General features: G+C 39.9%; 1 protein-coding gene across 3 annotated transcripts; it reads right to left on the bottom strand.

The window, feature by feature from the left end:
- Nucleotides 1-31,525: 31,525 nt before the first annotated feature.
- Nucleotides 31,526-66,847, bottom strand: LOC140617502 (NKG2-F type II integral membrane protein-like). 3 transcript variants are annotated; one of them, XM_072799051.1, is made up of 7 exons: nucleotides 66,131-66,847; nucleotides 64,433-64,522; nucleotides 63,955-64,032; nucleotides 63,416-63,478; nucleotides 62,909-63,060; nucleotides 33,923-34,023; nucleotides 31,526-33,694 (listed from the first exon to the last, which is right to left on the bottom strand). In XM_072799051.1, exons 1-7 carry the CDS (start codon nucleotides 66,150-66,152, stop codon nucleotides 33,565-33,567), a joined length of 636 nt encoding a protein of 211 aa, XP_072655152.1. In that variant the 5' UTR covers nucleotides 66,153-66,847; the 3' UTR covers nucleotides 31,526-33,564. The 3 variants fall into 3 exon arrangements, with proteins under 3 accessions (XP_072655152.1, XP_072655153.1, XP_072655151.1); XM_072799052.1 differs by lacking the exon at nucleotides 64,433-64,522 and having other exon boundaries at nucleotides 66,131-66,843; XM_072799050.1 differs by lacking the exon at nucleotides 66,131-66,847 and having other exon boundaries at nucleotides 64,433-64,894.
- Nucleotides 66,848-72,089: the final 5,242 nt, after the last annotated feature.

The following is a 72,089-nucleotide window of genomic DNA, read 5'->3' as shown; positions in this document are numbered from 1 at the left end:
ATTACTTGTTTTGTCATTGTTTCTGGAAATTTTCTCTCATCCCTTCTTATCTTGGTCACTTTTGGTCTCTGCTTTACACTTGTGTCCTTTAATATTTCCTGTAAGCTGTTTTAGGTGTCACAAACACCTTTAATTTTTGGAGTGAAAAATTATTTATGTCATCTTCCATTTTGAGTGGTAGCCTCTGTGGATAGAGTATTTTTCATTGCAGATTTTTCAAATTCACCAATTTGAATATATCATACCACTCCCTTATGACTTGCCAAGTTTGTGTTGAGAAATCTCCAGCTAGCCTTATAGGTCTTCTTGTTTAAGTTAAGGAATTCTTCTATTTTTTTATTTTAAGATCTTTTTATCATCATATTTTGCAAAACTATTTATAATATGTCTTTGTGTTGGCTGGTTTTATTGATTTTGATAGGAATTCTCTGTGCCTCGTGGATCTGGACTATAAAAAGACACAAAGCAGGGCATTATATAATTATAAAGACAATCCAACAAGAATATCTAACAATTGTAAATTTATAGCACCCAACATGGGAGCATTTAAATATTAAAATCAATTTGTAACAAATATGAAGAACCTCATTTAGTAACACAATTATAGTAGGGAACTTTAGCACTCAACTGACATCAATAGACAGATCATCTAAATGGAAAATAAACAAGGAAACAATGGCTTCAAATGACAATCTGGATCAGATGGACTGAACAGATATATCAGAAAATTTTGTCCTAAAACAGCAGAATATACATTCTTTCCAAGTGCACATGAACATTCTCCAGAATAGATCATGTACCAAGTCACAAAACAGGCAACCAGAAATGCAAAAAGATTGAACTCATACCATGCACCTTTTTTTACAACAGTGCTATCAAATTTGCAGTCAGCCAGGAGCAAAAAATGGAAAAAGCAAATATGTGGAGGCCAAATAAAATGCTATTACATACTGAATGGGTCAACGAAGAAATCAAAGAAGAGATGAAAAATATGTGGAAACAAATGAAAATGAGAACACCACTGTAGAAAACCTTTGAAATGCAGCAAAAGTGATTCTAAGAGGGAAGAATATACCAATACAGGCTTACTTGAAGAAGCTAGAAAAATCTCAAGTAAACAACCTAATATTATCTCTAAAGATCAATGAAGGAAGCCCAAAGCCAACAGAAAGTAGAAAATAATAAGCAATAGAGCAGAAATAAATGATATAGAAACTAAAATTGATAGAGCAGATCAATGAAATGAGAGCTGGTTCTTTGAAACAACTGATAAAATTGGTAATCTTTTAGCCAGACTTATCAAAAAGAAAAGTAAAAGGACACAAATAAAATCACAAATGAGAGAAGAGAAACAACAAACATCCTTACAGAAATAAAAGGACACAAATAAAATCACAAATGAGAGAAGAGAAACAACAAACATCCTTACAGAAATAAAATTATAAGAGAATATTATGAACAACTAACTATATGCCAACAAATCGGACAACTTGGGAGATATGGACAAATTCTGAGACACACATAAACTACCAAAACTGAAGCAGCAAGAAACAGAAAATTTGACCAAACTAATAACCGGTAAATAAATTGAATCAGTAATAAAGAAAAAAACAGCCAAAATACAAATTCCAGTGACAAATGGCTTCATAGGTGAATTCTACCAAACATTTGAACAAGAGATAATACCTATTCTTATCAAATCATTCCAAAAAGGTCAAAAAGAAAACCTCCAAATTCATTCTATGAGAACAGCATTACCCTGATACCAAAACCAGATAAAGACTCCATGGAAGAGAGAACTACAGGCCATATCTCTGATGGAATATGGACACAAAAATTCTCAATAAAAGTTGAGCAAATAAATCTAACAATACATTAAAAAAAATCATTCATCATGATCTAGTGGGATTTATTCATGGACTGCAAGAATGGTTCAATATTTGCAAATCAATCAACATGATACACCACATTAATAAAATAAAGGATAAAAACCATATGATCCTTTCAATAGATGCTGACAAAGCATTCTATCCACTCATGATAAAAACTCTCAACAGAGTAGGTTTATAGAGAACATACCTCAATTTTATAAGGCCGTATATGAAAAACTCAAATATCAATCTCCGTGGGAAAAAACTGAGAACTTTTCCTCTATGGTTAAGAAAAGACAGGAATGTCCACTCCTACCCCTATTGTTTAACACAATACCAGAAGTCCTACTCTCAGCAATCAGACAACACATAGAAATCAACAGTATCCAAATCAGTAAGGAAGAGGTCACTTTGACTATTTGTAGATGACTTGACATGCTCCGTAGAAAACCCAGAAGACTCCATCAAAAAACCGCTATAGAACTTCTTGGGCAGGGCAAGATGGCAGAGGAGTAGGGTCCCCAAGCCACCTGTCCCCACCAACTTACCTAGATAACTTTCAAATCATCCTGAAAACCTATGAATTCGGCCTGAGATTTAAAGAGAGAACAGCTGGAATGCTAGAGTGAGAAAAGTTCGTGCTTCTATCTAGGTAGGAAGATGGAAAAAGAATGCATATAAAAGAATCCAGTGGGGGAAGGGCCCGTGAGAAGCCGGGCTAAGGCCAGGTGGAGAGAGCCTCCAGGACAGGAAAGCCCAGTCCTGGAGAAGCAGGAACTTTTCCAATCTTCCCAGATGGAAAGGCGCTGGTAGGAAAGTTGGGCAGGACCCCAGGAGGGGCAGTGGAGCCCCCAGGTTCCCCTGGGTCACTAACAGAGGAGGTGGCCCTGGGAGAGTGCACACCACACACTGCAGGCTGAGCTCCCTAAAGGGCTGGAGCCCAGGCCGGCAGGGCATCGGGAGAAGCTCAGGTGGGGGCTCCACATGGAGGGGGCCATGCGGTCCTGGGAGCGTGATTCTAGTGGCGCCAGGGGATACAGCCCAGGATCCTGCACTCCCCTTGGGACAAGCAGAGTCTGGGAGGGCACAGGACAGCGAGGACGCTCCTGCCGCTGGGCACCCCTGAGCTGTGCAGATCAGCGCCCCTGCCCCTGGAGCATCCAGGCCCATGCAGACTATGGTAGTTACTGCTGGAGCAGCCTCCAGGGCTAGAAAGCTGGCCGCCGCCAGTCTTTTTGTTCCTCCCTGTTTCACCTTGTGCCTGGGATGGAGCGGGGCCACCAGGTAACAGGGGTCTCACAGGATAAAGAGCTCTCACTGAGCCATGCACCAAGCAGGGGGTGGGGCAGCCCCCCAAGGTACATACCCTGAGAATCAGCATAGCAGGCCCCTCCCCCAGAAGACCAGCTCGAAGTACAGGGGAAGAGCAAGTTCTTGACTGCGCAGGGCTCAACAGGAGTACAGGGGAAGTCCAGGGACTTACAATATATAGGATCAGAGGATACTGCTCCCTGTTTTTTATTTTGGTTTTTTGTTTTGTTTTTGTTTTTGTTTTGTTTATTTGTTTGTTTTCCCCTTTTTTCTTCTTCTTCTTCTTTTTTTTTCCATCCCTTTTCCGGTACAAGTTATTTTAAACCACTCTACACTGAGCAAAATGACTAGAAAGAAGAAATGACCACACACACAAAAAAAATAAAAATAAAAAAAAATCAGAAATAGTACTCTCTCACAGAGCTACAGAATTTGGATTACAATTCGATGTCAGAATGCCAATTCAGAAGCACAATTAAAAAACTATTGGTGGCTCTGGAAAAAGCATAAAGGATTTAAGAGACTTCATGACTGCAGAATTTAGATCAATCAGGCCGAAATTAAAAATCAATTAAATGAGATGCAATCCAAACTGGAGGTCCTAATGATGAGGGTTAATGAGGTAGAAGAAAAAGTGAGTGACATAGAAGACAAGTTGATGGAAAGAAAGGAACTGAGAAAAAAAAGGGAAAAACAATTAAAGGATCATTAGGAAAGGTTAAGGTAAATAAATGACAGTCTCAGAAGAAACAATCTACATTTAATTGGGGTTCCAGCGGACACCAAAAGGGACAGAGGTCCAGAAACTGTATTTGAACAAATCCTATGAGAACTTCCCTAACTTGGGGAGGGAAACAGGCATTCAGACCCAAGAGATAGTGAGATCCCCCCTTAAAATCAATAAAAACTGTTCAAAACCCCAAAGTTTAATAGTGAAACTTGCAAATTCCAAAGATAAAGAGAAGATCCTTAAAGCTGCAAGAGACAAGAAATCACTAACCTGTATGAGGAGAAGTATTTGGTTAACAGCAGATCTCTCCACAGAGACCTGGAAGGCCAGAAAGGGCTGACATGATATACTCAGGGCCCTAAATGAGAAGAACATGCAGCCAAGAAAAACTCTATCCAACAAGGTTATCATTCACAATAAAAGGAGAGATAAAGAGCTTCCAAGATAGGCAGAAACTGAAAGAATATATGACTATGAAGCTAGCTGCCAGAAATATTAAGGGGGACCCTGTAAAAGAAAGAGGGAGTCCAAGGAAACAATCCACAAAAACAGGGACTGAATAGGTATCATGATGACACTAAACTCATATCTTTCAATAGTAACCGAACGTGAATGGGCTTAGTGACCCCATCAAAAGGCGCAGGGTTTCAGACTGGATAAAAAAGCAAGACCCAGCTATTTTCTGTCTACACGAGATTCATTGTAGACCTAAGGACACCTACATCCTGAAAATAAAAGGTTGGAGAACCATTTACCATTCAAATGGTCCTCAAAAGAAAACAGGTGTAGCCATCCTTATATCAGATAAACTAAGGTTTATCCCAAACACTGTAGTAAGAGGTGAAGAGGGACACTATCTCATACTTAAAGGATCTATCCAACAAGAGGACTTAACAATCCTCAATATATATGCCCCGAATGTGGGAGCTGCCAAATATATAAATCAATTATTAACCAAAGTGCAGAAATATTTAGATAATAATACACTTATACTTAGTGACTTCAATCTAGCTCTTTCTATACTCGATAGGTCTTCTTAGCACAACATCTCCAAAGAAACGAGAGCTTTAAACGATACACTGGACCAGATGGATTTCACAGATATTTACAGAACTTTACATCCAAACGCAACTGAATACAAATTCTTCTCAAGTGCACATGGACTTTCTCCAGAATAGACCACATACTGGGTCACAAATCAGGTCTTAACCAATACCAAAAGATTGGGATCATCCCCTGCATATTTTCAGACCATAATGCTTTGAAATTAGAACTAAATCACAAGAAGAAGCTTGGAAGGATTTCAAACATGTGGAGGTTAAGGATGACCCCGCTGAAAGATGAAAGGGTCAACCAGGAAATTAGAGAAGAATTAAAAAGATTCATGGAAACTAATGAGAATGAAGATACAACCGTTCAAAGTCTTTAGGACACAGCAAAAGCAGTCCTGAGGGGGAAATACATCGCAATACAAGCATCCATCCAAAAACTGGAAAGAACTCAAATACAAAAGCTAACCTTACACCTAAAGGAGCTGGAGAAAAAACAGCAAATGGATCCTACACCTAGCAGAAGAAGAGAGTTAATAGAGATTCCAGCAGAACTCAATGAAATAGAGACCAGAAGAACTGTGAAACAGATTAACAAAACCAGGAGTTGGTTCTTGAAAGAATTAATAAGATAGACAAACCATTAGCCAGCCTTATTAAAAAAGAAGAGAGAAAAGACACAAATTAATAAAATGAATGAGAAAGGAGAGATCACCACCAAGGAAATGCAGATGATTTTAAAAATACAGTATGAGCAGCTATACACCAATAAATTAGGCAATCTAGAAGAAATGGATGCATCTCTGGAAAACCACAAACTACCAAAACTGGAACAGGAAGAAATAGAAAACCTGAACAGGCCGATAACCAGGGAGGTTATTGAAGCAATCATCAAAAACCTCCAAAGACACAAAAGTCCAGGGCCAGTAGACTTCCCGGGGTAATTCTATCAAACAATTAATGAAGAAACCATACTTATTCTACTAAAGCTGTTTGGAAAGATAGAAAGAGATGGAGTATTTCCAAACTCATTCTATTTGGCCATCTTAATTCCAAAACCAGACAAAGACCACAGCCAAAAGGATAATTATAGATGAATATCCCTGAACAACATGGATAAAAAATTCTCAACAAGATACTAGCCAAGAGGATTCTACAATACATTTAGAAGTTTATTCACCATGACCACGTGGGATTTATCCCTGGGATACAAGGCTGGTTCAACACTCGTAAAGCAATCAATGTGATTGATCATATCAGCAAAAGGAAAAACAAGAACCATATGATCCTCTCAATAGATGCAGAGAAAGCATTTGACAAATACAGCATCCATTCCTGATCAAAACTCTTCAGAGTGTAGGGATACAGGGAACATTGCTCAGTATCTTAAAGCCATCTACAAAAAGCCCACAGCAAATATCGTTCTCAATGGGGAAACACTGGGAGTCCTTCCCCTAAGATCTGGAATACGACAGGGATGTCCACTCTCACCACTGCTATTCAACATAGTACTAGAAGTCCTAGCCTCAGCAATCAGGCAACAAAAATAATTAAAAAGCATTCAAATCAGTGAAGAAGAAGTCAATCTCTCCCTCTTCACAGATGACATGATTTGGTACCTAGAAAACCCAAAAGACTCCACCCCAAGATTTCTAGAATTCATACAGCAATTCAGCAGTGTGGCAGGATACAAAATCAATGCCCAGAAATCAGTGGTGTTTCTATACACTAAAAATGAGACTGAAGAAAGACACATGAAGGAGTCAATCCCATTTACAATTGCACCCAAAAGCATAAGATACCTAGGAATAAACCTAACCAAAGAGGTAAAATATCTATACCCTGAAAACTATAGAACACTTCTGAAAGAAATTGAGGAAGACACAAAGAGATGGAAAAATATTCCATGCTCATGGATTGGCAGAATTAATATTGTGAAAATGTCAATGTTACCCAGGGCAATTTACATGTTCAATGCAATCCCTATCAAAATACCATGGACTTTCTTCAGAGAGTTGGAACAGATCATCTTAAGATTCGTGTGGAATCAGAAAAGACCCCAAATAGCCAAGGGAATTTTAAAAAAGAAACACATAGCTGGGGGCATCACAATGCCAGATTTCAGGTTGTACTACAAAGCTGTGGTCATCAAAACAGTTTGGTATTGGCACAAAAACAGACATACAGATCAATGGAACAGAATAGAAAATCCAGAAGTGGACCCTCAACTTTATGGTCAACTAATATTCGACAAAGCAGGAAAGACTATCCACTGGAAAAAAAGACAGCCTCTTCAATAAATGGTGCTGGGAAAATTGGACATCCACATGCAGAAGAATGAAACTGGACCATTCTCTTATACCATACACAAAGGGAAACTGAAAATGGATGAAAGATCTAAATGTGAGACAAGATTCTATCAAAATCCTAGAGGAGAACACAGGCAACAAACTTTTTGAACTTGGACACAGCAACTTCTTGCAAGATACATGTACGAGGCAAGGGAAACAAAAGTACAAATGAACTACTGGGACTTCATCAAGATGAAAAGCTTCTGCACAGCAAAGGAAACAATCAACAAAACTAAAAGGCAACCTACAGAATGGGAGAAGATGTTTGCAAATGACCTATCAGATAAAGGGCTCTTATTCAAAATCTACAAGAATTTCTCAATCTCAACACCCAAACCCAAATAATCCATTTAAGAAATGGGCCAATGACAGAATAGACATTCTCCCCAAGAAGATTTACAAATAGCCAACAGGCACATGGGAAGATGCTCAACATCACTCATCATCAGGGAAATACAACCAAAATCATGATGAAATCCCTTCTCACACCTGTCAGAATGTCTAAAATTAACAACACAGAAAACAGATGTTGGCAAGGTTACAGAGAAAGTGGATCCCTCTTATACTCTTGGGTGAATGCAAATCGGTGCAGCCACTCTTGAAAACAGCATAGAGGTTTCTCAAGAAGTTAAAAATAAAACTACCCTATGTGTGATCTAGCAATGGTACTATTAATTATTTACCCAGAGGATACAAGAATATTCTCCGAAGGGGCATATGCACCCTAATATTTACAGCAGCATTATTAACATTAGACAAACTATGAAAAGAGCCCAAATGTCCATGGACTGATGAACAGGCAAAGAAGATGTCATACATAGACAGAGAGATAGAGAGATAGACAATGGAATATTACTCAGTCATCAAAAGATGATATTCTCTTTTGCAATGATATGGAAGGAACTAGAGTGTATTATGTATGTTAAGCAGAGTCAGCCAGTCAGAGAAACTACCAGATGATTTCACTCATATGTGGAATTAAAAAAAAACAAAAAAACAAACAGACGAATATAGGGGAAGGAAGGAAAAGAGAGGGAGGTAACCATAAGAGATCCTTTACTATAGAGAACAAACAGTCTTGCTGGAGGTTAAGGTGGGCAGGGGATTGGCATGGTGACTGGCATTGAGGAGGGCACTTGTGATGAGCACTGGGTGTTATAGGTAAGTGATGAATCACTAAATTCTAGTCTTGAACCAATATTACAGTATTTGTTAACTAACTAGAATGTAAGTAAAAACTTGAAAAAAATAAAGAAAGAAGACTCATGGAATGGTAAAGCTTGCAGGGACCATGGTAGTCCAGTAGCAAGCACCTTGTGCATTGAAAGATGAGGAAGGGGTGCCTGGATGGCACAGTCAATTATGTGACCAACTGTTGGTTTCAGCTTGGATCCTGATCTCAGGGTCATGAGGTCGAGTCCCACATTGGGCTCCGTGTTCAATCTGGAGTGTGTTCTCCCTCTCTCTCTAACCCTTCCACTTGTGTTCTTTCTCTATCTCACTCTCAATAATAATAATAATAATAATAATAATAATAATAATAATAAATCTTAAAAAAAAGATGAGAAAAATAAATCACATTTTCAGACACAGTGTAGACCCTGGAGCTACAAAGCCTCACCCATACCACATACACTACCCTGCTTGCCTCATCTTTCCTCAATCTCCCTTTTCTGCTCTCTCTTCCTCCTTCTTCTTTCCTGGACACCATATGCTTAGTGAGGCCAGCAGGACCAAGAGCTAAAAATGTCCTGGGCGTGGTCTTTCATAAAGGCTTTCATCAAAGGCATTTATCTTGAAGTTGAAGCCATGATGAGCCAGGAACAGAGACTTGTCTATATGTACAGTGTCAAAGAATCTGTAAGACAGCAGAGGTCGATTTTTAAAAATTATATGCTAATTAGCAAGGCAATAGGACCTTCTCCACCATTTAAGTGAAAAAACATGTTTAGCTTAAAATTCACCAGTGGTAAGCAGAAGATGGATTGAGTACACATGGCAGAGGGGGTCTAGTCAACTGGCCAATCAGAGGGAAAAACAACAAGCCCTCCACCTCCTACCGAAATGTATTATAGGGGAAAGGTTTTCACCGTCAACACTACTGGCATGTGGGCCGGATGAGCCTTTGTTGGGGGACTGTCCTGTGAATTACGGGATTTTAACAGCTTTCTAGAACTCTACCTACTAGATGCCAGTAAAACACGGATCCCCTACCTGTGAAATCAAGCATGTTTCCAGACATTGCCATACATCCCATGGGGGACAAAATTGCACATGGTTGACAACTATTATTCTATATCAAGGCGACCAATAGATCCTACTGTAGAAAGGAAATACTGTCTACTAGTGCTGCCCTATCTGTTATGTGGTTATTACATATCTGATATATATGGCTAGTGTGATTGAGAAAGTGAATTTTTAATTTTATATAATTTTAATTAATTTTAATGTAAATTGTCACATGTGCCTGGCCAGTGACCACCGTATTAGTGAAGACCCATATGTATAAAGAACTAATTATGAAACAACATTCTCTTAACAATCAACAGGTCAAAGAAGAAAAAATTCTTTCATAGAATAACTTAAGGGGGAAATTAAAAAGTATCTTGAGGCCATCAGGGTGGCTCAGTTGGTTAAGCATTCAACTCCTGATTTTGCTCAGATCATGATCTCAGGATCTTGAGATCAAGCCCTGTGCCGGGATCTGCAGTGAGTGTGGAGCCTGCTTAAGATTCTCCCTCTCCTTTCCCCCTGCCTCAACCCACTCCTGGGTTCACTTTCTAACATAAGTACATAGTATCTTGAAACAAATGAAACAAGGAAACACAATATACCAAAACATTTAGGCTGCAGAAAAAGATTTCTAGGAGAGCTTAATGTTATAAACACATACAGAAAAAATATACATAAATATCTCAAGGAACTCTAGAAAGAATAGATAAATGGATAAAGAAGAAGTGGTACATATGCAATGGAGTATTATTCAGCCATACAAAAGAATGAAATCTTGTCATTTGGAATGATGTACATGGAGCTAAAGAGTAATGCTAAGTGAAATAAGTGAGTCAGAGAAACACAAATACCATATGATTTCATTCCTAAGTGTAATTTAAGAACAAAAAAATGTGCAAAGGGGGGCACCTAGGTGGTTCCGTTGGTGAAGCAACTGCCTTTGTGTGTTGTTTATTTTTTTCACTTCACAAGGCTTAATACTGTTTCATGAAAAGAACTCTTACTAAACTAGGAGTAAAAGTAAACCAACTAAACATAATAAAGACCAAATATGAAAAAAAAATCCCAACTAATGTACAAAATAGAAAAAGACTCAAACTTTTCCTCTAAAAACAGGATCAAGATAAAGTTCTTTACTCTGGTCTTTCTGTCAAATATAGTAATCTATATTTTGAGAAATCTTAGCTAGAGCAATTAGGCAAGTAAAAGAAACAAAAGACATCCAAACTGGAAAGGAAGAAGAATAACTATATTTGCAGGTAACATAATCTTATATGTAGAAATCGTAAGGATTAAAAAAAATTAGAAGCAGTAAACAAATTCAACAAGGTTGCAGAAAACCAACACACAAAAAATCAGTTGCATTTCTGTATGTTAACAATGAACAATTTAAAGTGGAAATTAAGAACACAACTCCATTTACCACAACACTGAAAAAAGTAAGATATTCAGGAATAAGACTAACGAAAGAAGTGAAAGAATCATACACTGAAAATGAGAAAACATATGTCAGAGTAATGTTTAAAAAAACATAAAAAATAGATATCTTACTTTCATAAATTGATAGGCTTAATATATTTTTTAAAGATTTATTTATTTATTGATGAGAGACACACACATAGAGAGGCAGAGACAAAGGCCGAGAGAGAAGCAGGCCCTGTGCAGGAAGCCTGATGTGGGATTCGATCAGAGGACTCCAGGATCATGCCCTGAACCAAAGGCAGACGCTTAACCACTGAGCCACCTGGGCGTCCTGATGATAGATTTAATATTGCTAAAATGTCAATGCTGCCCAAAGTACTTCACAGGTTCAAGGCAATCTCTATCAAAATACTGATACCATTTTTTTTCCCAGAAATCAAAAAATCCGTCCTAAAATTATTTGGAATCAAGGGAAGCCAAATAGTCCAGATAACTTTGGAAAAAAAGAACAAAGTTGGAGAATTCACATGTCCTCGTTTCAATACATTGCCCAGCTAAACAAGTCAAAATAGCATGGCCCTGGTATAAAGATAGATATACACAGACCAGTGAAGTGTAACAGAACCAGAAATAAACCCTCATGTATATGGTCAGATAATCTTCAAAAAGGACGTAAAAACTACCCAATAGGGAAAGGATAGTCTCTTTAACAAATGCTGTTGGAAAAACAGAGTATCTACATGCAAAACAATAAAGTAGGCTCTTGCCTGACATCATCTACAAAGACTTAACTCAAAATGTATCAAAGAACCAAACGTAAAAGTTAAAATTATCAAACTCTTGAAAGAAAACACAGGGAAAAGATTCACAATAATAGATCTGCCAATGATTTCTTTCTTTTTTAAAATAGGCTCCATACCCGGTGTGGAGCCTAATATGGGGCCTGAACTCACAACCCTGAGATCAAGACCTGAGCTGACACTGAGTCATATACTTACTGACTGAGCCACCCAGACATCCATGGACCTGGCAATGATTTCCTGACTATGATACCAAAGCACCAGCAAACAAGTAAACATAGACAAATGGTGTATATAAAACTTCAAAGTGCATCAAAGGATACAATCCAGAGAGTGAAGAGACAACGAATAGAATGGGAAAAATATTTGCAAATCATATATTTGACAAAAAGTTAATATACAAATAACTCCTATGAACTTCCTAGCAAGGCAACAAGTAACCCAATGAAAAAAAGGACGAAGAACTTGTATAGACATTCCTTGAAAGAAGATGTATAAATGGCCAACAAGCCTATGAAATGATGCTCAACATCACTAACCATTAAAAAATGCAAATCACAACCATGATGAGGCTCACATCACACCCATTAGGATGACCACTATAAAAAAAAATGTTGGTAAGGATATGGAGAAATTAGAATATTTGTGCATTGCTGATAGGAATATAAAATGGTGCAACAACTATGTAAACAGTATGAGAGTTCCTCAAAAAAAATTAAAAATAGAACTACCATATAATCCAGCAATCCCACTTCTGGGAGTGTAGTCAGAAGAATTGAAAAAAAAAAAAAAAGAAGAAGAATTGAAAGCAGAGTCTCCAAGAGACATCCATCTTCATAGAAGCATTCTGTATCATAGCCAAGGGGTGGGAGCAACTCGAATGTCCATCAAAGATAAATGGATAAAGAAAATATGGTATATACTGATTTTATTCATTTATGAGAGACACAGAGAGAGAGGCAGAGACACAGGCAGAGGGAGAAGCAGGCTTCATGCAGGGAGCCCGCCATGGGACTCCATCCCAGGTCCCCAGGATCAGGTCCTGGGCTGAAGGCGGCGCTAAACTGCTGAGCCACCTGGGCTGCCCTCTCTTTCTTAGTAAAAAGAAATTTTACCACATTACAAACGGAGTATGACACAATCACTTGTACATTTTAATTAGCTTAGTCTAGGATCCCCAGGTGTCTCGGGGGTTGAGCGTCCGCCTTCCACCCAGGGTCTGATCCTAGGATCCAGGATCAAGTCCCCCATCATGCTTCCTGCATGGAGGCTGCTTCTTTCTCTGCCTATGTCTCTGCCTCTCTCATTCTCTGTCACTCTCATAAATAAATAAATAAAAATCTTTAAATAAAACAAACAAAACAAAATAATTAGCTTAGGTGTTTGCTGGAAAGTGCTGCTTGTTGCTCGACTTATGTTCCATGGAATCCATGAGGCACAATCATACTTACATTCGAGGCTTGCTGCTTTCTTTGTGTCATCAATGTGCTCCTGCTTCTTTATCCCTCTCCCTCTTTATGCTTTTTGGTTTGATGAATTAATTTTCATTATTCTATTTTAATTACTCCATTTTCTTCATTCAAGATTCAGCTTTCTTTCCTTTTTTTTATTTAATGATCTTCAATGATGTTACTTCTCCTCTGCTAACTTTCTAGTTCTGCATATGTGTCTACATTTATTTTTTTTTAATTTTTTTAAATTTATTTATGATAGTCACAGAGAGAGAGAGAGAGAGGGGCAGAGACACAGGCAGAGGGAGAAGCAGGCTCCATGCACCGGGATCCTGACGTGGGATTCGATCCCGGGTCTCCAGGATCGCGCCCTGGGCCAAAGGCAGGCGCTAAACCACTGCGCCACCCAGGGATCCCTGTGTCTACATTTATATCTGTTTCTCTGTTTCTCTGTCAGTGTGCGTAGATACACAACAGTATTTCAGTTCAGTTGGTGGTCAAGCTGGAGATTCAGTGCCTACTGTCTACTAAGTTCTGTGGCTGACAGCAGGTTTCCTACTTGTTAACAGTCTGAAGACTCACCAGATTGATACATCATGCTGCCTTTTTATGATCACCCTCATATGTTTCAATTCTTCATGCCTGCAAACACACTAATTCTTACTTTTAACAGTCAATGTTCATTCCCCTTTTTTACATCAATGTATATTCATAAATGGTCATGTTCATTTTTATATCCATATTCAAGTAGGCAGCATTATTTCCATATATATGTATACACACACACACAAACACACACACCAATCTTGCTCTCATTTTGCTCAGACGGTCTGTACTTCAAGTAGAAAATTTTCCTTCAGTTTGAGGAGATGCCTTTTGTTTGTTTCGTGGAGCAAATCTGGCCATGTGTTTTCTCTGTTTTGTGGGATATGATTCGGAATTCCTGGGATTCTGCTTCCCTGCTCAGTGGGATGCCTGCTTCTCCCTCTCCCTCTGCCTGTCTCCACTGATTATGCTCTCTCTCTCACTCTCTCTCATAAATAAATAAATAAATAAATAAATAAATAAATAAATAAATAAATAAACAAAATCCTAAAAATTAATACTACTTCTAAAAAATAACACACAGAGTGAGCATAAAGGTGGACATGCAGGCCTGCTAGACCTGGCTGGAGACCCCCTCCATCATGCCTATGTTTGTTGTCTTCCCCTTGTGTTGCTGGCTGCAGAGATGCATGACCTCCCGGGGATGGAGGAGGCCCATGGAGGAGCCACCCTGGCTCCTGAACGACCCCGTCACGAGTTCAGGCTCCTATCTGAACAGCCACTCAGCGCTGTCAGGTGGGGAAATCTGTGCTGACGCGGTACTGACATTGGAGGAGTCACTTGGTAATTCAGCATAATGGGATAGAACTACAAAATGGGCATCACCAAATTAACTGAAATAGTTATCAGTCTACTAGTTTTAAAATCACCAATGGACACCTGGCTCAGTCTGAAGAGCGTGTGGTTATTGATCTTGGGGTCATGAGTTTGAGTCCCACATCGGGCACAGAGTTTCCTTTAAAAAAAAGAAAAGCACAAGTATTTAAAAATGCCCCAAATCAATAAAGCTCCCACCGCTGAGCTGGCCCATGGCGGGATGGGTCTTCCCACCTGCTCCTTCAGGCACTGAGCCCTGAGCAAGATAGTGCCAGAGCTGACAAGCAGACCAGATCCTCCCTCTCAGAGCTCATGCTCCAGGGGGGAAGAAGAACAAAATACGGAACATCATCAGGAATGAAAAGAGCAATTGCTCCCTAGGAAAAGAGCCTGGTGCTACCTCTGGGTCCTGAGCTCCGCAGGTGATGCTGTGACAAAGTGTGGGGCTTTGACAAATGCAGCAGCTGGGGCTCCAGGGAGCCACTGAGAGGAGGAGGTGAAGCCCCAGCAGGGCCACTGCCTCGCCAGGATCAGAGCCTGGGAAGGAGGCAGAAGGAGGCATGAAGCCAGTTCTGTGTTCTCCATTGGGGGCCAAGGCTGCCCCTCCCCTTCCTGAGGGGGCTGGGAAAAGGTTGTGTGAATGGAACTGGCTACAGACATGGAGATGTGACAGGGGTGGAGGTGGGCATTGACAGCCCAGACGGGAGGCATTCCAGCACGTTCCAATCTGAGGAAGAGCCCAGGTCTGGGCGACCCACTGGGTGCACCGCTGTCCGCAGCTCACCCAGTGGAAATGAGGGAATGGCCCATGACACACGACAGGCAGGGCTTCTTATAAGGATGCCCTCACGCCTTCTAGGCCAAGACTCCGCCAACACCTTCTGTAGGGTTTGCCTTGGATTCAGGAGCTTAGGATCATGGGAAGCTATTGCCCATCCTCCCCCGGTGGGACTGTCATCCTCTGGGCCTCCTGAACGAGAGTACTGGTGCCCACGTGTGTGCAAAAGGACCTTGTGGGCTTGGACGCATGTACACACCAAGGAGGAACATGTGGTTGGGGGTATTTCCTGCATATGACACCCGCCTCCAATGTCATAGATATGATGCCACAGTGGCCTAGGGACGTCTGGAGGAAGCACCCGCTAGGATAATCCCTAGCCCACAGGCAAGACGCAGACCATCCCCGACGGGCACAACGGCTTCTCCGGGGTCAAAAGCGGGGAAGAATGGAAAGTTGTGTCTGAACCCAGGTGTGTTTCCAGGCTGGGGCCCTGGCTGCACACAGCCCTTCCCTGGGGCCTGTGGAGAGGCGTGCGGTTGTGTCACTGTGTGCACACAGGCCATTGCCTGCACGGAGTGGGGAGCCACCCCGAGCGCTGCTCCTGAAGCTTCCCCCAGGAGTGGACTCAGGTAGAGGGTCCCAGGCAGTGAGGTCACTTCCTTGACACAGAGCCCAATAGAACTTGGAACCCCTGTAACCAGGCACCCACATTCTAGTGCAGCCCCACCTCAGGCTCACTTGGCTGGAGACATCTGCTACTGAAAGATGTTCTCTTGCTGCTTTCCCACTTCTGGGGACTCTGGCTTCCAGGAACCCCAGGGATGCCGCTTGTTCAAATGCTGTAGACTTTGGCTCCACCATAAAAACCAACACCTCAGGGTGTTTATCAGGAGGCTCCGTAAGGTAATACAGAGCAGCGCAGGGAAGGCCAGGCCACCTGTGCCAGCCATCCTGGGCAGCCCCATCCCCTCCTCTTCAGTTTCAGGGAAACAGGGATGTGTGGGCAGGTTGCATCCAGGCTGGAGGATGTTGCAGGGCAGCAGGTTCCCCGGTGGGTGATCCCTTCAGGGTCACCTGATGTCATGGTGGGCAGGGTGGAAACAGGATTCCTGAGGTGCCTCTTACCTAACCCAGAGTTAACCCAAGGCCCTGCAGCCACCATCCCTTTGCTCTCCTTGGGGGAGGTGTGCACCGACTGTGCTGTGGTGCTGGAATGGAGTCAGCTGGGTGTGCGGCCCAGCCAAGGCAGCCAGACCGGCCACTGAGGCCTCCTGCCTGGCTGCCGGGCACTGTCTTCACAGAGCTCCAAACAGGACCGGGGGCTGGAGTGGGAGGAGCGGGTCATCTGTCCCACCACCTCGAGGAACTGGGAATTGCCCTTGCACAGCTAATAGAGGCCAGCATGGGCTCAACGTGAGTGCAGGGGCTGAGGCCACCTGACACCCAGGGCCCTGATGTGGCAGGAAGGGCCCAGGGGCAGAAGCCACCCTGCTACTGTACCCTTGGGCTCCCCCCTAGACTCCTGCTCCCACAGGAGTCTGGATTCCCCTCCTCCCCAAACTTGCCTCCATGGCCTTGCCCCTGCCTGGGCCAGATGCAGAGTCCCTGTGCACAGATTTGTAGGAATATCAGAATAGAGCCTTCAGGGGATCCCTGGTCACCCAGTGGTTTAGCGATTGCCTTCCACCCAGGCCCTGACCCTGGAATCTTGGGATCAAGTCCTGCCTAGGGCTCTCTGCATGGGGACTCCTTCTACCTCTGTCTATGTGTCTGCCTCTCTCTGTCTCTGTCTCTCTGTGTCTCTCATGAATAAATAATAAAAACTTTTAAAAAAGAGACACACCATGTCTCATCGCACGCAGTCTCCAGTAGTTTGCACTGTGCTATGCTTTCTCCTAACTGGTGCTCCCAGGAGATCCTGTTGGCCTGAGGTCCTTCCCCACTTTCTCCAAGGCTTGAGCATGGTCTTGGTGAGTTGGGAGACTTTTTCCCAAAGGGACACGGGGCTCACTGTACTATGTCTATTGCTCTGCAGTTAGGTTTTGAAGGAGCACATCCCTGCCCCCCATCCCGGAGTCAGGCACAGGGGCCTCGTGTGCTGCACAACATGTCAGAAGGCCAGTCAGTTCCCACAGCCACTGAGCCCTTCACTGATGCAGGACTTCGATGGGATTCCCTTCTGTTGCCAAATCACAGGGCGGTGCTGAACATCCTGCAGCCATCACACCCTGGGCCCTCCCACCCAAGGAAAGTTCTCCGTGTTGGCACCTCAAGAGAGGCACGTGTGGTCAGACTCAAGGGGTGAAGCCGTTAACGCAGGGAGGTGCTGTCAAAACTCAGCTGAGTATCGGACCTGGGATACTAACCTCTCCCACTTGAGGTCCTTGTATTGATCCAATTTTTTTTTTTTTGAAAATGTATCCTCTAAGATTATTTCTTTATTGGATAGTCTGTTTGTTTAAGAGACAGGCAGAGAGCAGGGAGTAGGAGAGGGAGACACAGGCTCCTCAAGCAGACTCTGCCCCAAGCACAGAGCCTGCCCGGGGCGGGATCTCAGGATGCTGAGACCGTGACCTGAGCCACAACCAAGAGTCAGATGCTAAGTGACTGAGCCGCAGGCATCAAGCCCAGTGTTCCTGCTGTGGGGATTCCTGCCCCCCCGCAGCCACTAAGAGCTCGGGCTTTGGTCTGCGCTCCAACTCCCAGGCCTCCTGGCGGCTACAGTGCAGGCTGCATGTCCCCTCTGTCCCACCTCAGGGTGAGAGGGCCTCAAATGTGAAGTGGAATAGATCTGCCCAATGAAGCCCAGCCGGACAGAGCTGATGGAGCACGAAGTACAAGAACTGCTGCCCGCCTTGCTGTGCAGGGACATCATCTATATTTTCAATTTCTTAGAGGACTATCAAGTATTTGGCAGCACTGCAGAGGTGCTGGACCTGCTGTTTACAAAGTGAGCACCCTGACCCTCCACAGCCCAGTGGGATGGACCACCTACTGGTTGGGAGTCTTGGGAATGTTTCTGAACTTCCTGGACCCCCGGGCTGCTCCTCCGACTGGAGTAGAGTCTCACAGGGCCTAGTCGGGTCCTGTAGGGAAGCCCCCGGGCCTGGCCTGTGGCAGGTCGGCTTGAGGGGCTGTGCTTGTGCTCCCCAGTCGTCATTCTCTCCCCATGATGAAGCCTGTGCTGCCTCCCCCACCGTCACCAGGGTCTTGACCTGGGCTGTTTTCCCATTGAAAGGGAGGTTTGAGAGTCCATCGGGGGTCTGTGTCTTGGGGCAACCAGACTGGGGGACCCCGGGGACACCGGGGAGCCCCAGGCCACTCGGATTTTGGCCATGGGCCTGGCCAGAGCTCTTTCATTCCTCAAGCATTCAGGAAGCCCCAGCAGGTGCAGGTGCTTCTCCTGGAGCTGCCCGTGGCCCCGTGCACAGAGCTGATGGCCCCCCAGGGCTCTGGACTAGTCAGGTGTCAGAGGGTGACAGCCCCCATGATGAGAGGTCGCATCCACAGGATGATTCATGTGATGCCCCCCGCCCTCCTCTAGATATGGATGCATCGTAGCTGCCTATGAGGAGAACGACGGAGTCCTGAAGCAGTGGAAAATGTGAGTGAGCTCTGGCTCATGCAGGAGGGCCTTCCCTCTCCAGGAGGGCAGTGAGGGGGCTGTGGGTCGGAAGGGCTGCTGGACCCTCACCCCACACATCTGCAATTCCTGTGACAGGGTAAAGGTCTAAGGGCCCTTCAGGAAAAGAGCAAAGGACAGCCGTGGATGGGGTGTGGGCTTTGTGGGAGAGCACTGGGACCCCCCAGGAGACCTTCTCCATGCCCACCCCCTCCCAACCCTCTGCCTACCCCACACCTGGGCCCCAGAGCAGAGGTTGTGGGGAGCATTGCACTCACCAATCTGGTGGCACCTGGACCTGGGTGCACAGCAAGTGCTCAGGAGGGCCAGTGAGGGCTCACAGACAATACGGCCCTTGCCCCATGAGAGATGGGAGATTAGAGTCAGTGGAAGGACACCCCCTGGGGGCCCCTGGTGAGTGAGGTAGCGCAGAGCCACAGGAGGGAAGGTGGCGGTACCGGGCAGCTCCTGCCAAGGCCTGGCAAGACAGAGAGCCCAAGCCCTCCTTGCTTGGACATTCCCAGAGCGACAGTGTGTGCAGTGAGGGCAATGACAAGCCAGATGCCTCGCCTCCCCAGACGCCTGCCAGTGGATTCAAGGGGCAAGTGGGCCAGGAGCCAGGCTGAGGAGGGAATCCCACTTCCCCAGGAAAGACAGTGATGATCACACTGCCTGTCGTGGGCTCCCACACACAGAGGCTTCGTGCCAGCCCCTCCTCAGTGAGCAGGCCTGTGGCAGGCAGGACCATCAGGTGGCAGGTGGACAAGGAGCAGGACTGGCCTTCGACAGCCCCGAGTGGGAGGCTGGGGGCCCTGGTTTCTGCAGGGCTTCCCCGGGACACCTGTGTGTGAGGGAGCCCTGTCTTCTGATGCCTGTGCCCACCTGTCCTTCCCCCGGGCCATCTCCTGCATACTGGACATTTGGCTGGACTACTAATCAGAGGATTTTCATCAGCTCCCAGAATTTCCCTCCCTGACCAAGCTGCTGGCATTCATGGGGCAGCACATGCCAGGCCCAGACCTGGAAAACCATGCCTGGTGTTACCTCAAATAATTCAGACGCCTCCATCCAGTGGAGCCAGAGGCTGGGTGTGAGGAGGACTGGGGCTGGCCGAGTTGGGGACAGTGTGGGCCCCACAGATCAAGCCTCTGTGCAGCTGGGGTGGGAGCAGTGGGTAGGCTCACACCCCCATCCCCACGGGCTGCAGTCTGGGGAGACCTCCCAGGGCTCTTGCACTCACACACGTTGAATGGTCGGAAGAGTGTCCTTGATTTGTGAAGGACGTGGAAAGTCCATCCTGGTGATGATACTTTGTCTTCTTGGAGCTACAGCTTTGGCCCGAGAACAACACCCTGAACCACCTCAAGAGCCTGCCCCAACTCCGACTGTGGGGCCTGCTCCACCTTCAGGACCTGAGGTGATTGACCCGGTCCTGGCTGCTGGAGCTGAGGGCTTGGCCCGAGCCAAGATGCCACCTGCTGAGTCGAAGCCCCTGCAGTTAGTGGTCACTGCTCTAGTTCACTGTTCTGCCCTGGAGGAGCCACCTGCACCCTTGGGACCCCTAGAGGATGAACAAGCACCACCACCTGCTATCGAGGTCACCGATGTGCTGGAGCAGTCACCTAACTCAATGGAGCAACCAGCTTTGGACCCCAAGCAACACCCTGAACCACCCCAAGAGCCCGCCCCAGCTCCGACTGTGGGGCCTGCTGAAGCTTCAGGGCCTGAAGTGATCGAGCGAGTCCCGGCTGCTGGAGCTGAGGGCTTGGCCCGAGCCATGATGCTGGCTCCTGAGTCCAAATCAGTGCACGTGGTGGTCGCACCTCTGATTCCCTGCCCTGATGAAGAGGAGCCTCCTGCACCCTTGGCCACCCTAGAGGAGGAGTAGGCCCTGGCGCCTGTAATCGGGGTCCCCAAAGTGCCAGAGCCGCCACCTACCCTTGGAGCAACTGGCTTCAACCCCTGAGCAACACCCTGAACCACCTCAAGACTCCGCCCCAGCTCCTACCACGGGGCTCGTGATGGCTCCAGCCCAGCAGAAGGCTTGCCCTCCCCTGTTATTGCACTGTTTCTATATTTTGTGTTTTTCATAAACCTCTATAATGGCTTATGAATTTTATTTGTAATAAAGGATAAGTTAACTTCACACAAAATTTACTCTGATGCTTTTAAATTATACATCGTGGTACTTTAGGTCCCTTCACAGTGTCGCAGGCCCCGGAGCCCAGGGCACCGGGGGACATAGCCCAAGATCCGGTGCTCCCTGGGACAGGCAGAGGCCAGGAGGACACAGGACAGCAAGGACGCTCCTGCGGCCAGGCGGCCCCGAGCGGTGCACATCAGCGGCCCCCCTCCCTGGAGCATCCAGGCCCCTGTGGACTGGGGGCTACAGTAGTTACTGCGGGAGCTGACTCCAGGGCTGGGCAGCTGGCCGCCACCACTGTTGTCCCTGCTGGTGTCAGTCTGTACCTGGGACTGAGCAGGGGCCTCATAGGATAAACAACTCCCACTGAACCCATGCACTTGGCAGGGGGCTGGAGAGCTCCCCCAGGTGCACACATCTGAGAATCAGCCCCCCCCCCAGAAGACCAGCTAGAAGGTCAGGGGAAAAGCAAGTTATTGACCAAGCACCACTGAAATGTTGCAGGGGAAGTCAAAGGATTACAGTATGTAGAATAAGAGGATACTCCCCCTTGTTTTTTCTTTTCTGTTTCTTTCTGTTGTTTCCCCACACCCCCTTTTTATTTTTTTTTTCTTCTTCTTTTTTTTTCTCTTTTTTCCAGTACAAATTGTTTTTGGTCACTCCACACTGAGAAAAATGACTAGAGCGAAAAACTCACCTCAGAAGAAAGAATCAGAAAGAGTCCTCTCTCCCACAGAGTTCAAATTTTGGATTACAATTCAATGTCAGAAAGCCAATTCAGAAGCACAATTATAAAGCTACTTTGGCTCTAGAAAAAAGCATAAAGGATTCAAGAGACTTCATGACTGCAGAATTTAGATCTAATGAGGCTGTAATTAAAAATCAATTGAATGAGATGCAATCCAAACTGGAGTTCCTAACGACGATTGTTAACGAGGTAGAAGAACGAGTGAGTGACCTAGAAGACAAGTTGATGGCAAGGACAGAAACTGAGGAAAAGAGAGAAAAACAAAAGACTATGAGGATAGGTTAAGGGAAATAAATGACAGCCTCAGAAGAAAAAATCTACATTTAATTGGGGCTCCCTAGGATGCCAAAAGGGATAGAGGTCCAGAAACTGTATTTGAACAAATCATAGCTGAGAACTTCCCTAACTTGGGAAGGGAAACAGGCATTCAGATCCAGGAGATAGAGAGATTTCCCCTCCTAAAATCAATAAAAATCTATCAACACCTGGACATTTAATAGTGAAACTTGCAAATTCCAAAGATAAAGAGGAGATCCTTAAAGCAGCAAGAGATAAGAAATCACTAACTTTTATGGGGAGAAGCATTAGGACAACAGCAGACCTCTCCAGAGACCTGGCGGGCCAGAAAGGGCTGGCAGGATATAGTCAGGGTCCTAAATGAGAACAACCTGCAGTCAAGAATACTTTATCCAGCAAGGCTCTCATTCAGAATAGAAGCAGAGATAAAGAGCTTCCAAGATAGGCAGAAACTGAAAGAATATGTAACCTCCAAACTAGCTCTGCCAGAAATATTAAGGGGAACCCTGTAAAAGAAAGAGAGAGTCCAAGGAAACAATCCACAAAAACAGGGACTGAATAGGTATCATGATGACACTAAATTCATATCTTTTTTTTTTTTGGCGGGGTACAGTATACTTTATTGATGGTACAGGACAAGGTAGGGCTCCCCAAGCCCCTCCCCTTCTTTGGTTTCTAGGATGTAAATTGGAGGTCAGGAGATTCTCAGTGTGTTGGGGGATTAAGTTGGGGCAGGGACTCCCCAGCAGCTGAGGGCCTCTCTCTTCCTCTTGTTCTTGCTGGGGCTGGTGGTCCAGGAGGCTCTTACTCCTTGGAGGCCATGTGGACCATGAGGTCCACCACCCGGTTGCTGTAGCCAAATTCATTGTCATACCAGGAAATGAGCTTGACGAAGTGGTCATTGAAGGCAATGCCAGCCCCAGCGTCCAGGGTGGAAGAGTGGGTGTCACTGTTGAAGTCACAGGAGACAACCTGGTCCTCAGTGTAGCCCAGCATGCCCTTGAGGGGGCCCTCTGATGCCTGCTTCACTACCTTCTTGATGTCGTCATATTTGGCAGCTTTCTCCAGGCGACAAGTCAGATCCACAACTGACACATTAGGGGTGGGGACACGGAAGGCCATGCCAGTGAGCTTCCCATTCAGCTCAGGGATGACCTTGCCCACAGCTTTGGCGGCGCCAGTGGAAGCAAGGATGATGTTCTGGGCAGCCTCTCGGTAGCCACGCAACAGCTTCCCAGATGGGCCGTCCACAGTCTTCTGGGTGGCAGTGATGGCATGGATGGTGGTCATGAGGCCCTACACGATGCTGAAGCGGTCATGGATGACTTTGGCTAGAGAAGCCAAGCAGTTGGTGGTGCAGGAAGCATTGCTGACATCTTGAGGGAGTTGTCATACTTCTCGTGGTTCACACCCATCACAAACATGGGGGCATCAGCAGAAGGAGCAGAGATGATGACCCTCTTGGCCCTGCCCTTCAAGTGAGCCCCAGCCTTCTGCATGGTGGTGAAGACCCCAGTGGACTCCACAACATACTCAGCACCAGTATCGCCCCATTTCACGTGCCCATCAAAAGGCACAGGGTTTCAGATGGATAAAAAAGCAAGACCCATGTACTTGCTGTCTACAAGAGACTCATTTTAGACAGAAGGACACCTACAGCCTGAAAATAAAAGGTTGAACAATTTTCCATTCAAATGGTCCTCAAAAGAAAACAGGGGTAGCCATACTTATATCAGATAAAGTTTGTCCCAAGGACTGTAGTAAGAGATGAAGAGGGACACTAGTTTATCCTGAAGACTGTAGTAAGAGATGAAGAGGGACACTATATCATACTTAAAGGATCTATCCTACAATAGGACCTAACAATCATGAATATTTATGCCCTGAATGTGGGAGCTGCCAAGTATATCAATCGATTAATAACCAAAGTTAGACATACTTAGATAACAATACACTTATACTTGGTGATAGAATTTAGCACTTCCTACAATCGACAGGTCTTCAAAACACAAGATCTCCAAAGAAACAAGAGCTTTAAATGATAAACTGGACCAGATGGATTTCACCGATAATTACAGAACTTTACATCCAAACGCAGCTGAATATACATTCTTCTCAAGTGCACATTGAGCTTTCTCCAGAATAGACCACATACCGGGTCCCAAATTGGGTCTTAACCAATACCAAAAGATTGGGATCGTCCCCTGCATATTTTCAGACCATAATGCTTTGAAATTAGAACTAAATCACAAGAAGAAGCTTGGAAGGATTTCAAACACGTGGAGGTTAATGCTAAATTAACCTGAATGATCCTGCTAAAAGATGAAAGGGTCAACCAGGAAATTAGAGAAGAGTTAAAAAGATTCATGGAAACTAATGAGAATGAAGTAATAACCTTTCAAAATCTTTGGGATACAGAAAAAGCAGCCCCGAGGGGGAAATACATCGCAATACAAACATCCATCCATAATTGGAAAGAACTCAAATACAAAAGCTAAGCTTGCAATTAAAGGAGCTGGAGAGAAAACAGCAAATAGATGCTACACCCAATAGAAGAAGAGAGTTAATAAAGACTCGAGCAGAACTCAATGAAATGGAGACCAGAAAAATGTGGAATAGATCAACAAAACCAGGAGTTGGTTCTTTGAAAGAGTTAATAAGGTAGACAGATCATTAGCCAGCCTTATTAAAAAGAAAGAGAAAAGACTCAAATTAATAAAATCCTGAATGAGAAAGGAGAGATCACCACCAATACCAAGAAATACAAACGATTTTAAAAACTTATTATGAGCAGCTATACACCAATAAATTAGGCAATCTAGAAGAAATGGATGCATTTCTGGAAAACCACAAACAACTAAAATTGGAACAGGAAGATATAGAAACCTAAACGGGCTGATAACCCGGGAGGAAATTGAAGCAGTCATCAAACACCTCCCAAGACATAAAAGTCCAGGGCCAGACAGCTTCCCAGGGGATTCTATCAAACGTTTAATGAAGAAACCATACCAATTCTACTAAAGCTGTTTGGAAAGATAGAAAGAGATGGAGTACTTCCAAACTCGTTCTATGAGGCCCACATAACCTTAATTCCAAAATCGGACAAAGACCTCACCCAAAACAAGAATTATACAATAGCCCTGATGAACATGTGTACAAAAATTCTCAACAAGATACTAGCCAATAGGATCCAACAATACATTTAGAAGATTATTCACCATGACCACGTGGGCTTTATCCCTGGGATGCAAGGCTGGTTCAACACTCATAAAGCAATCGATGTGATTGATCATATCAGCAAGAGAAAAAACAAGAACCATATGATCCTCTCAATAGATGCAGAGAAAGCATTTGACAAAATACAGGATCCGTTCCTGATCAAAACTATTCAGAGTGTAGGGATAAAGGGAACATTGCTCAGCATCTTAAAGCCATCTATGAAAAGCCCACAGCAAATATCATTCTCAATGGGGAAACACTGGGAGCCCTTCCCCTAAGGTCTGGAACATGACAGGGATGTCCACTCTCACCACTGCTATTCAACATAGTACTAGAAGTCCTAGCCTCAGCAATCAGGCAACAAAAAGAATTAAAAAGTATTCAAATCTGCAAAGAAGAAGTCAAACTCTCCCTCTTCGCAGATGACATGATACTGCACCTAGAAAACCCAAAAGTCTCCACCCCAAGATTGCTAGAACTCATACAGCAATTTGGTGGCGTGGCAGGATACAAAATCAATGCCCAGATCAGTGGTGTTTCTATACACTAACAATGAGACTGAAGAAAGAGAAATGAAGGAGTCAATCCCATTTACAGTTGCACCCAAAAGCATAAGATACGTAGGAATATGCCTAACCGAAGAGGTAAAGATTCTATACCTTAAAAACTACAGAACACTTCTGAAAAAAATTGAGGAAGACACAAAGAGATGGAAAAATATTACATGCTCATGGATTGGAGGAATTAATATTGTGAAAATGTCAATGCTACCCAGGGCAATTTACACACTAAATGCAATCCCTATCAAAATACCATGGACTTTCTTCAGAAAGTTAGAACAAATTATTTTAAGATTTGTGTGGAATCAGAAAAGACCCCGAATAACCAGGGGAATTTTAAAAAAGAAAACCATATCTGGGGGCATCACAATGCCAGATTTCAGGTTGTACTACAAAGCTGTGGTAATCAAGACAGTATGGTACTGGCACAAAAACAGACACATAGATCAATGGAACAGAATAGAGAATCCAGAAGCAGACCCTCAACTTTATGGTCAACTAATATTCGACAAAGCAGGAAAGACTATCCACTGGGAAAAAAGCCTCTTCAACATATGGTGCTGGGAAAATTGGACATCCAGATGCAGAGGAGTGAAACTAGACCATTCTCTTTCGCCATACACAAAGGTAAACTCAAAATCGATGAAAGATCTAAATGTGAGACAAGGTCCATCAAAATCCTAGAGGAGAACACAGGCAACACCCTTTTTGAACTTGACCAGAGCAACTTCTTGCAAGATACATCCATGAAGGCAATGGAAACAAAAGCAAAAATGAACTATTGGGACTTCATCAAGATAAGAAGCTTTTGCACAGCAAAGGATACAGTCAACCAAACTAAAAGACAACCTACAGAATGGGAGAAGATATTTGCAAATGATGTATCAGATAAAGGGCTAGTATCCGAGATCTATAAAGAACTTATTAAACTCAACAGCAAAGAATCAAACAATCCAATCATGAAATGGGCAAAAGACATGAACAGAAATCTCACAGAGGAAGACATAGACATGGCCAACATGCACATGAGAAAGTGCTCCGCATCACTTGCCATCAGGGAAATACAAATCAAAACCACAATGAGATACCACCTCACACCAGTGAGAATGGGGCAAATTAACAAGTCAGGAAACAACAAATGTTGGAGGGGATGCGGAGAAAAGGGAACCCTCTTACACTGTTGGTGGGAATGTGAACTGGTGCAGCCACTCTGGAAAACTGTGTGGAGGTTCCTCAAACAGTTAAAAATATACCTGCCCTACGACCCAGCAATTGCACTATTGGGGATTTACCCCAAAGATACAGATGCAGTGAAACGCCGGGACACCTGCACCCCGATGTTTCTAGCAGCAATGGCCACGATAGCCAAACTGTGGAAGGAGCCTCGGTGTCCAACGAAAGATGAATGGATAAAGAAGCTGTGGTATATATATACAATGGAATATTACTCAGCCATCAGAAATGACAAATACCCACCATTTCCTTCGACGTGGATGGAACTGGAGGGTATTATGCTGAGTGAAATAAGTCAATCGGAGAAGGACAAACATTATATGGTCTCATTCATTTGGGGAATATAAAAAGTGTGAAAGGGAATAAAGGGGAAAGGAGAAAAAATGAGTGGGAAATATCAGAAAGGGAGACAGAACATGGGAGACTCCTAACTCTGGGAAATGAACAAGGGTGATAGAAAGGGAGATGGGCAGGGGTGGGGGTGACTAGGTGATGGGCACTGAGGGGAGCACTTGATGGGATGAGCACTGGGTATTATGCTATATGTTGGCAAATTGAACTCCAATAAAAAAATTAAATAAATAAAAAATAAAGGGAAAAATGAAGTCATGCATACTGCAATTATGTTAACAGATGATTGTTTTTCCTATTTACGCAGATATTTATACTTTTCATGTCCTTCTCATCTTCCCAAATACCCATTTTTCCATCTGATACTGCTAACCCTTGGGCCTGTAGCACCTCTTGTAATGCAGGCCTGTTGTTGATGGGTGTTCTGAGTAGTTGTTTGAAAATGTCTTAATCTACCTTCATTCTGGAAATCAATAAATGATATAGAATTCTGGGTTGGCAGATTCTTTTCTTGTGATTAATATTCTACTCTCTTGTACATTTCATTATTTCTAATGGATTTTTGGACATCTTAATTGTTATTCTATCATTGCTCTTAATGTTCTCTTTTTATCTCTTTCAGAAGTATGACTAAAATGTACCCACTTATGCTTTAGCTTTTATTTATTTGGGTTTGAATTTAATATGGCACTTTTCAACAAATTTGAAATACTTTCAGCTATTATGTCTTCAAATTTTTTTCTGCCAAATGTTTCCCTCTCCTTCTAAAATCTTGATTACATGTCACAACTTTGAAGTTATCACATCGTTTTTCCTTCAAAAATAATTTTTGCTTCCTCTCAGATTGGATTAATTTTATCCAAACAGAGAATTTGGGCATACAAAAGCTAAATTTTTACCTGTTGTCTTAGGAGGAACCACAAAGAAACAATAGTTATAATCAAGGGAAGAATCTAATAAAATATAGGGCAAAGCAACAGTTTTTATGGTTAATGTCTCATTTTATCCCAATTTTATCTCATTAATTACCAGAGAAGTGAATTTTCAGATTAGGAAATTTGGTATGCAGGATTAGGCATACATAGATCAGTCCTTCCTGCATTGTCTCTGGAACTGCCTGCCTGCCTAGTATACACTTTCTACTCTGCTCCAGTAACTGTCAATTTTAAAAGGGCACCATCTTCCTCTGAATTTAGTGCTGAAATGAGTACTGTTAACTTGGGATCCAGGGGAATCCCTGGGTGGCTCGGGGAATCCCTGGGTGGCTCAGCGGTTTTGCGCCAGCCTTTGGCCCAGGGCGCAATTCTGGAGTCCCGGGATCGAGTCCCGCGTCGGGCTCCTGGCATGGAGCCTGCTTCTCCCTCTCCCTCTGCCGGTGTCTCTGCCTCTCTCTCTCTCTCTCTCTCTCTCTCTCTCTTTGTCTATCATGAATAAATAAAAATAAATTTAAAAAAAACTTGGGATCCAGAACAACAAGCTCTTTATGTTCAATACCTAATGCATAATCTCAGAAAGTGAGATACAGAGAAAACTACCATTTTGATCTTTGTATCCATGACTTCTGCATGGCTCTTTCTATTCTGAATTCACCCTTGATTAACACCCTCCTAATATTGTTATATATATATATATATATACACACACACACATATATATATCACAAATATATATATCACAAATATATATCACAAATATATATCACAAATATATATCACAAATATATATATATATATATATATATATATATATATATATATAGATCACAATAAAGCACATCTTCAGTGCTTTTAGTGGATCTCATAACCCAAGCTCACACTACTAAATGATTCCCATGGCTTCTTATGAGTACATGTAAGATTGTAGGCACCTTTTTATGAACATATTTAGATGTGTAAAAAATACTTCAAGAGAAAATTGGGAGATGTTCCACATCAGAATGTATTAAGCAATTTCTCTCTGACTTTTCCCCATCCTCAATGGTGTGAGATACATGTGTGGATGGGATATTCCCACAATGGAAGGAAAGGGCATTTCAGTGTCTTCTTTCCCTAGGTCCCTGTAGGTTCCCCAAATCTGAGAACTGAACAGGCTATATTTTCAAATCTAGACAATTATTTTCAAATTTCTTCAATTCCAAAAGAGGCGGCCCTTATATACGCCCAAACTAATGCATTAGGTGAGGAGACTGGGGTTTTTGACCAATAAGAGGAAGAACAGTAACTGTGACTTAATTGCAAAGATGAAAATGCATGTACCGGAAAAAATTACTCCTGTTTAGTATCCTTACATGACATGTATTGAATTTCTCAAAAACCTGCGTTAAAATGCAAACATTTTTGATGTATATGATGGGGGTGGTTAAGTCAGATTATATTTCTGATGCCCAGCTAAATATATTGTAACAACAGAGATTTGGAGGGGTGAAAGGAAGAAGACAGTTTTAGAGCTTGTGTTTTTTTGGAAATCAGCCTTCACTGAAAATTTGGAAATTCAAAGTATGTAGAGATCCCACAGCAAGAATTTAATGTGGTTAGGCTTTATTTTAAGGATCTTTAGGCATTATAGTATTACCCCTCAGATCAGCCCAATGAGCGGCTACATATATGGTTATCATATCAAAGGTGATGGAACTGAAGCATGATGTTTTTAAGTAAAAATGTAGAGATTTCGTGAATACTTATGAAGCAAGAGGTGTGTTTCAAATAGTCTTCAAGTAACTCTATAAATAAGATACTATTTGCATTATATTTTGTAGGAGAGGAAATTGAGCCAGAGAAATTATGTAGCTGAGTCACCAGCCTAATACTGTGCATTCAGAAGTGAGCTGGTTTCACTATAGATGTCCTTAAACTTTATACCAGACTGTATACTCACTGTTGTTAAGTTGATCAAAGACCTAGGTGAACATCTGCATGATGATGTTTACCACTATACAAAGCTAGTTTATAATAAGTTTTGTCATAGAGGAAACAAAACTCTAGATAGGAGGTTAAGAAAGTGTGATATTTTTTATTTCTTAATGTATATTTTTTACAAACAAAGATATCTCATGAAATATAATGAGAAAAATATTCCTATGGTCATTGTGGTAGATTAGGTTATTTTTCAGTGAACCCATATTTCCTCCAACTGACCAGTTGAAAACAGTATACTTTGCAAACAATTATTGATAGGTTTGGCCATGTGACTTATTTTCACAATATATGGTGAGTGGGAAAGTGACACCTTTTGAGTTCAGAGTGCAAAATTAAGAACCACATATCTGCTGGCCCCTTGAAGAGCTGCAAATCTCTTTTTAAATAGGTCATATACCAGATAACCCACTGTTCTAAGAATAAAATATATAAAGAGATCTGAGCTGCATCTGTGGTTTACAGCCAAATTCATACAAACCCAAACCTCCATCAACTGAAACACAGCCAAACCACAAAAGGGTGAATAAGGAATAAATTCTTATTTTTAAATGCGATTGAAATCTTAGGTTGTTGGTAACACAATTTTTGCAATTAGCTACAACTACTATTTATGTATTATATTAATTTTGAATATTCACCTACTCTGTGTTAACAGGGGAAATAAATATAAAAATATAAAGAATATGTCTGTGCAGGCTGGGTGGCTCAGTGGTTTAGCATTGCCTTCAGCCCACGGCATAATCCTGGAGACCCGGGATCGAGTCCCACATCAGATTCCCTGAATGGAGCCTGCTTCTCCCTCTGTCTGTGTCTCTGCCTCTCTCTCTCTGTCTCTGTATATCATGAATAAATAGATAAAATATTTTAAAAAGAATATGTCTATATTCAAAGAGATAAATGCATATGAAATATAAATTTATTATGCAAATAATAATTGAGTTTAATATATATCTCTCTGAAGGTCATTGAATTAGGGTAGAAAAATCTCTTAATCATTGTCAAATTACTAATGTTTGTTCTTAATTCTGGTAATAACTAGTTGTTTGACTCACACAAATATCTATACATTTTAAATTCTTATTATCTTCATTATTTAACCTTTTATTTTTTCACATTCAAACTTGGTAATAATAGTGACAGAAGTGAGAACATAGAGATTTTTTTTAAGATTTTATTTATCTATTCATGAGAGACACAGAGTGAGAGGCAGAGACATAGGCAGAGGGAGAAACAGGCTCCTTACCTGGAGCTTGATGTGCAACTTGACCCCAGGACTCTGGGACCACACTCTGAGCCAAAGGCAGACCCTCAACCACTAAGCCATGCAAGTGCATCCAAGGACATAGAGAATTTAATAAACAATATCTCTCCCAAAATATCTGAAACCCAGGAAAGCAACAGACAAGAAAAAGGACCAAAAACTACTGGCTATTATCCAAGGAGAAAGCAATCTCTACCAATAATGAACCTAACCTTTCACAGTACTGCACTAAAACAGATTCTAAAAACACACTCTGGTTCCAAATCTGAGGAAGTGGGGCAGATGTGAAAGGCTCTTATACAGCCACCCGGTGCTGGCTGCATGATCACCCTGAGTGCCTGTTAACAACTGAGTACTCCCAGCCCCTCATCGATCCCTTACTGCCCTTACTGTTGTCAGATAATGGAGCTAGGTGCTATCAACTTCTCTCCCTTGTTAGCTCACATGAGGTTGTGTCCTATTGGTGAAGGCAATTAACAAGACACTGAAAGGGAATATAAGGGAAGGGAGAAGAAATGTGTGGGAAATATCAGAAAGGGAGACAGAACATGAAGACTCCTAACTCTGGGAAACGAACTAGGGGTGGTAGAAGGGGAGGAGGGCGGGGGTGGGGGTGAATGGGTGACGGGCACTGGGGGGGGGGGGCACTTGACCGGATGAGCACTGGGTGTTATTCTGTATGTTGGTAAATTGAACACTAATAAAAAATAAATTTTATAAAAAAAAAAACCAAAAACAAAAAAAAAACCAAGACACTGCTGCAGAAAGGTCTTTTCTTCCTGGTTTCAAGGTGTTTTCATGGTGTTTGGCTACTGTGGCTTGGTTGCCAGCTGCATGCAGGCAGGAAGTCGTGTGTTTTCAACCTCCAGTAAGATTTTGTGGCCAATATCAGTCAAAGTTTCCCATCCTCCAGCCTCTACACACTTACACTCTGGCAGGGGTCCTCCCTGCTTGCCCGTCACAGCCTGAGATCCATCCTCACCACCTTCAGCCTGTGGTCTGTGCAGCTGCTCCGTCCCAGGCCAATCCCGTGAGCATGTCTGCCATGAAGCTGTGTAGCCACATTGTCTTCGGTGACATCTGAATCCCATCTTCAGAGAGTAGATCTGGCTTTCTCAGAAATCCTTCCTTTACAGTATCCTTATAACTTTCTTTCATCTCCTTTCTGAAGGCTTTCCCTTGCAAATGGTTAATAACGCTTTATATCGAACTTCTCCTGGTTTCTGTCGCCTTCCTCAAAACTGACTGATAACCTTGCCACCCTGAGTTGCTCAACCTTCATTTGTAGCTCCTTTAAGGGCTAGGACAAGTCGATTAATTTGGAAATATGAGTGGAAGTGTTCACCTTATTGAGGACTTTATAATAACAGTGCTTTATATTATGATTTGTAATTTATATATAATTTATTTTAGTAAATACAAAAGCTTAAAATGTATAATAACATGTTCCTGAGGATATATATTTTTACATTAAATAAAGGTTGAAAAATAGTTCTACTCATCAAGGGAGAAATCTCAGGTATACTTTGGACGTACGGTGAGTTAATGCATCACTATGGATTCATACTTGGCAACAAATGAACCATTTCTAGTGAGTGATGTTGATAACAGGGGAAGCTATCAGGGGTGCAGACAGGGGCAATATAGGAAATCTCAGTACCTTCCTCTTAATTCTGTTGTGAATCTAAAATTGCTCTCAAAAATGTCTTTAAAAAATAACTGAGTAAATAATCATACAGCTTGAAGAAAAGAGAAATGTGTTCTTTCTAGATAATGAGATAGCATTATACCAAATTTAGGTAAGCTTAAGTATCTGGTGCTTACAGACATATGTTTTTCTTTCTACGCAGGATGCAAAAGAAATTTTGTTGTTTATATGAAGATATAGAAATGTACAATTGTCTCTCCCTGAAGTTACTGACAACCTGAAATATAGAAAATAATATCTAATTAATCTTAGCAATGTGTAATTTAATATTTTCATGAAGAAACAATTCATTTACTAGCAGTTATATATCTAAATCTGACCATTTTCTCTCATTTTTTATGGAAACACTCAATCACTGTGTTTATATAGTTATCACATAATGCTTTTTTCTTTGCATGACTAATTCCTTTATGGTATAAAATATAGGAAATCTTGAGAAACTTACAGTTTGGAAAAGAAAGTTAAGCCTTTAGGCAACACCCATGAATTATTGCTTCTCCGGGAGACTCTAATCCATGAAGAGGAAATGAAGAACTTCAACATATACTATGAGGAAATAGATTTTATTAGATATAAAATAAAGCTCTTAAGCTCATTTAAATTTTGTAGCAATAAATAAAGTTACTTCCTTCTTACATTATTATTATTATTATTATTATTATTATTATTATTATTATTATTTTAGGAGGGGGAGTGGAAAATCTCAAACATGCTCCACATTCAGGGCAAAGCCCCACAGGAGGGTAGGGGGTTCCATCTCAGACCCTGATATCATGACCTGAACCAAAATCAAGGGCCTGATGCTTATCTGAGTGAGCGACCCGGGTGCCCCTATAGAATCTTCCAAATTATAATATAATGTTACACACTGGGCACATTACGAAAATATCTTAGTAAGACTAAGTGCAGAGGACGATCTGCCAAAGATAACAATTTCAGAGTTCTGATCATTCATCAAAGGTTAGTAATTTATGAAATATTTATTATTGAAAAAACTCCTAGAGATTCAAGTAAAAAGTACGTTTGTAATGTTTTTGCCTAGGACTGCTCCCATGCCTCCCCATCTGCCTGTCTTAGGTCAGTGACCAAGAAGAATTGTAGTATTTATAATTTTGGAAAGGCTACAAAAATCACTGGGGCTGTTGCCACAGGAGCAGATGTATGAACAATGGGGAAAGGGATAAATGGCCCAATGCTTTTGCAGCTCAAAGTGGAGAATTTACCTGATAATGATTGAGGAAGACTCAAACTTTCTAAAGTGGATTTATCTCCCATAAATAAAACGGGAAGATATTGAAAGTGAAAGTACAACAGAAGTGATGACATTAGCTCTCTCTACACACTCCAGGCTGATGGAAAAAAAAAATGTGCCTACATGTAGAGAAGACCCAGATAAACCCAATTAAAAGTGAAAGCTGAAAGAGAGTTGAAAACTGATAGTAAATTTATGGGTACTCCCAGTCTCTCTCTCTCTCTCTCTGTCTCTCTGACACCCACACACACCCACACACACTCACGCAAACACACACATGCACACACATCACATGGCAAAGAGTGGAAACCCTACTGACGCAATATTTGAATACATCCTTTAAAAAATATTAGTGGTTAACATCTAAGGTACAAATCACAAAGCCAATCTCTAGAAAGGTAGGCTAGAAAATAAAAATAATAAGAATGTGAGAAAACGGAGCAGAAATATCAGCTGGCAATTTGGAGAAGACTCTGTGTTAAAAGTTATCGAAGTTCCAGAAATAAAAAAAAATCTAAGAAAAATGAAATACAATGCATGTTCATTAAACTATATTTTCAGGGATCCCTGGGTGGTGCAGTGGTTTGTCGCCTGCCTTTGGCCCAGGGCGCGATCCTGGAGATCCAGGATCGAATCCCACGTCGGGCTCCCGGTGCATGGAGCCTGCTTCTCCCTCTGCCTGTGTCTCTGCCTCTCTCTCTGTGTGACTATCATAAATAAATAAAAAAATAAAAAAAAAATCCAATGATCTTATTTAGGTAAGAACATTTAAAAAAAACTATATTTTCAAATATCTACCAAAATTTAAAACATGCATAGAAAGTGAGAAATGTCTATATACTACAGGAAAACAAGGCTAATAGAAATTTTTACTGAGAAAAGATGTTAAATTTATTAGAAAAAAGTAGTTTAAAGTAATATTGTTGTTCAATTCAACCTTGCAAAGGAAGGAAATCCTGTTACATGCTACAACATGGACGAAACCCCAGAACATTACACTAAGTGAAATAAGCCAGTCACACACAAAAGAGTGTATTATCCTACTTATATGATGTATCGAAGTAGTCAAAGATAGAAAATAGAATGACGATTGAAAAGGTTTGAAAGGAAAGTGGAGGAGGGGAATTATTTTCAAAGAGTATAGAGTTTCAGTTTTAAAAGGCAAAAGTTGGGATCCCTGGGTGGCGCAGCGGTTTGGCGCCTGCCTTTGGCCCAGGGCGCGATCCTGGAGACCCCGGATCGAATCCCACATCGGGCATCCCGGTGCATGGAGCCTGCTTATCCCTCTGCCTATGTCTCTGCCTCTCTCTCTCTCTCTCTCTATCATAAATAAATGAAAATTGAAAAAAAAAAACCTAAAAAAAAAAAAACGTTTAAAAGGCAAAAGTTCTGGAAATCTGTTGGACAATGATGTGAATATAGTTAGCACTCAAACTATCTGATTAAAGTTGGTTAAGATACATGACATAAAATGTTAAAATGTACTTTAAAATGTAATGGATAAGATGTGAGATGTGTGATTCCTACTATACAAAATCCCAGAGAAAAATAAAACTATGGAAAAAGTAAAAATATCAATGGTTGCCAGTATTTAGCAGGAAGGGAAGAATTAATAGGTGAAGTACGGAAGATTTTTAGGCCAGTGAAACTATTCTTTTTTTTTTTTTTTTTTTTTTTGGCACTAGTTTTATTTATTTATTTTTTTTGTTTTGTTTTTGTTTTTTTTTTTGTTTTTTTTTGTTTTTTTTTTTTTATTGGTGTTCAATTTACTAACATACAGAATAACACCCAGTGCCCGTCACCCATTCACTCCCACCCCCCGCCCTCCTCCCCTTCTACCACCCCTAGTTCGTTTCCCAGAGTTAGCAGTCTTTACGTTCTGTCTCCCTTTCTGATATTTCCCACACATTTCTTCTCCCTTCCCTTATTTTCCCTTTCACTATTATTTATATTCCCCAAATGAATGAGAACATATAATGTTTGTCCTTCTCCGACTGACTTACTTCACTCAGCATAATACCCTCCAGTTCCATCCACGTTGAAGCAAATGGTGGGTATTTGTCATTTCTAATAGCTGAGTAATATTCCATTGTATACATAAACCACATCTTCTTTATCCATTCATCTTTCGTTGGACACCGAGGCTCCTTCCACAGTTTGGCTATAGTGGCCATTGCTGCTAGAAACATCGGGGTGCAGGTGTCCCGGCGTTTCATTGCATTTGTATCTTTGGGGTAAATCCCCAACAGTGCAATTGCTGGGTCGTAGGGCAGGTCTATTTTTAACTGTTTGAGGAACCTCCACACAGTTTTCCAGAGTGGCTGCACCAGTTCACATTCCCACCAACAGTGTAGGAGGGTTCCCTTTTCTCCGCATCCTCTCCAACATTTGTTGTTTCCTGCCTTGTTAATTTTCCCCATTCTCACTGGTGTGAGGTGGTATCTCATTGTAGTTTTGATTTGTATTTCCCTGATGGCAAGTGATGCAGAGCATTTTCTCATATGCATGTTGGCCATGTCTATGTCTTCCTCTGTGAGATTTCTGTTCATGTCTTTTGCCCATTTCATGATTGGATTGTTTGTTTCTTTGGTGTTGAGTTTAATAAGTTCTTTATAGATCTTGGAAACTAGCCCTTTATCTGATATGTCATTTGCAAATATCTTCTCCCATTCTGTAGGTTGTCTTTGAGTTTTGTTGACTGTATCCTTTGCTGTGCAAAAGCTTCTTATCTTGATGAAGTCCCAATAGTTCATTTTTGCTTTTGTTTCTTTTGTCTTCGTGGATGTATCTTGCAAGAAGTTACTATGGCCGAGTTCAAAAAGGGTGTTGCCTGTGTTCTTCTCTAGGATTTTGATGGAATCTTGTCTCACATTTAGATCTTTCATCCATTTTGAGTTTATCTTTGTGTATGGTGAAAGAGCGTGGTCTAGTTTCATTCTTCTGCATGTGGATGTCCAATTTTCCCAGCACCATTTATTGAAGAGACTGTCTTTCTTCCAATGGATAGTCTTTCCTCCTTTATCGAATATTAGTTGCCCATAAAGTTCAGGGTCCACTTCTGGATTCTCTATTCTGTTCCACTGATCTATGTGTCTGTTTTTGTGCCAGTACCACACTGTCTTGATGACCACAGCTTTGTAGTACAACCTGAAATCTGGCATTGTGATGCCCCCAGATATGGTTTTCTTTTTTAAAATTCCCCTGGCTATTCGGGGTCTTTTCTGATTCCACACAAATCTTAAAATAATTTGTTCTAACTCTCTGAAGAAAGTCCATGGTATTTTGATAGGGATTGCATTAAACGTGTATATTGCCCTGGGTAACATTGACATTTTCACAATATTAATTCTGCCAATCCATGAGCATGGAATATTTTTCCATCTCTTTGTGTCTTCCTCAATTTCTTTCAGAAGTGTTCTATAGTTTTGAGGGTATAGATCCTTTACATCTTTGGTGAGGTTTATTCCTAGGTATCTTATGCTTTTGGGTGCAATTGTAAATGGGATTGACTCCTTAATTTCTCTTTCTTCAGTCTCATTGTTAGTGTATAGAAATGCCACTGACTTCTGGGCATTGATTTTGTATCCTGCCACGCTACCGAATTGCTGTATGAGTTCTAGCAATCTTGGGGTGGAGACTTTTGGGTTTTCTATGTAGAGTATCATGTCATCGGCGAAGAGAGAGAGTTTGACTTCTTCTTTGCCAATTTGAATGCCTTTAATGTCTTTTTGTTGTCTGATTGCTGAGGCTAGGACTTCCAGTACTATGTTGAATAGCAGTGGTGAGAGTGGACATCCCTGTCTTGTTCCTGATCTTAGGGGAAAGGCTCCCAGTGCTTCCCCATTGAGAATGATATTTGCTGTGGGCTTTTCATAGATGGCTTTTAAGATGTCGAGGAATGTTCCCTCTATCCCTACACTCTGAAGAGTTTTAATCAGGAATGGATGCTGTATTTTGTCAAATGCTTTCTCTGCATCCAATGAGAGGATCATATGGTTCTTGGTTTTTCTCTTGCTGATATGATGAATCACATTGATTGTTTTACGGGTGTTGAACCAGCCTTGTGTCCCAGGGATAAATCCTACTTGGTCATGGTGAATAATTTTCTTAATGTACTGTTGGATCCTATTGGCCAGTATCTTGTTGAGAATTTTTGCATCCATGTTCATCAGGGATATTGGTCTGTAATTCTCCTTTTTGGCGGGGTCTTTGTCTGGCTTTGGAATTAAGGTGATGCTGGCTTCATAGAACGAATTTGGAAGTACTCCATCTCTTTCTATCTTTCCAAACAGCTTTAGGAGAATAGGTATGATTTCTTCTTTAAACGTTTGATAAAATTCTCCTGGGAAGCCATCTGGCCCTGGACTCTTGTGTCTTGGGAGGTTTTTGATGACTGCTTCAATTTCCTCCCTGGTTATTGGCCTGTTCAGGTTTTCTATTTCTTCCTGTTCCAGTTTTGGTAGTTTGTGGCTTTCCAGGAATGCGTCCATTTCTTCTAGATTGCCTAATTTATTGGCGTATAGCTGTTCATAATATGTTTTTAAAATCGTTTGTATTTCCTTGGTGTTGGTAGTGATCTCTCCTTTCTCATTCATGATTTTATTAATTTGAGTCTTCTCTCTCTTCTTCTTAATAAGGCTGGCTAATGGTTTATCTATCTTATTAATTCTTTCAAAGAACCAACTCCTGGTTCTGTTGATCTGTTCCACAGTTCTTCTGGTCTCGATTTCGTTAAGTTCTGCTCGAATCTTTATTAACTCCCTTCTTCTCTTGGGTGTAGGATCTGTTTGCTGTTTTTTCTCTAGCTCCTTTATGTGTAAGGTTAGCTTTTGTATTTGAGTTCTTTCCAGTTTTTGAATGGATGCTTGTATTGCGATGTATTTCCCCCTTAGGACTGCTTTTGCTGCATCCCAAAGATTTTGAACGGTTGTATCTTCATTCTCATTAGTTTCCATGAATCTTTTTAATTCTTCCTTAATTTCCTGGTTGACCCTTTTATCTTTTAGCAGGATGGTCCTTAACCTCCATGTGTTTGAGGTCCTTCCAAACTTCTTGTTGTGATTTAGTTCTAATTTCAAGGCATTATGGTCCGAGAATATGCAGGGGACAATCCCAATCTTTTGGTATCGGTTCAGACCCGATTTGTGACCCAATATGTGGTCTATTCTGGAGAAAGTTCCATGTGCACTTGAGAAGAATGTGTATTCAGTTGAGTTTGGATGTAAAGTTCTGTAGATATCTGTGAAATCCATCTGGTCCAGTGTATCATTTAAAGCTCTCGTTTCTTTGGAGATGTTGTGCTTAGAAGACCTATAGAGTATAGAAAGAGCTAGATTGAAGTCACCAAGTATAAGTGTATTATTATCTAAGTATTTCTTCACTTTGGTTAATAATTGATTTATATATTTGGCAGCTCCCACATTCGGAGCATATATATTGAGGATTGTTAAGTCCTCTTGTTGAATAGATCCTTTAAGTATGATATAGTGTCCCTCTTCATCTCTCACTACAGTCTTTGGGGTAAATTTTAGTTTATCTGATATAAGGATGGCTACCCCTGCTTTCTTTTGAGGACCATTCGAATGGTAAATGGTTCTCCAACCTTTTATTTTCAGGCTGTAGGTGTCCTTCTGTCTAAAATGAGTCTCTTGTAGACAGCAAATAGATGGGTCCTGCTTTTTTATCCAGTCTGAAACCCTGCGCCTTTTGATGGGGTCATTAAGCCCGTTCACATTCAGAGTTACTATTGAGAGATATGAGTTTAGTGTCATCATGATATCTATTCAGTCTTTGTTTTTGTGGACTGTTCCACTGAACTTCTTCTTAAAGGGGAATTTTAAGAGTCCCCCTTAAAATTTCTTGCAGAGCTGGTTTGGAGGTCACATATTCTTTTAGTTGCTGCCTGTCTTGGAAGCTCTTTATCTCTCCTTCCATTTTGAATGAGAGCCTTGCTGGATAAAGTATTCTTGGTTGCATGTTCTTCTCATTTAGGACCCTGAATATATCCTGCCAGCCCTTTCTGGCCTGCCAGGTCTCTGTGGAGAGGTCTGCTGTTACCCTAATACTCCTCCCCATAAAAGTCAGGGATTTCTTGTCTCTTGCTGCTTTAAGGATCTTCTCCTTATCTTTGGAATTTGCAAGCTTCACAATTAAATGTCGAGGTGTTGAACGGTTTTTATTGATTTTAGGGGGGGATCTCTCTATTTCCTGGATCTGAATGCCTGTTTCCCTTCCCAGATTAGGAAAGTTTTCAGCTAGAATTTGTTCAAATACATATTCTGGCCCTCTGTCCCTTTCGGCGCCCTCGGGAACCCCAATTAAACGTAGGTTTTTCTTCCTCAGGCTGTCGTTTATTTCCCTTAATCTATCTTCATGGTCTTTTAATTGTTTGTCTCTTTTTTCCTCAGTTTCCCTCTTTGCTATCAACTTGTCTTCTAGGTCACTCACTCGTTCTTCCACCTCGTTAACCCTCGTCGTTAGGACTTCTAGTTTGGATTGCATCTCATTCAATTGATTTTTAATTTCTGCCTGATTAGCTCTAAATTCTGCAGTCATGAAGTCTCTTGAGTCCTTTATACTTTTTTCTAGAGCCACCAGTAGCTGTATAATAGTGCTTCTGAATTGGCTTTCTGACATTGAATTGTAATCCAGATTTTGTAACTCTGTGGGAGAGAGGACTGTTTCTGATTCTTTCTTTTGAGGTGAGGTTTTCCTTCTAGTCATTTTGCTCAGTGCAGAGTGGCCAAAAGCAAGTTGTATTGGGAAAAAGAGAAAAAGAGAGGAGAGAAAGAAGGAAAGAAAAGAGAAAGAGAAAAAAAAAGGGAAGAAAAAGAAAAAAAAAAAGAAAAAAAAAAAAAAGAAAAAGAGAAAGAAAAAGAAAGGAGAAAAAAAAGGGGGTGGGGGAAGGAAACAAATCAAAAAGCAAAACAAAATAAAAACAAAAACAAAAACAAACAAACAAAAAAAGAACCACGGGGCAGTATCTTCTGATTCTGTGTACTTTAAGTCCCTTGGCTTCCTCTGGAAGTTGTCCGTCCAGCTGGTGTTCTGGGGGAGGGGCCTGTTGTGCTGGTTTTCAGGTGTTAGCAGTTGGGGGAGCTGCTGTGCCCCTGCCTGGTGCAGGGCTCAGTGGGGGGTGTTTACCCCGTGAGGCCGCAGGAGGAACAGCCCCAGTGGCGGGGCAGCTCTGGAAACCTGGATTCAGCTCCGGCAGGAACTCCGTCTGCAGGGCCTGGAGGCTCCGGGGCGGGGCCGCTGATCTGCTCAGCTCGGGGCAGGAGCGTCCTCGCTGTCCTGGGCCCTCCCGGCCTCTGCCTGTCCCGGGGGAGGCGGGATCCTGGGCTGTGTCCCGGCGCCCTGTGCTCCGGAGCCTGCGCTGGTGGATTCGCGCTCCCGGGCCGCGCAGCCCCCTCCGCGGAGCCGCCGCCCGAGCCCCTCCGAGCTGCTCCTGGAACCGTGCAGCCCCCTCCGCACGGAGCCTCCTCCTCTGCCCGAGCCCCTCCGAGCTGCTCCCGCCCCGCAGCCCCCTCCGCGGAGCCGCCCCCGAGCCCCCCCGAGCTGCTCCGGGCCCCGCCGTGCGCGCTGCAGCCCTTAGGGAGCTCGGCGCACTCTCCTGGGCGCGCAGTTGCTGTTACTGTCCCCGGGAGCCCGAGCGCATCCCCGCCCTCCTGGGTCCTGCTCCAACTCCCCGCGAGCCCCTTTCCCCCGGGAAGGTCGGTGCAGCTCCTGCTCCTCCGGGACGGGGCTCTCCTGTCCTGGGGACACTCGGCCCGGCCTCAGCCCGGCTCCTCGCGGGCCCCTCCCCCTTGGAGGCCTTTGTTTCTTTATTTCTTTTTCCCCGTCTTCCTACCTTGATAGAAGCGCGAACTCTTCTCACTGTAGCATTCCAGCTGGTCTCTCTTTAAATCTCAGGCCGAATTCATAGATTTTCAGGATAATTTGAAGGTTTTCTAGGTAGTTTGGTGGAGACAGGTGATTTGGAGACCCTACTCTTCCGCCATCTTGCTCCTCCCCCCCAGTGAAACTATTCTATATAAAATGTCTTTACACATTTCTCCAAACTCAAAAAAATTACAAAATCAAGAGTACATCTTAATTTAAACTAAGGTCTTTCAGTAATAAAGATGGGTGAATGTACATTCATCAGTTGTAGCAAATGTACCACTCAAGTGGGGGATATTGATAATGGGAAAGGCTATACAGATGTAGACAGTAGTGGTATATAGGACACCTCTGTGTCTTGTCTCAGTTTTGCTGTGAACCTAAACCTACTCTCATAAATAAAGTTTATTTTTTAAATAAATGGGTAATATGATAAATTTTCTATTATTTTTAACACGATTAAAAAATAAAATAGAAAGTAAACAAAAAGAGGTGATCTTGAAGGTACCAGAGAAAAACTACTCATTACAACTAATAATATGATTAGTAGAGGAGTTCTCACCAGAAACTATGAAGAATAAAAGACAGAGAAGGTCAAAATCAAAGAGCTGAAAGTACTGGAAAAAAATTAAAAACAAAACACAAATCAGAAACCTCCAAATGAAAGCAAAACAAAACAAAGAAACTTGTCAAAAAAGAATTCTAAATTCAGCAAAACAATCTTGCAAAAAAAGAAGGTACACAAGGACCTAACAACACACACAAAACCTATGAATTTCTTCTGAGCAGACATGTTCTCCAGAAATGTTTTTCAAGCTAAAAGTACATGACACTAGTTGGTAACATATATCCACAAAAAGGCAATAGAAAAAAAAGAGGAGGAAGAAGAAGAAAGAAGAAGAAGAAGAAGAAGAAGAAGAAGAAGAAGAAGAAGAAGAAGAAGAAGAAGAAGAAGAAGAAGAAGAAGGAGAAAGGAGAAGGAGAAGAAGAAGGAGAAGAAGAAGGAGAAGAAGAAGGAGAAGAAGAAGAAGGCGGCAATATAAATAGTAAGTATGTGGGTAAATTTAAGAATCTGTGTGTGTTTTTTTCTCTATTTCTTTAAAAGATAAGATCATTTAAAACCATCATACCACTGTATGGTTGGTCTATACCATATATAAATACAACCTTGTGCTGGTAATTGGGCACATTGGAAGGGGATTTATGCCTTATTTTTTTTTTTAGCATTTGTTGATTTTTGTGGTGCAAATCACCTTGAATGGTTTATTTCAAGTCACTAACATGAAATCATGAACACAGTGTTGAAAAAAATTTGTATAATTGGTGCTCAGAAACTGGTGTTAACTGGCTTTAGCACATTTTTGGAAGTGCAGGTTTCCCTTACTATCTGAATCTGAAATATTGCTATGAAACAGTTTTTAGGTTAATATGGTACAAATTGAATAAGTTAATACCATTAATTTATATGGAAATTTTTTGAGCATTCCTAGACTGCTACCTAGGCCAGAGCTGAACCTTTGACTCCACCATCCCAGACTATTAGACCCTGCCTCTGGTCCCAAGCAATACTGAACCACATAATCCCAGAATCTGTGTCACTGATGCATTTCCTTTAGTAGCCTGAGTCACAGGGATTATCCTTTGAGACCCAAGTACAGTGTCCATGGGATATTGGCATATGCCTCTACTCTAGACATCATGCAATAGTGACAAGTAAAGCTGTGCCACTGGACATGGCATCGTGGTGGTTTCACTTGCACTTGATCCTAGGACTATAGCTCCAATGCTGCTTTGAGGGCTTTGAGTGTCAGCATGCCAGAAGGGTCACCAAGAAGGCTATCCTCGCTGAACATTCCTCTCATGCCCAGGCCAGTAGAGAGTGGAATGGGATTTTTTTTATTGCACCATAGTTAACATCCAGTGTTATATTAGTTTTACGTATACGATAAAGTAATTCAACATCTAGATACATTACTCATTGCTCATCATGATAAGAATATTCTTTTTTTTTTGAAATTTTATTTATTCATGAGAAACACACGGAGAGAGGCAGAGATGTGTCAGAGGGCAGAGCAGGCTCCCTGTGGGGAGCCTGATGTGGGACTTGATCTCAGGACTGGATCAAGTCCGGGATCATAACCCGAGCCAAAGGCATATCACTGAACCACCCAGATGACCCATGATAAGGATATTCTTAATCCACTTTACTTATTTCATCCATCCCCTGTTTCCATTTCCCTTCTGGTTTCCATCAGTTTGTTCTCCATTATTAAGTGTCTGGATTTTTGGTTTGTCTCTTTCTTTCCTGGTTCATTTGTTTGGTTCTTAAATTCCACGTAGTGTGAAATCATATGGTTTTTCTCTTTCTCCGACTGACTTATTTCACTTAGCATCATAATACTCTCTAGCTCCATCCATGTTATTTGCAAATGACAAGATTTCATGCCTTTTTATGCCCGAGTAATATTACTCGGGCATAAAACATAAAACAATGAACATAGGGCTACCTACACCTTTTCAAATTAGTGTTTTTGTATTCTCTGGATAAATATTCAGTAGTGGAAATACTGGATTATAAGGTAGTTCTAGTTTTAAATCTTTTAAGGAATCTCAATACTTAATACAGTGGCCGCATCAGTTTGCACTCCTACAGTGCACAAGGGTTCCTTCCTTTTTCTCCATATCCTTGAAAACTCTTTTTATTTCTTCTGTTTTTTATTTTAACCATTCTGAGGCATGAGGTGATATCTCATTACAGTTTTGATTGACATTTCCCTGATGATCAGTGATGTTCTTCATGCGTCTGTTGGCTATCTGCATTTCTTCTTTGGAGAAATGTCTGTTCATGTCTTCTGCCCATATTTTAATTGAACTACCTGGGGGGATTTTTGGTATTGAGTTGTATATGTTCTTTATGTATTTTGGATACTAACCACTTCTAGATATGTCATTTGCAAATATCTTCTCCCACACAGTCGGGTGTGTTTTAGTTTGGTTGATCTTTTCCTTTGCTGTGCAGAAGCTTTTTATTGTGATATAATCCCAATAGTTTACCTTCCCTCTATTTACCTTGCCTCAGGAGACACTTCTAGAACAATGATGCTATGGGCTATGTCAGAGAATTTCTGTCTGTTCTCTCTTCTAGGATGTTTATGGTTTTCAGGTCTCATATTAGGTCCTTAATCCATTTTGAGTTTCTTTTTCTGTATGGTGCAAAAAAGTGGTCCAGTTTTATTCATTTGCTTGTAGAAGTCCAATTTAACCAACATTCTTTGTTTAAGAGACTTTTTCCCCTTGCATATTCTTTCTTCCTTTGTCAAAGACTAATTGAATATGAACTTACGGATTTATTTCTGGGTTCTTTATTGTGTTCTATTGATCTATCTGTGTCTTTATTTGTGCCTCTACCATACTGTTTTGATTACTACAGCTTTGTAGTGTATCATGAAAACTGATATCTCCAGTTTTGTTCTTTTTCAAAATAGCTTTGGCTGTTGGAAGTCTTTTGTGATTCCATACAAATTTTAGGATTATTTGCTCAAGTTCTGTAAAAAATGCTGTTGCTATTTTGGTATGAATTATATTAAATCTGTAGATTTCTTTGGACAGTATGGACATTTTAACAGTGTTTGTTCTTCCAGTCCTTGAGCATGGAATGTCTTTCCATTTGTGTCATCTTTAATTTCTTTCATTAATAATTTATAGTTATTAGAATATACATCTATTACCTCCTTGGTTAAGTTTATTCTTAGGTATTTTATTATTTTGACACATTCTTTATGGTGTATTTTTAAATGAGATTGTTTTCTTAAATATCTTTCTGCTATTTAATTATTGGTATATTGGGAAAGCACCAGATTTCTGTACATTGGTATGTGTCCTGCCATCTTGCTGAATTCATTTGAAGTTCTAGTAGTTTCATTGTTACATCTTTAGGGTTTTCTATATAAAGTATCATGTCATCTGCAAACAGTAAAACAGAAGTTTTACTTCTCCTTAACAGCTTGGATGCCTTTTATTTCTTTTTGTTGTCTAATTGCTATGATTGGGATTTCCAGTACTATGTTGAATAAAAATGGTGAGAGTGGACATCCTTGTCTTTTTCCTGACCTTAGGGGGAAAGCTCTGTTTTTCATCATTGAGGATGATGCCAGATGTGGAGTTTTCACGTGTGGACTGTATTCTGTTGAGATAAATTACCTCTAAATCTATTTATGTTGCGGATTTTTAACAAAAATGCATTTTGTATTTTGTCAAATGGTTTTTCTCCATCTAAATTATCATATGAGTTTTATCCTTTCTCTCATTGATGTGATGTATCACAGTGGTTGATTTGCAAATATTGAACCACCTTTGCATCCCCGGAATAAATCCCACTTGATTGGTGCAAATAACTTCTTTTAGTATATTGTTGGATCTAGTATGTTAACATTTTAATGAGGACTTTGCATCTATGTTCATCAGAGATAATGGCCTGTAGTTCCCTTTTCTCCTAGTGTCTTTATTGGATTTTGATATCAGGGTAATCCTAACTTCACAGGATGAATTAGGAAGCATCCATCCACTTCCTTTGTTATTTTATTTTATTTTTTTGAATACTTTGAGAAGACAAAGTATTGACTCCTCTTTGGATCCTTTGTAGAATTATTTGTGAATCCATCTGGTCCTGGACTTTTGTTCATTGACAGTTTTTTTGGTTGCCTGTTCAATTTCATTGCTGGTAATCAATCTGTTCAAATTTTCTACTCCTTCCTGATTCAATTTTGTGAGGTTATATGTTTTTAGGAATTTATCCATTTCATTTATCCATTTCTTACAGGTTTCTGTATCATTTATTTACATTTTTTAAAAAGATTTTATTTATATAGAGAAAGAGAAACACTGAGCAGGGTGAGGGACAGAAAGAGAGGAAGAGAGAATCCCAAGCCAAGTCTGCTGAGCACCTGGAGCCCAATGAGGGGCTTGATCCCACAACCCTGAGATTATGACCCCAACCAAATCAAGAGTTGGACACCCAACTGACTAAGACACTTGGGTGCCCTATATCATCTATTCCTAATATAATAATCTGATACAATATAAACTTTATTATTTACTTCCTTTTGCTGGTTTTGGGCTTAGTCTGTTATCCTTTGTCTAGCTCCTTTAGATGTAAAGGTTGTTTATATGAGATTTTTCTTGCTTCCTGAAGTAGACCTATATTGCTATAAACTTCCCTCTTAAATCTTTTTTGCTGCATCCTAAAGATTTTACAGTATTGTGCTTTCAATATCATTTGACCCCATGTATTTTTTTAATTTCCTCTTTGATTTCTTAGCTGACTCATTCATTGTTTAGTAATGTGAAATTAAACTTTCATGTGTTTGTGTTCTTCCCACATTTTTTTCTTGTAGTTTATGTCTACTTTCAGAGCATTGTGATAAAAGATGCCTGGGCAAATTGAACACCAATAAAAAATAAATTTATAAGAAAATAAAAAGATGCTTGGTATGTCTTCAATCTTGTTCAATTTGTTGAGACCAGTTTTTTGGCCTATTCTGGATAATGTTACATGTGCACTTGAAAAGAATGTGTATTCTGCTCTAATAGAGTGGAATGTTCTGAATATACCTTTTAAATCCATCTGTTCCAGTGTGTCATCAAAGCCACTACTTTCTTCATGATAGTCCATCTAACTCTATATCTGTTTTTCTGTGTTAAGAAAGTCAGCTACATCTCCTACTCTTAAAAATAGGAGCTTTATGAAGAAGAGTTCCTGTAGTGCCCTGATACTTAATGTCCCTTGTTCTTCAGTGGATTCAGGCATTTCAGGGATGTCTCCTGTTTTTGTTGTGTGAGCCCTGCTCTTGTGGCTGAGCTACTTTCACCTTGAGTCCAGTCATCTGCAAGGCTCTCATTGTCTGTCGGGGGCAGGGTTTGGTCCTGTCTGAGGCCTACTTGGGCTTGAGGTGAATCAGACCACGCATTTCCAGACATGCAATAGCATAGAACTGAAGACTATTCTCCCTGTGTTCTCCCATGAGAAGCTCCATTAGTGGGCAGGGCCTAGAGTGAGACCATATGTCTACCCTCAGCCCTCTGATGAGGCCACAATTAGACCTGTGTGTGTGGTTATCTACCTTTCTTCCCCAGGGCAAAAATCCTTCAGACTGGTATTATCCCCTGCTGGGGCTGCTTGCATACTGCTAGGCTTGTGGCACAGTTTTGGATGGGCTCTGGACAAGGGAATGTTGGAGGTAGTAGGTTCCCAGGAGAAATAGGGCAGGGCACACAATGTTAACAAGTTTTGTTCAGGTGGAAGAGACCTGGAACAGAGGCCTGGCTGGAGAAGCCATGACTGCAGGGAACTAAGGGTGATACATAGTGTTAGCAAGTTAGGTGGAGTACATTAGATCACCACTGGTTCCTGCACATGTCCTTGTCTCTATACCAGGGGGCAGTGGAGTGAAATGCTGCTGGCTAGCTCCTTTGTTCCTTTGAAGAACTCTGCTTCCCTACACATGCTCTGAAATTAGTAAATACATCTCTTTCCTGTATGTCCCAGGTGTTTTTCAAGCTGCTGTTTCTATGGTGTGTCTCAACCTGTTGTTTGTGGTGCAGACTCTTTAAGGGCGGGGACTGAGTTTTCTATAGCTCCCTCAGCCTCACCTAGAGATGAGACTATTCATTTCTTTTTTAACATTCCAGGTCTTAGATCCCATTGATTATAAGAATTCACAAAATAAACTCTGGTTTTCAAGCCAATATTATAGGATTCTTTTTCCCTGAATGAGCTCTCCAGGCCTGTGGTGCTTTGTGTGAGGATTCTTTCTCTTCTTTCTATACACCCATGGCAGCCCTTCTTCCCATGAACAGTTCTGCAGGTCTGCTTAGCTCCTGATTGACTCTGGATTTCCTATCTTCTTGGAGGTAGCCTCTTCCCTATAATCAGCAGTAGATAGTCTTTTCTATAAGTCTTTGGGTCATTTTCTAGGTTATTAACAGTGATGTGGGTGTTACCTAGTTGTATCCATGAGATGAGGTAAGCTTCTTACTTGGTACTTCCCCAGAAGTTGAGATAATATTTTAAAGAGATCAAAGGAGAAAAAAATAGCTGTCAACCAAGAATGCCTTACTCAGCAAAGCTACCATTCAGAAATAAAGGAGAGATAAGATTTTCACACCATCTCAGGGGATGGTGAATCAAAGTTTCAACTCTGGCCTTGGATGGCAATCACAGGATTGCAGCATCATGACTCCGCTGGTATCTGTTAAAGCCGTGCAGCATAAGCACTAGATGTACCCCACAGAAATGCTAAAGGGAATTCTTTAAGCCAAAACAAACAATAAAACCCAAATTAATAAAATAAAAATATATGAAAAGTGTAAAATCACTGGTACAAGCAAAAGGAAAAAGATCCCTGACAATGATTTAGGCAATGCTGTCTAGAATAAGTCAACAGAAGCACAGACATCAAAAAAATAAAATAAAAGTGTGAGACCACATTAGATAAGGAGATTCTGCACAGCAAAGGGAAGTCAAAAAATTGAAAAGACAGCATAGAATGAGAGAATATAATTGCAAACCATATATCTGATAAAGGGCTAATTTCCAAAATATATAAAGAACTCATACAACACTATAATAAAGAACAGAATAATCCAATTTTTAAAATGGACAAAGGACCTGAGTAGTCAGTTTTCTGGGGACATACAAATGGGCAATAGGTATATGAAAAGGCGTTCAACCACACAATTAATCAGGGAAATGCAAATCAATGAGTATAAAGCAATGATATGATCACCTCACATCTAGTAGAATGGGTTTTATCAAAAAGAGAAAAGATAACAAATATTGGTAGAATGTGAAGAAAAGGAAGACTTTTGGTGGGAAAATAAATTGTTGTAGACACAATGGAAAATAATATGGTAATTTCCAAAGAAAATTAAAAACAGAACTATCATATAATTCAGTAATCTCATTCTTTGGTATATATTAAAAGGAACTGAAATCAGTATCTGCAAGAAATATCTGCACAGCCATGCTCATTACATTACTTACAACAGCCAACAAATGAAAGCAAACATATGTCTGCCAACAGATAAAGGGTTAAGAAGGTGTATATATATATATATATATATATATATATATATATATATATACCTTTTGTGATATATATATATATATATATACCTTTTGTGATATATATATATCACAAAAACATAAATGTTACTCAGCCATCCCCAAAAATGAAGTCTTGCTATTCATGACAAATGGATGGACCTTGGAAGCATTGTACTAAGTGACATACATTAGACAGAGATACACAAATACTGTGTGATCTTACTTGTATGTAGAATCTAAAAAACTTGAACTTGTAAAATACAGTCAGATGTTGTTTACCTGGGCCTAAGAGGCGGGGAAACTGGGGAGATGTTGTTTAAGTGTACAAAGTTACAACTGGAAGATAAATAAGTTCTGTAGACCTGATGTACAACATAGTGATTGTAGTCAGCATTAGCATATTAGAAACTTCAAAGTTGCAAAGAGACTAAATCTTAACTGTCTCCAACACAAAAAAGAAATGATAAACCTATGACATGACAAAGGTGTTAGCTAATATTATGACGGTAATCATATTGCAATATATGCAATGCTATATGTAAGCTATATCTCAATAAAAACAAACAGAAGATACATTTGTTCTACTTACAGGAATGACGAGAATATAATTTAAAATTAGAGCTTTGATATCAACAAAGGGTTTAAAATGGAACACTAAAATAATATGTGTTTAATACAAAAGATATCAGTTAAGATAGAAGAAAATAAGACATATACATAGAACATACAGCAAAATGACAGACTTAAATTCAAGTATACAAATAATTGCATTAGAGAGGGAGGGGCAGGATGGCAGAAGAGTAGGGTCCCCAAATCACCTGTCTCCACCAAATTACCTAGAAAACCTTCCAATCATCCTGAAAACCTATGAATTCGGCCTGAGAATTAAAGAGAGACCAGCTGGAATGCAACAGTGAGAAGAGTTCGCGCTTCTATCAAGGTAGGAAGACGGGGGGAAAAAGAAGTAAAGAAACAAAGGCCTCCAAGGGGGAGGGGCCCCGCGAGGAGCCGGGCTGAAGCCGGGGCGAGTGTCCCCAGGACAGGAGAGCCCCGTCCCGGAGGAGCAGGAGCTGCACCAACCTTCCCTGGCGGAAAGGCGCTCCCGGGGAGTTAGAACAGGACCCAGGAGGGCGGGGATGCGCTCGGGCTCCCGGGGACACTAACAGACACCTGCGCCCGGGAGAGTGCGCCAAGCTCCCTAAGGGCTGCAGCGCGCACGGCGGGACCGGAGCAGCTCGGGGGGGGGGGCGGGGGGGGGGGGACTCGGGCGGCGGCTCCGCGGAGGAGGCTGCACGGCCCCGGGAGCAGCTCGGAGGGGCTCGGACAGAGGAAGAGGTTCCGTGCGGACGGGGCTGCGCTGTTCCAGGAGCAGCTCAGAGGGGCTCGGGCGGCGGCTCCGCGGAGGGGGCTGCGGGGCGGGAGCGCGAATCCACCAGCGCAGGCTCCGGAGCACAGGGCGCCGGGACACAGCCCAGGATCCGGCTTCCCCCGGGACAGGCAGAGGCCGGGAGGGCCCAGGACAGCGAGGACGTTCCTGCCCCAGCTGAGCAGATCAGCGGCCCCGCCCAGGAGCCTCCAGGCCCTGCAGACTGAGACCTCCGGAGTTATTGCGGGGGCTGAATCCAGGTTTCCAGAGCTGCCCCGCCACTGGGGCTGTTCCTCCTGCGGCCTCACGGGGTAAACAACCCCCACTGAGCCCTGCACCAGGCAGGGGCAGAGCAGCTCCCCCAACTGCTAACACCTGAAAATCAGCACAGCAGGCCCCTCCCCCAGAAGACCAGCTACTGACTGACAACAACTTCCAGAGGAAGCCTAGGGACTTAAAGTACACAGAATCAGAAGATACTCCCCCGTGGTTCTTTTTTTTTTTTTTTTTTTTTTTGTTCTGTTTTGTTTTGTTTTGCTTTTTGATTTGTTTCCTTCCCCCACCCCCCTTTTTTTCTCCTTTCTTTTTCTTTCTCTTCTTCTTCCATTTTTTTTTTTCGTTTTTTTTTCTTCCTTTTTTTTCTCTTTCTCTTTTCTTTCCTTCTTTCTCTCCTCTCTTTTTCTCCTTTTCCCAATACAACTTGCTTTTGGCCACTCTGCACTGAGCAAAATGACTAGAAGGAAAACCTCACCTCAAAAGAAAGAATCAGAAACAGTCCTCTCTCCCACAGAGTTACAAAATCTGGATTACAATTCAATGTCAGAAAGCCAATTCAGAAGCACTATTATACAGCTGCTGGTGGCTCTAGAAAAAAGCATAAAGGACTCAAGAGACTTCATGACTGCAGAATTTAGAGCTAATCCGGCAGAAATTAAAAATCAATTGAATGAGATGCAATCCAAACTAGAAGTCCTAACGACGAGGGTTAACGAGGTGGAAGAACGAGTGAGTGACATAGAAGACAAGTTGATAGCAAAGAAGGAAACTGAGGAAAAAAGAGACAAACAATTAAAAGACCATGAAGATAGAATAAGGGAAATAAACGACAGCCTGAGGAAGAAAAACCTACGTTTAATTGGTGTTCCCGAGGGCGCCGAAAGGGACAGAGGGCCAGAATATGTATTTGAACAAATTCTAGCTGAAAACTTTCCTAATCTGGGAAGGGAAACAGGCATTCAGATCCAGGAAATAGAGAGATCCCCCCCCTAAAATCAATAAAAACCGTTCAACACCTCGACATTTAATAGTGAAGCTTGCAAATTCCAAAGATAAGGAGAAGATCCTTAAAGCAGCAAGAGACAAGAAATCCCTGACTTTTATGGGGAGGAGTATTAGGGTAACAGCAGACCTCTCCACAGAGACCTGGCAGGCCAGAAAGGGTGGCAGGATATATTCAGGGTCCTAAATGAGAAGAACATGCAACCAAGAATACTTTATCCAGCAAGGCTCTCATTCAAAATGGAAGGAGAGATAAAGAGCTTCCAAGACAGGCAGGAACTGAAAGAATATGTGACCTCCAAACCAGCTCTGCAAGAAATTTTAAGGGGGACTCTTAAAATTCCCCTTTAAGAAGAAGTTCAGTGGAACAGTCCACAAAAACAAGGACTGAATAGTTATCATGATGACACTAAATTCATATCTCTCAATAGTAACTCTGAATGTGAACGGGCTTAATGACCCCATCAAAAGGTGCAGGGTTTCAGACTGGATAAAAAAGCAGGACCCATCTATTTGCTGTCTACAAGAGACTCATTTTAGACAGAAGGACACCTACAGCCTGAAAATAAAAGGTTGGAGAACCATTTACCATTCGAATGGTCCTCAAAGGAAAGCAGAGGTAGCCATCCTTATATCAGATAAACTAAAATTTACCCCAAAGACTGTAGTGAGAGATGAAGAGGGACACTATATCATACTTAAAGGATCTATTCAACAAGAGGACTTAACAATCCTCAATATATATGCCCCGAATGTGGGAGCTGCCAAATATATAAATCAATTATTAACCAAAGTGAAGAAATACTTAGATAATAATACACTTATACTTGGTGACTTCAATCTAGCTCTTTCTATACTCGATAGGTCTTCTAAGCACAACATCTCCAAAGAAACGAGAGCTTTAAATGATACACTGGACCAGATGGATTTCACAGATATCTACAGAACTTTACATCCAAACTCAACTGAATACACATTCTTCTCAAGTGCACATGGAACTTTCTCCAGAATAGACCACATATTGGGTCACAAATCGGGTCTGAACTGATACCAAAAGATTGGGATCGTCCCCTGCATATTCTCAGACCATAATGCCTTGAAATTAGAACTAAATCACAACAAGAAGTTTGGAAGGACCTCAAACACGTGGAGGTTAAGGACCATCCTGCTAAAAGATGAAAGGGTCAACCAGGAAATTAAGGAAGAATTAAAAAGATTCATGGAAACTAATGAGAATGAAGATACAACCGTTCAAAATCTTTGGGATGCAGCAAAAGCAGTCCTAAGGGGGAAATACATCATAATACAAGCATCCATTCAAAAACTGGAAAGAACTCAAATACAAAAGCTAACCTTACACATAAAGGAGCTAGAGAAAAAACAGCAAATAGATCCTACACCAAGCAGAAGAAGGGAGTTAATAAAGATTCGAGCAGAACTCAATGAAATCGAGACCAGAGGAACTGTGGAACAGATCAACAGAACCAGGAGTTGGTTCTTTGACAGAATTAATAAGATAGATAAACCATTAGCCAGCCTTATTAAAAAGAAGAGAGAGAAGACTCAAATTAATAAAATCATGAATGAGAAAGGAGAGATCACTACCAACACCAAGGAAATACAAACGATTTTAAAAACATATTATGGGGATCCCTGGGTGGCGCAGCGGTTTGGCGCCTGCCTTTGGCCCAGGGCGCGATCCTGGAGACCCGGGATCGAATCCCACATCGGGCTCCCAGTGCATGGAGCCTGCTTCTCCCTCGGCCTGTGTCTCTGCCTCTCTCTCTCTCTCTGTGACTATCATAAATAAATAAAAATTGAAAAAAAAATATTAAAAAAAATAAAAAATAAAAACATATTATGAACAGCTATGCGCCAATAAATTAGGCAATCTAGAAGAAATGGACGCATTCCTGGAAAGCCACAAACTACCAAAACTGGAACAGGAAGAAATAGAAAACCTGAACAGGCCAATAACCAGGGAGGAAATTGAAGCAGTCATCAAAAACCTCCCAAGACACAAGAGTCCAGGGCCAGATGGCTTCCCAGGGGAATTTTATCAAACGTTTAAAGAAGAAACCATACCTATTCTCCTAAAGCTGTTTGGAAAGATAGAAAGAGATGGAGTACCTCCAAATTCGTTCTATGAGGCCAGCATCACCTTAATTCCAAAACCAAAGACCCCACCAAAAAGGAGAATTACAGACCAATATCCCTGATGAACATGGATGCAAAAATTTTCAACAAGATACTAGCCAATAGGATCCAAGAGTACATTAAGAAAATTATTCACCATGACCAAGTAGGATTTATCCCTGGGACACAAGGCTGGTTCAACACCCGTAAAACAATCAATGTGATTCATCATATCAGCAAGAGAAAAACCAAGAACCATATGATCCTCTCATTAGATGCAGAGAAAGCATTTGACAAAATACAGCATCCATTCCTGATCAAAACTCTTCAGAGTGTAGGGATAGAGGGAACATTCCTTGACATCTTAAAAGCCATCTATGAAAAGCCCACAGCAAATATCATTCTCAATGGGGAAGCACTGGGAGCCTTTCCCCTAAAATCAGGAACAAGACAGGGATGTCCACTCTCACCACTGCTATTCAACATAGTACTGGAAGTCCTAGCCTCAGCAATCAGACAACAAAAAGACATTAAAGGCATTCAAATTGGCAAAGAAGAAGTCAAACTCTCCCTCTTCGCCGATGACATGATACTCTACATAGAAAAACCAAAAGTCTCTACCCCAAGATTGCTAGAACTCATACAGCAATTCGGTAGCGTGGCAGGATACAAAATCAATGCCCAGAAGTCAGTGGCATTTCTATACACTAACAATGAGACTGAAGAAAGAGAAATTAAGGAGTTAATCCCATTTACAATTGCACCCAAAAGCATAAGATACCTAGGAATAAACCTAACCAAAGAGGTAAAGGATCTATACCCTCAAAACTATAGAACACTTCTGAAAGAAATTGAGGAAGACACAAAGAGATGGAAAAATATTCCATGCTCATGGATTGGCAGAATTAATATTATGAAAATGTCAATGTTACCCAGGGCAATGTACACGTTTAATGCAATCCCTATCAAAATACCACGGACTTTCTTCAGAGAGTTAGAACAAATTATTTTAAGATTTGTGTGGAATCAGAGAAGACCCCGGATAGCCAGGGGAATTTTAAAAAAGAAAACCATATCTGGGGGCATCACAATGCCAGATTTCAGGTTGTACTACAAAACTGTGGTAATCAAGACAGTGTGGTACTGGCACAAAAACAGACACATAGATCACTGGAACAGAATAGAGAACCCAGAAGTGGACCCTGAACTTTATGGTCAACTAATATTCGATAAAGGAGGAAAGACTATCCATTGGAAGAAAGACAGTCTCTTCAATAAATGGTGCTGGGAAAATTGGACATCCACATGCAGAAGAATGAAACTAGACCACTCTCTTTCACCATACACAAAGATAAACTCAAAATGGATGAAAGATCTAAATGTGAGACAAGATTCCATCAAAATCCTAGAGAAGAACACAGGCAACACCCTTTTTGAACTCGGCCATAGTAACTTCTTGCAAGATACATCCACAAAGGCAAAAGAAACAAAAGCAAAAATGAACTACTGGGACTTCATCAAGATAAGAAGCTTTTGCACAGCAAAGGATACAGTCAACAAAACTAAAAGACAACCTACAGAATGGGAGAAGATATTTGCAAATGATGTATCAGATAAAGGGCTAGTTTCCAAGATCTATAAAGAACTTATTAAGCTCAACACCAAAGAAACAAACAATCCAATCATGAAATGGGTAAAAGACATGAAGAGAAATCTCACAGAGGAAGACATAGACATAGCCAACATGCACTTGAGAAAATGCTCTGCATCACCTGCCATCAGGGAAATACAAATCAAAACCACAATGAGATACCACCTCACAACAGTGAGAATGGGGAACATTAACAAGGCAGGAAGCCACAAATGTTGGAGAGGATGTGGAGAAAAGGGAACCCTCTTGCACTGTTGGTGGGAATGTGAACTGGTGCAGCCACTCTGGAAAACTGTGTGGAGGTTCCTCAAAGAGTGAAAAATAGACCTGCCCTACGACCCAGCAATTGCACTGTTGGGGATTTACTCCAAAGATACAGATGCAATGAAACGCCGGGACACCCGCACCCCAATGTTTATAGCAGCAATGGCCACAATAGCCAAACTGTGGAAGGAGCCTTGGTGTCCATCGAATGATGAATGGATAAAGAAGTTGTGGTCTATGTATACAATGGAATATTACTCAGCCATTAGAAACGACAAATACCCACCATTTGCTTCAACAAATGGAACTGGAGGGTATTATGCTGAATGAAGTAAGTCAATCGGAGAAGGACAAACATTATATGTTCTCATTCATTTGGGGAATATAAATAATAGTGAAAGGGAATATAAGGGAAGGGAGAAGAAATGTGTGGGAAATATCAGAAAGGGAGACAGAACATAAAGACTCCTAACTCTGGGAAACGAACTAGGGATGGTGGAAGGGGAAGAGGGCAGAGGGTGGGGCTGAATGGGTGACAGGCACTGAGGAGGGCACTTGATGGGATGAATACTGGGTGTTATTCTGTATGTTGGCAAATTGAACACCAATAAAAAATAAATTTATTAAAAAAATTAGAGCAGACATAAATGATAGAGAAAAGATAACAATAAAACAGGGCAAAATAACCAGGAGTTAGTTCTCTAAAAAAAATAATAATAAAATTGACAAATCACTAGTCATACTTATCAAAAAGAGAAAAAACCCAAATAAATAAAATCACAATGAGAGAGGGGAAACCACAAGCAATATCACAGACATACAATCAGTTATAAGAGAATATTACAAAAAAGTATATGCCGACAAATTGGACAATCTGGAAGAAAGGGTTAAATCCATAGAAACATACTCACTACTAAAACTGAAGCAGGAAGAAATTGAAAATCCAAACAGAACGGGTAACCAGCAAATAAATTGAATCAATTATCAAAAATCTCCCAACAAACAAAAGTCCTGGGTGAGTTGGCTTCCCAGGGGAATTCTGCCACACATACAAGGAAGAATTGATATCTGTTCTTTTTAAAATACACCCAAAAATAGAAATGGAAGGAAAACTTTCGAGCTTATTCTATGAAGCCAGCATTATCATGATTCCTAAACCAGACAAAGACTCCACTGCAAAAGAGAACTACAAACCAATATCTCTAATGATCACGAATACAAAAATTCTCAACAAAATTCAAATCTATCTAATCCAACAGTACATTAAATGAATCATTTGCCTTGATCAAATGAAATTTATTCCTGGGTACAAGGGTGGTTTGAAATCAGTCAACTTGTTAAATGACATTAGTAAAAGAAAGGAGAACCATATGATCTCAACAGATGCAGGAAAGACTTTGACAAAGGAAAACATCCAGTCATGGTAAAAATCATCAAAAGTCCTGATATAAGGAACATACTCTACTCTTAAAGGCCATACGTAAAAACCCTACAGCTAATATCATCCTCAATGGGGGGAAAACTGAGAGCTTTTCCTCTATGGTCAGGAACAAGACAGAGATGTCCACTGCACCTGAACATAGTCCTGAAAGGCCTAGTTACAGTAATCAGAAAACCAAAAGAGATAAAAGGCATCTAAATTGACAAGGAAGAAGTGAAACTTTCATTATTTGTAGATGACATGATACTCTATAGATAAAACCCAAAAGACTCCACCAAAAAACTGCTGCAACTGAAAAACAAATTCAGTAAAGTCACAGGATACAAAACCAATGTACAGAAATCTGTCACATTTCTACACACTAATAATAAAGCAGCAGAAAGAGAAATCAAGGAATCAATCCCAATTACAATTGCACCAAAAACCGACACCTAGGAATAAACCTAACCAAAGAGGTAAAGGATCTGTACTGTGAAAACTATGTAATACTGATAAAAGAATTTGAAGATGAAAGAAAGAAATGAAAAAACCAGATCACCAGGGTTCCTCAATCGTTTAAGCATTTGACTTGATTCTGGCTCAGGTCATAATCCCAGGTTGTAAGATCAAGCCCCACATCAGGCTTCACACTCAGAACGGAGTCTGCTTGGGATTCTCTCTCTCCCTCTGTCCCCGCCCCCCCCATCCACCACTCACATTCTATAAATAATGAATAAATAAATAAATAGATAGATAAATAAATAAATAAATATCTTTTAAAAAAAAGGAAACAACAAAAAATATTCCGTGGTCATGAGTTGGAAGAACAAATATTTTTAAAAATGTCCATACTACCCAAGGCAATCTATACATTCAATGCAATCCCTATCAAGGTGCCAATAGCAGTTTTCACTGAGCTAGAACAAATATTCTTAAAATTTGTATGGAACTGGAAACAACCCTGAATAGTCAAAGTAAACTTGAAAAAGAAAAGCAAAGCTGGAGGCATCACAATTTCAAACTTTAAGATATATTATAAAGAACCTGTGATTAAGACACAATGGTACCAGCACAAAATAGACACAGATCAGTGGAACAGAATAGAAAACCCAGAAATGGACCCACATTTAACTGTATGTCAACCAATATTTGATGAAGCAAGAAAAGAGAACACAGGCAGTAACCTCTTTGACATTGAACATTGCAACTTCTTACTAGATATGTCTCCTGAGGCAAGGAAAATTAAAGAAAAGATAAACTATTGGAACTTCATCAAGATAAAAAAAAACAAAAAAACAAAAGAAACATCCAAAACTAAAATGTAACCTTTGAATGAGAGAAATATTCACAAATGACATAATTGAAAAAGGCTTAGTATCCAAAATCTATAGAGAACTTATAAAACTGAACACCCAAAAAATAATCAATCCAGTTAAAAATGGGTGTAAGACGTGAATAGACATATTTTCAAAGACCTGCAAATGGCTAACAGACACATGAAAAGATGCTCAACATTACTCATAGGGAAATATAAATCAAAACTATAATGAGATATCACCTCACACCAGACAAAATGGCTAAAATGAACAAAACAGGAAGCAACAGGTTCTCATGTAGATGTGGAGAAACAGAACTAGGAATCCTCTTCACTGTTGGTGGGAATGACAACTGGTGCAGCCACGGTATAAACCAGTTTGGAGGCTCATTGGAAAGTTAAAAATAGAGCTACCTTATGATCTAGCAATTACACTACTAGATATTTACCCAAAGACACAAAAATATTGATTCAAAGGGATACATGCTTCCCAATGTTTATAGCAGCCTTATTGCTAATAGCCAAATTATGGAAAGTGCCCAAATGTACCTGATGAATGGATAAGAATAGGATATATATATATATATATATATATATATATATATAGAATATATAATTATATATATAATGAAATATGACCCAAAAATTGAAATTTTGCCATTTGTAATGACATAGAGCTAGAGAGAATTATGCAAAGTGAAAAAAGTCAGTCAGATAAAGACAAAGATCATATGATTTCACTCCTATGTGGAAATTAAGAAATAAAACAGATGACAATAGGGGAAAAAAATAAGAGAGGCAAACCAGAAAACATACTCTTAACTATAGAGAACAAACTAGACTGCCTGGAGGGGAGGAGGGCAGGGGGATGTGTTAAATTGGTGATGAGTATTAAGGAGGGCACTTGAACTGGGGCCTGTATGTAAGTGATGAGTTACTAAATTCTACACGTGAAACTAATATTACATGGTAAGTTAACTAACTGGTTTTAAATAAAAACTTGAAAAAATAAATTAAATGATTTCCCTGATGCAGAATGCATTTGATAAAACTATATTCTTATTTTGAAAAAAAAAATCTTTGAGAAAGAAAATAGAGGAAATGTTCATGAAAAGATCTAGAAAACACAAGATGACTCTGAAATAGAATAAATACATATATATGTATTGTAACAAAAGGATATTTTTTAAAAAGGAAAAGGAAATAAAATAAATAACTAAATTAATGAAAGAAATTAGAAGGTGCAAAACTTTTACTCACACACATTTAGTGAATAAATTTCAACAATGATGCAAAGTCATTCAATGGAAAAAGTATAGACTCTCAACAAATGTTGTGTAATAACTGGCTATCATATAATATTAATAATTACATATCCTATATTACATGCAAAAATGCTCTGAATTGATCATAAACCTAAGTGTAAACTATAAAATTCCAAATGAGTGCAGGAAAAGATGCTCAACACTATTACTCTTGGAAAAATTAAATTAAAATCATTACAATTCAGACTTCCCCCTCTGGAAAGATAGAGAGGATATACTTATCCCTAATCCTCCCACCAAATAGATCCAAAACAACTAGAGATATATATATATCAACCATAAGAGGATTTAGACAGATGATGAGAAACTTTACAGAACCAGGCACTCCAGATCTGGGGAATGACATGGCAGCAAATGCCATGGAATTTCTCTTTACCTCACATATTCCAGACTGAGCAAATGACAGACACTAACAGGTACAGACAAAAGTCTCAAAAATATTTTTTCTCTCCAATCAAAATAATGGCAAATAAAAAGCCATGCTAGAAAGACAAAGATATTTTAGACACTGTGCATTATTTCATTGAAATCCTTTGACTATGAAATAAAATTATACAATAATCTAGAAAAATGTTGGAATAATGTAATAAATTGAAATATGCACATATCTATGACCATGTAATTTCATTCTCATGCTTGGAAGAAATTGCATTATAATTATATATAATTACAATTATGATGTTATATTTCTAGATCATTATTCTATTATGATAAATATAATATTTATATGCCTAAATATACATATACTATGTAGTTATGCATCTTATATAAATAAATATTTATATAAATATATCATTATAAATATAATATGTGAAAAAAGACATAGAAAAGGCTTTTCATAAAATAATTATTCGTAATACCCACATACTAAAAAGGAACTAAGTTTCTAAGAATAGATTTAAAATATCATAATCATATCAGATAGGAGTAAAAATTCACAAACTATAGACAAATGTCATAATATAGATGGATTACAAATATCATATGAAAGTGCAAGGAGACACACATAAAAATATGTACTGAATGATTCCATTCATATAAAGTCTGAAAGTGAAGATATTTCATAATATTGAAGTTGACAGGACTGATAGAGGCTCTAAACTTTTATTTCATGATTCAATTTGTAGTTACATGATTCTAACTATTTTGTGATCAATTTGCACAATCATATGTTTAGTTTCCTTGTGTGGTAAAATTAATTAGTAAACTTTATTTCAGGCATAAGAGCATTTATAGAAGGATGGTATTCTATGAAAAGCAATACTGAAAATTATCAAATGTACATTAAAGGAATAAAAATATAAATAAAATATAGAGTCAAGTTATGGAATATTAACAGACTTTAAAATAAACTACAAATACATATAAAAATATAGATGAGCTCGAGAAAGACATTAATTGATAAGCTTTAATAAAATCTGGGAACATTGAAATCTTACCAGTTCTTCTTCATCATCTATGTAGAGCAGGTTAGAGTTGTTAGAAGCACAGGATGCCAAACTCTCATTCCATGGTTTTCTTTCAGTGCTAATGTAATAGCAATGGTTGGAATATGTAAACCACTCTTTTGGACAATGACCACAGTGATAAGCTAAAGAGAGATTATGAGATATTATACAAAACATATTTGAATATTAACAAATTCAAATTAATTTACATGCTTGCATAGGTATATACATAGGTATACATATCTAGGAACACTCACAGGATGATATAAATAAAATATGCTCACACATGCTCACAGAGAATAGTTACCTTGTCATTCCCTAATTTATGTGCCTATATAAAGTAAACATACAAAAATATCAATCTAAGATTGTCCTAAGAACACTGAATAAAACGACTTCTTTAGAATAGTAAAATGATTTTTTATCATGTTTTAGCAGGAGGAAATTTGAGGCAAATAGAAACAACAATAATATCAGAATTTGAAAATCATTTTATACCTTTTTGAATGTTTGTTTTCAGGGATGAATTGTTCTGCTCCAGTATTTCAGTAACTGAAAAAACTAAAGAAATCATCATAAAAACTTAAACTGAAATAAATATATTATGATTTCAGTTTCTTAACTTAGAACTTGGAATATTATTTAGAATTACAAAATTCTGTAATAAAATTTATTTCACCAAGCAATATTAACAAAGAAATGAAGATTTGGGAGAAAATATTTCAAAAGCCTATTAAAAACCAAACCTCTCCATTTCTTACAGTATTGGGTTTAACCAGTCTTAAGAATTAGTTTGTATTTATTTCTCAATGTGTCTCCTAGAACACCTCTTTGAGTAATGAAACTGAATATATGTGTAGTACTCTCTACAACTATTCTGTTATTTATACTTTTGACAAATTGAGAATAATTGTTCCACTTTTATAGCATTCATGCATTAAAATGAAAGATCTATTCCATAACAGTATGAGATACTTTGAGGCAGTGATGATCATTAAAATGAAATTTCCCAGATAGTCATTCAAACACTTACTTACAGGGAATAAGAACTATTGTTATCACAGTGGACATCAAGACAAAGCAGATGACTCCCAGCATCCTAGCAAGGATCTTCCCTGGAAATAGTAGTAAATATTAGGAACAGAAATGAAAACACTGACAAAGGATGGATGGAAATTATCATTTAGGAAATTTATGTACAAGAGAACGAACGATGCACACGAAGTCCACATATGGAAATTTGGACCCCAAACTGTATCTACCATTGAAATCTTTTCTCAGAATATATCATCGCATTTTCAGTAAAGGTAATATTCCATGAGTTATCAAAGACTATGAATTACAACAGTGCTTGAGTAAAATTAGTCTATTAGTCTACAATACTATTTACCAACTCCAAGCTCTGATCCTTACAAATGAAAAATATAGGACATCATTCCCTACTCATTCTCTCCACCAATGTGCCCCAGAGCACATTCTAGAACAGTTACACTGTGTGTGATTTAAATGTTTTACCTTTGCAGTGGTAGTTCTTTCGTTCCCCTGGATGATCCTGAGAAGCATTTTGAAGATTTAATTCTGTATAGGTTATTTCTTGCTCAGTTACTGAAATGGAATTTTTAGTGCCCTTAGCTTTCATTTGCTGTCTCTTTGAGTTATTCACCCAATTAAGTTCTGCATAGGTACATCCTTGGTTATTCATCGCTGTAGCTGTGTAGTGGCAAGCACAGTGCCAAGTGGAACTGAACTGAAGGACTTGACGAAGACTGTATGTAATGAAACTGCCAGGACGGTCACACTGGGTGGAGCGTGAGGTGGGTGATAGTACTCATTTGCAGTTGATAATGTAAAATCTGGTACTAATTCCCTTAGAGCTTTAAATCCAGTCATGGTTAAACATTGAGAAGTCTGATTGGGACACAGCTTTAGTACATAAAAGAACTTCCTGTAATAAACTCCTTTAATTTGATGACACTTATTTATTGGAAGGTGATGTGTTCTTATCAATGATCTTTTCTTTTGAATAATTGTAGTTCTGTGAAATTAAATTTTAAAAGAAAAATTATATATGTTCAAATGTCATGCGATACACTAAACTTATCCCAAACCTTAACAATATTGAAACAAAATAACAAAAACCATGTTTTGAAAACTACTCACTTAACACCAGAAATTGGTATTAATGGCAAAATATGAAACTATAAAATGATAAATAAAAATGTAGATCCTTTATGGAAGAACACTGATGTTACAAACTTTCAGAAAGATCCTATGACTGTCCTAGGTTATGAGGGTAGCTTTGGTTGTGTAAGCAATTTTAACAAATCAAATAAATGTAAGTTAATAATTCCACCAATGAGTTTTGAAGTCAGTGAGATCTAGAATTACTTCTGGCTCTCAAATTTACAAAATGTGATCTTTAAAAACTTACTTTATGTCTAGCAATTTAGTTTACTAATCTAAAATTGGAGTAAAAAGGTGTAATTTATAATCTATATACATCACTTAATATTCAATCTGGCTTTCATAAACTCAATTATATATTAGTTATTTTAATTTTAACATAATAGCCACTTTATAATTACTGATTTATATTCTTTAGATGAGGCAACATAACTCATTAGACAGTAGTACCTTTCAGTATGGACTTTTGTTGGCCAAGTTTTCCTCAGTTTTTAAAAAAGTTTTTGACTATTTATAGTTAAATTTAAAGTAGCATTTTACAGAAGGAACTTCTTCCTGCTTTTTATAGAAAACCAAACTGCTTTCATTTACATAAGTAAGTGTATGAGGAATAATGTTTTACCTCACTCTTTGATGAATTCATTTTAAGAGTTCATTTTTAAAGCCTGAGCTAAATATCAAATCTTACATGTAATTATATCTAGACTGATGACAAATCCAAAATTAACTGTTTCTTATCATGATGCTTATGCGATTTCACTTGACTTTATATTGATTTATAGACCCAGCTATGTGTGTTTGTATACACTTGATTACTTCACCATAGGTAATATTTTAAATACTTTAAGAAATTTTCTAAGATATTTCATATTTATTCTTATTTTTCACCCTGAATTGTTGGAATAAAAATACCAACATTCTTTGTGATTTGATTGTATATTAATTATACCTCGAGTACATCCCATCTAGCATTTGAAATCTCCCACTAAAAGTTGGCTATTAGAGAGACAGGGCAGTAGAGCTACATACCTTCTGTTGGCCAGAAAGTCATGCATCTTCCAGTAGGAGACCTTGTTACTCTTGTAAACAGGTAATATCTGTGGTCTTCACAGACTGCCGACCCTGTGAGAGCTCAGAGTGAGGTAATAGTGGAAAAAGTTGATTTCTTATCAATGTGTCACTTAAAATTTGAACAGGAAATTCTTACACTTGGGCTATTTTGAAGACACTTTATCTCATCACACACCTCCAGAATGTAGCAGTTTTCAGATTTTATTGTGTCATTTAATTGGCATGTGTCTCTGAGAAATTTTTATATTCCAGATGATATTGGGGTCAGAGACTTGACCACCCAGGCTGTTCATTAACTTTCATCCGTATCACAAACACTGAGAATCTAGACCTTGTGAGAAGTGTCTTTGATGTTTAAGTTTTAATTTGAGATAAGATTGCTAAATTATCATCACATACTTCTTTCTTGTGCCCTTGCTATATCACTTCTATTATACTGAAAATACTTTAAAATCATCATCCCAGTAACAGGGATGTACTGGTATTTGACACTAATTCCGAAGACTTCCATTTTCAACTTTATTGTCACTGTCACAATGACATCAATTTCCAAACTTCTCTATTTTTCGGCCTTAGTTTTTAATACGCCTGCATTCAATTATATTATCTTTAAATAAATTATTTAGATTTCTGCTGAATAGAATACATTTCTGGGAAGGATATCAAAAAATATTGAACAATAACACCATGGCAGAGATTTAAATATTAAGTAATTACTCAAATATTCATTGATTCATCCTCCCATGATAACTAGTTGTATAGTAATAGAAATATTTCTTCTAAATGACAAAAGCCTAACTACATAAGGAAAGATGAAGGCAAATTTTTAAAATGTTATTTTATTTAAATTCAGTTAATTAGCATTTAGTGTATCATTAGTTTCAGAAGTAGAGTTCAGTTATAAAGATGAAGGTATTTTTAGATTTTTAGAAAAATTGAGGAGGCAGAAAAAGTACTTTTAAAATGCAATTATTTATTTATTTTTTGGATCTCTGTTTCTATTGATCTGTATGTTTCCCTTTTTCTTTGCAACACTGGGTGACAATTTTATTTTTAATGATGCATAATTCACATACAATATTATATTAGTTCCAGTGTCCAACATAGTGATTCAAACTTTATATACATTATGAAATATTCACCACTGTATAGCTTGTTACCATTTGTCACCATGCAAAGTTATAACAATATTGTTGACTATGTTTCTGATGCTATAATTACTATCACTTATTTATTTTTAAGTGTTCATTTAAATTCTGGTTAGTAAACTTACAATATAATATTAATTTCAGGTGTAAAGTATAGTGATTCAACACTTCCATACAACACTACTGCAAGAAGTCCACTCTTAATTCCATCATGCATTTAATCCAGCACCACACCATCAGTTTGTTCTCCACAGTTAAGACTGTTTCTTGCTTAGCCTCCCTCTATCTTTTTTACCCTTTGCTCCTTTATTTTGTTTCTTAAATTCCACATATGAGGGAAATCATATGGTATTTGTCTTTCTCTAGCTGACTTATTTTGCTTAGAATCATAATACTCTTTAGCTCCATCCATAGTATTGCAAGTGGCAAGATTTTCTTTACTGGCTGAGTAATATTCATGTATATCATATGAATATATATACTATGAATATATATTTTATGAATATATGTTACATATATATAAAATCTCATATATTTTTTACCCATTCATCAATCAATCAGTGGACATGGGCTGCTCCATTTTTTGGCTATCGTAGAAAATGTTGCTATAAACATCGGGACATGTATCCTTTTTAATCAATATTTTTGTTTCCTTTGAGTAAATACCTAGTAGTGCAATTACAGGGTCATAGGTAAGTTCTATTTTTAATTTTTTGAGGAACCTCCATACTGTTTTCCAGAATGGCTGTACCAATTATCATTCCCACCAACAATGCAAGAGGGTTCCCCTTAGTCTACACCCATGCGAGCATCTGCTGTTACCTGCGTTGTTCATTTTAGCCATTCTGATTGTGTGAGGTGATATCTCATTGTAGTTTTAATTTGTATTTCTCTGATAATGAGTGAGGTTGAGCCTCTTTTCATGTGTCTGTTAGCTTTGTAATATAACTTGAAGTTCAGAATTATGATGCCTCCAGCTTCACTTTCCTTTTTCAAGATTACTTTGCTATTCAGAGTCTTTTGTGGTTTCATACAAATTTAGGATTATTTGTTCTGGCTCTGTGAGAAGTGCTATTGGTATTTTGTATTTTGATTGGGGTTGCATTAAATCTGTAGATTGTTTCAGATAATATAGACATTTTGACAATATTTGTACCTTGAATCCATGGGTATGTAATATCTTTCCATTTCTTTGTGTTATTCTATTTCTTTCATCAGTATTTTATAATTGTCAGAGTATAAGTCTTTCTCCTTTTGACTAGGTTTGTTTTCAGGTATTTTATCATTTTTGGTGTAATTATAAGTAGGATTGATTCCTTAATTTCTTTTTCTGCTGCTTCATAATTGGTGTATAGAAATACAGCACAATTTTGTATATTAGCTTTGTATCCCAAGACTACAAAATTTGTTAATGGGTTTCTAGCCATTTTTTGGTATGGTCTTTTTGGTTTTCTACCATCCAAATACTAACGAGGCCCGACCCTTCTTAGCTTCCGAGATCAGACGAGATCAGGCGCGTTCAGGGTGGTATGGCCGTAGACTCTTTTTTGGTTTTCTATAGGGAGTATCATGTCATCTGAAAATAGTGAAAGTTTTATTTCTTTTTTGTTGATTTGAATGCCTTTTATTTCCTTTTGTTGTCTAATTTTGCTGTCTAATTGCTATAAGACTTCCAGTAATATGTTAAATAACAGTGGTAAGAGTACATTCCTGTCTTGTTCCTGATGATAGAGGAAAAGCTCTCAGTTTTTCCTCATTGATGATGATATTAGCTGTGGGTTTTTCACAGCTAATATGGCCTTTATGATGTTGAGATATGTTTCCTCTTTCCTTATGTTACTGAGAATTTTTATGAATGGTTTTTATGAAACTGTAGTTTGTCAAATGCTTTTTCTGCATGTATTGAAATGATTGTATGATTCTTATCCCTTCTTTTATTATGTGATGTCACCTTGATTCCTTGGCAAATATTGAACCACCCTTCCAACTGAGAAATAATTTACCATGGTGAATGATTCCTTTAATGTATTGATGGATATGGTTTGCTAACATTGTATTGAGAAAATCTATATCCATGTTCATCAGGAATACTGGAGTATAGTCCTCTTTCTTTAGTGGAATCTTTAGCAGGTTTGGAGTATCAGGGTAATACTGGCCTCATAGAATGAATTTGGTCATTTTTCTTTCTTTTCTATTTTTTGATGCCTGGCTGGGTCAATCTGCAGAGCATGTGACCCTTGATCTTGGTATTGTGAGTCCAAACACCACATTGGAGGAATGGTAGAAGAAAGAAAGAAAGAAGAAAGATGAAAGAAAGAAAGAAAGAAAGAAAGAAAGAAAGAAAGAAAGAAAGAAAGAAAGAGAGAGAGAAAGAGAGAGAGAAAGAAGGAGGAAATGCCTTACAGTTTGAGAAGAATATGGATTAATTATTTTTAGTGTTTTTGTAGAATTTGCCTATAAACTTGTTTGTTTTGATTACTGATGAAATTTCATTACTGATTATTGGTCTATTCAAGTTTTCTATTTCTTCCTGTTTCAGTTTTAGTAGCTATCCCTACACTCTCAAGAGTTTTGATCAGGAATGGATGCTGTATTTTGTGAAATGCTTTCTCTGCATCTATTGAGAGGATCATAAGGTTCTTGTTTTTTCTCTTGTTGATATGATGAATCACATTGATTGTTTTACGAGTGTTGAACCAGCCTTGCATCCCAGAGATAAATACCACTTGGTCATGCTGAATAACTTTCTTAATGTACTGTTGGATCCTATTGGCTAGTATCTTGTTGAGAACTTTTGGATCCATGTTCATCAGGGATATTGGTCTATAATTCTCCCTTTTTGGTGGGGTCTTTGTCTGGTTTTGGAATTAGGGTGATGCCAGCCAAATAGAACGAGGTTGGAAGTACTCCATCTCTTTCTATCTTTCCGAACAGCTTTAGTAGAATAGGTATGGTTTCTTCTTTAAACGTTTGATAGAATTCCCCTGGGAATTTTTGTGTCTTGGGAGGTTTTTGATGACTGCTTCAATTTCCTCCCTAGTTATCAGCCTGTTCAGGTTTTCTATTTCTTCCTGTTCCAGTTTTGGTAGTTTGTCTTTTTCCAGAGATGCGTCCATTTCTTCTAGACTGCTTAATTTAATAGCGTATAGCTGCTCATAATAAGTTTTTAAAATCGTTTGTATTTCCTTGGTATTGGTGGTGATCTCCTCTTTCTCATTCATGATTTTATTAATTTGAGTCTTTTCTCTCTTCTTTGTAATAAGGCTGGCAATGGTTTATCTATCTTATTAATTCTTTCAAAGAACCAACTCCTGGTTTTGTCAATCTGTTCCACAGTTCTTCTGGTCTCTACTTCATTGAGTTCTGTTCGAATCTTTATGAATTATCTTCTTCTGCTGGGTGTAGGATCCATTTCCTGTTTTTGTCCAGCTCCTTTGGGTGCAAGGTTAGCTTTTGTATTTGAGTTCTTTCCAGTTTTTGGATGGATGCTTGTTCTGCGATGTATTTCCCCCTCAGGACTGCTTTTGCTGTATCCCAAAGATTTTGAATGGTTGTATCTTGATTCTCATTAGTTTCCTTGAATCTTTTTAATTCTTCCCTAATTTTCTGGTTGACCCTTTCATCTTTTAGCAGGATGGTTCTTAACCTCCATGTGTTTGAATTTCTTCCAAAATTCTTCTAGTGCTTCAGTTTTAGTATCAAAGCATTATGGTCTGAAAATATGCAGGGGACGATCCCAATCATTTATTATTGGTTAAGACCTGATTTGTGACCCAGTATGTGGTCTATTCTGGAGAAAGTTCCATGTGCACTTGAGAAGAATGTGTATTCAGTTGCATTTGGATCTAAAGTTCTGTAATATCTGTGAAATCCGTCTGGTCCAGTGTATCGTTTAAAGCTCTTGTTACTTTAGAGATGTTTGGCACCCTCTGAAACCCCAATTAAAAGTAGATTTTTTCTTCCGAGGCTGTCATTTATTTCCCTTAACCTATCCTCATGATCTTTTGTTTTTTTCATTTTTCCTCAGCTCCTTCCTTGCCATCAACTTATCTTCTGTGTCACTCACTTGTTCTTCTACTTCATTAAACCCCATCATTATGACCTCCAGTTTGGATTGCATCTCATTTAGTTGATTTTTAATTTCAGCCTGATTAGATCTAAATTCTACAGTCATGAATTCTCTTGAATCCTTTATGGTTTTTTTCCAGAGCCACCAGTAGCTTTATAATTGTGCTTCTGAATTGGCTTTATGACATCGAATTGTAATCCAAATTATGTAACTCTGTGGGAGAGAGTACTATTTCTGATTCTTTCTTTTGTGGTGAGTTCTTTCTAGTCATTTTGTTCAGTGCAGAGTTTCTAAAAACAAGTTATACTAGAAAAAAGAAGGAAAAATAAAGAGGAAAAAAGGGAAAACAAACAACAAAAGTTAAAAACAAAAACAAAAGAAAACAAGAAAAAAACAAGGAGGGTTATCCTCTGATTCTATATACTGTAAGTCCCTCGACTTCCCCTGGAGTTTTCCAGCACTGCTCGGTCAAGAACCTGCTCTTCCCCTGTCCTTCCAGCTGGTCTTCTGGGGGAGGGGTCTGCTGTACTGATTCTCAGGTGTGTGCACCTGGGGGAGCTGCCCCACGCCCTTCCAGGTGCACAGCTCAGTGGGAGCTGTTTATCCTGTGAGGCTCCTGCTCACTGGCAGCCCGCTCTGTCCCAGGCACAAAGTGACACAGAGGAACAACAGTGGCAGCGGCCAGCCTTCCAGCCCTGGA

The sequence above is a fragment of the Canis lupus genome, chromosome 25 (genome assembly GCF_048164855.1).
Source record: "Canis lupus baileyi chromosome 25, mCanLup2.hap1, whole genome shotgun sequence".
NCBI classification, from domain to species: Eukaryota; Metazoa; Chordata; class Mammalia; order Carnivora; family Canidae; genus Canis; species Canis lupus.
The sequence above is the reverse complement of the archived record's forward strand: the minus strand, read 5'-3'. Positions and strand labels throughout refer to the sequence as shown.

What these genes read in the sequence shown, in the direction of transcription:
- LOC140617502 (XM_072799050.1), bottom strand. Translation starts at nt 64,619, where the DNA reads ATGAATAACCAAGGATGTACCTATGCAGAACTTAATTGGGTGAATAAC. An exon ending in AACAATAGTTCTTATTCCCT is followed by an intron (nt 63,479 to 63,954) that starts GTAAGTAAGTGT and finishes TGATTTCTTTAG; the next exon opens with TTTTTTCAGTTACTGAAATA. An exon ending in GAAAACAAACATTCAAAAAG is followed by an intron (nt 63,061 to 63,415) that starts GTATAAAATGAT and finishes ATCTCTCTTTAG; the next exon opens with CTTATCACTGTGGTCATTGT.